The sequence below is a fragment of the Bos taurus genome, chromosome 21 (genome assembly GCF_002263795.3).
Source record: "Bos taurus isolate L1 Dominette 01449 registration number 42190680 breed Hereford chromosome 21, ARS-UCD2.0, whole genome shotgun sequence".
Classification (NCBI taxonomy): Eukaryota; Metazoa; Chordata; class Mammalia; order Artiodactyla; family Bovidae; genus Bos; species Bos taurus.
In genome coordinates, this window is record NC_037348.1 from 46352979 (window position 1) to 46425067 (window position 72089).

Below are 72089 nucleotides of genomic sequence, written 5' to 3' on the forward strand. Positions count from 1 at the left end.
CAGGGGATCTTTCTAACCTAGGGATTGAACCCAGGTCTCATGCATTGCAGGCAGATTCTTTACTGACTGAGCTGCCAGGGAAGCCCAATAATCTTAATGTCTACTAATAAATGAATTATAGAGCAATATGTATAGCATAGTCTAATTTTTTATAAAAATTATATCTGTCTACTTTAATAAGCAGAAAGGGATAATTGAAAAGATATGTCAATCTACTAATGATGATATTGCTATAGAGTGGGACAGTAAGAACTATGCTTTTCCCACTAAGCATATTTTTAATTATTTGAATATTTTACAGAGCTTATTAGTTTTATTATCTATGAAAAATAATATTAAATAAAAACATCATGAATGTAGTTAGAGACTTAAGTTGCCTTGAACACTTCCTGGAATGGGAACATAACATAAGTAATATAATAATATCACATATAAATATATAAAATAAAAGCAAATAGTTAATAATTCTTATGTGTAAAAGTGGGTGTCAGACAGAGGTAACTGAAACACAGCAAACAAAAACAACATATATTGAAAAGGCAATAGCATTTGTCTCCAGAGGTGGAATGATAGGTGAATTTTGTTATTTTCATTCTATGCTTTTCTGTGTTTTCCAAATGTTCTACATTAAGTAGTAAATTACTTTTGTAATTTGTTGAAAAGTCAAAGTGTGAATCTTGCAAATATAAGTATAAAATGAGAAAGCTTTCAAATAAGACTACCCTTTTTTCTGTACTAACCTGTCTTAAACCAGTGATATATCTTCCAAAGATTTAAAAGCATGAACTTGACCTTCAGCAGTCCCACCCACTAGAATAATCTTTTAGCCCACCATGATAGATTAGGACCTCAAGTAAACAACAGACCTAACTGTTTCCATACAGGAAGAAGTGATTCTTACAGGATTTTAGGAACCCTTTTTACTTAATGGATCACCGTAATATGTCTATTACAGAATTGAATATGGCAGTCTGATTATTGTTAGTATCTTCCTGCCAGTTGCTTGCTAATTATGCCTGATCTGAAGGAGAGAAACCAGGTAAGTAAGGCAAATCGCATGTATGCTCAATCACTTCAGTTGTGCCCAACTCTTTGCTACCCCATGGACCTTAGCCCACAGGCTCCTCTATCCATAGGATTTTCCTGGTAAGAATACTGAAGTGGGTTGCCATGCCCTTCTCCAGGAGATCTTCCCAACTCAGGGATCAAACTATGTCTCCTGCATCTCCTGCATTGCAGGCAGATTCTTTACCTACTGAGCCATTAGGGAAGTCCAAAATCACAAACAGAACTTAAAAAGCAAGCTGTCATCTCCTGTGTTCAGCAGAGTGTGTCTAGTACAGAGGCTGGTTCACTAAAATCATTCCCTGAGAGAGTTGTGAAAGAGTGTGATGCTGAGAACCCAAGAGTTAAGAGCTGTTGCAGTATGAGCTATTAGTTGTCTCTCCGAAGCAAGCACCATTCAGATGTGTGTTAAATGAAGGCTGGTCACCATGCTAAAGGTGAAATTTTAAGTGTTTGAAAAACCCACAAGCAGAAAAAACGTGTTTCTCAGTAGAAAACAAAATGAAGTGCAGAAAGTTTACAGCAATGAGGAAAAGGAGACTCAAAGTTGGTGTTCAGGAGAGGGTGAAAGGAGAACTGTGGCAAGGACAATTCTTTCCATTGAGGGTAAGTCTGAGCATCCCTGTTCTTGAGGTGCTGAGGGCAATCAGAATGACTCCTTTCTCCTTGGTGGTATTGGTGAGAGGTACCTGAAGACAGCAGAGAAGGCAATGGAACCCCACTCCAGTACTCTTGCCTGGAAAATCCCAGGGACGGAGGAGCCTGGTAGGCTGCAGCCCATGGGGTTGCGAAGAGTCAGACACGACTGAGTGACTTCACTTTCACTTTTCACTTTCATGCATTGGAGAAGGAAATGGCAACCCACTCTAGTGTTCTTGCCTGGAGAATCCCAGGGACAGGGGAGCCTGGTGGGCTGCCGTCTATGGGGTCGCACAGAGTCGGACACAACTGAAGCGACTTAGCAGCAGCAGCAGCAGCACCTGAAGATGGAGACAGAAGAAACCTCTTCAAAATTAGGCCCCAGTCAGAAAACTGTGTTTCCCTTAGGTCAGTGATTTTTTTTCATCCACTATTTAATTTTGAAAAATACCAAACGTTAAAGAAGGTAAAAGAAGTCTAAACTTTCATATAGCCACCGTCTAGGTCTTACCATTAACATTTTACTGTGATGTTTTATCGTGTGTGTGTCCAACCTTCTATTCACCTAAAATTTGGGGATGCATTTCAAAGTAGTTTAAAACATCAGTATACTGTTTAATATTTCAGCATAATACATCATAAAGTAGAATTGAATATTGCATTGCATTTTTTCTTTTAGGTGAAATTTACAATAAATAAAATGTGCAACTCTTAAGTATACTATTCAACAAACTTTGACAAGCTTTCATCTTAGTAACTCAAATGCTTAGCAAGAAGCAGAACATTACCATTGCACCAGAAAGTTCTCTCATACCCCTTGTCATTTAACCCCCACCTCCTTTCTGACAGAGGAAAGCACTGTTTCAGTTTTTTTCACCATAGAGCAGCTCTTGTTCTGGAACTTCAAATAAATGAAATCATGCAGTGTATACACTTGTATATAAGACTTCTTTCTCTGAGTATGTTTTTGAGGTTCATCATGTTGTTGCCTGTATCAGTGCCTCATTCCCTTTGATTGCCAGATTCTATTGCCATTGAATAAATACATGACGGTTGGTTTGTCCCCCTTCTGCTATTGACAAATACCTGGGCTATTTTCAGTTTGGGCTATTATGAGTAAAGTTGCTGTAAACATTCTTGTACAAGTCTTCATGTGAACAGAAAATTTTCATTTCTCTTGGCTTAATACTTGAGTGGAATTGCCAAGTGGTAGGGTAGGTGTATTTTTTTTTTTTTTTATGTTTAGTTTTATAAGACACTGTCAGGCCTTTTTAGAAAGGCCTTTTGGACCATTTTATACTCTCATAACCAGTATGTGAAGATTCCAGTTGCTCTGCATCCTCAGCAGCATTTAGTGTTGTCAGTCCTTTTTAATTTTAGCTACTTTAGAGGGTGTATAGTGATATTTCATTGTGAATTCTAATCTGTATCTCCTTGGCCAGTGGCTTTCAAACTTTGGTGTGCCTAAGACACACCATGGACTCCCGAGCCCCAATTAGGGCACTTTCATTTGTATATTTTGTACTTGTATTTAAAATTTTTAAATCGGGCCAGCCAAACCCCAACATGGTTTTGAACTCAATGGGTCTAGGCTAGGGCTGAGGTGCTGCTGTGCATGCTAAGTCACTTCAGTCATGTCCGACTCTTTGTGACCACATGGACTGTTGCCCGCCAGGTTCCTCTGTCCATGGGGATTTTCCAGGCAATAATGTTGCCATTTCCTTCTCCAGGGGATCTTCCTGACCCAGAGATTGAACCCACATTTATTGTGTCTCCTGCATTGGCAGGCGGGTTCTTTGCCACTAATACCATCTGGGAAGCCCAAGGTCTAAGGTATCTGCCTCTTAACTAGTTCCCTGGAGATTCTGGTGAGTGTGGTTCATTGATCATCTTTGAGGAATTAGCCCTCTGGGAACTGAAATTTGATACTTGATATCAATGTACCTTCATTTCTCTCTGGCAACTAGAACTGATTTAATTCCTTCCAGTGGAAGTGTTAGTGGACTTTTCATACTTAATAAAACATTTAATCTATTTACTAAAGTTTTAGTGTTAAAAAATTTGAGTGTTCTATTGTTTCATGTAAAATAAGAAAATCTAGATGATCTGAACCAAATTCCAGAAGAATGATTATTTGAGAAACTGCTCCAAAAGAGAAAAAATTCATATTTTTAGGTGTCTATGATCAACATACTACTGTCAAAAATTACCTAATGGATCAGAGATTAAGAAAATAAATAGTATAATTTTATTTTCATTAGTGGATTAGTGTATTTGCCAGTTCTGTGTTATACTAATATTGTTGTATGTCATCTAGTGAATAAAATATAGGCCTGAAATAGCCTAACGGTAATTGGAAGGGCAAATGTTGGAAATACATAAACATACTATCATTACTGCGTTGGATGTTAAGAGTGAGGGGAAAAAGGACAAAGCTGCTATTAACCTAAGGAGACAATAATAACATGTTATATGTAGACCTTCGCCAAAGGATAGGTGTGAATAATGAAAATAATAACTGTAATATTGAATTTATCTAGCGCATTTTTATCAAGAGCTCAAAAGCTTTCTTGAATAATAGCTCTAATAATCTTGCAACATCTCTGTAAGTTAGCAAGGGGAGAGAATTACCCAATATATATATATATATATTTTTTTTTTTTTTCCAGTAGAGAAATTAAGGGATAGAGCCTTTAATGTGAGAATAGGCATAAAGACAGAACAAAAGACAAGAACAGGACTAAGGATAGCCCCAGGGCTCATAACTTTATCTAAGTTCCAGTTCCCAAGGCCTGCTTGGTAAGTTCATTTATTCCCACAATACATCTTGGATTGAAGAACAGACACATTGAACACACAGGTGGGATTCTTTTAAACTTTTTTGTTTTATATTAGAGTATATTTGATTTACAATGTTGTATAAGTTTCAGGTGTACAGCACACTGATTCAAATAATGTACATATATCTATTCTTTTTCAAATTCTTTTCCCATTTAGATTATTACAGAATATTGAACAGAGTTCCCTGTGCCAAACAGTAAGTTCTTGTTGGTTATCTATTAATATTTTAAATATAGTACTGTGTATATGTCAAGCCCAAACTCCCAAATTATAGGTGGGATTCTTAGATTCAACTGGGCATAGGAAAACAATAGCAGTGGTCTGCATTTGAAGAATGTTGACAGACACAGCTCTTCTCTTGAATTATTTAGTTAATTTTCTTTTTCTTTAAATAAGCTCTTAACTAAAGAGTGATGAGTCAGACATGACTTAGCAATTAAACAACACCAAAAAAGTGTAAGACGAGTAAAGCAAAAGCAACAGACGATGAGATGGTTGGATGGCATCACCAACTGAATGGACATGAGTTTGAGTAAGCTCCGGGAGTTGGTGATGGACAGGGAAGCCTGGTGTGCTGCAGTCTATGGAGTCACAAAGAGTTGGACATGACTGAGCGACTGAACTGAATTGAACTGAATCTCGGTTCAGTTCTCAGGGCTTTACAGATAAGTGTCTTAACTAAACAGGAAGTCAAATGCTCCATTTCTGCCTTGAAGGATTTCTTCCTCTTCCTCCCACAATGAACCCCTGTGTGTCTCTTTAAGAATTTGTCTGCCTGGTGGATAACATAGCCATTGAAGACTGCAAATGAGCATAGCTGCCTTTTTTTTTTCTTTTTAATTTAATTGGAGGATAATTGCTTTACAATGTTGTGTTGGTTTCTGCCATACATCAACATGAATCAGCCATAGGTATGAATATGTTCTTTCTCTCTTGAACCTCCCTTTCACCTCCCACCATATCCCACCCCTCTAGGTCATCACAGAGCACCAAGTAGAGCTCCCTATGTCATACAGCAACTTCCCATTAGCTATCTATTTTACATATGGTAATGTATGTATTTCAATGCTGCTGCTGCTGCTAAGTCACTTCAGTCGTGTCCGACTCTGTGCGACCCCATAAATGGCAGCCCACTGGGCTCCCCCATCCCTGGGATTCTCCAGGCAAGAACACTGGAGTGGGTTGCCATTTCCTTCTCCAATGCAGGAAAGTGAAAAGTGAAAGTGAAGTCACTCAGTCATGTCCGACCCTCAGCGACCCCATGGACTGCAGCCTACCAGGCTCCTCTGTCCATGGGATTTTCTAGACAAGAGTACTGGAGTAGGGTGCCATTGCCTTCTCCGATTTCAATGCTACTCTCTCATTTGTCCCACCCTCTCCTGCCCCTTTGCCCTGCTTCATTCTGTATTCCAAAGCCAAATTTGCCTGTTACCCCAGGTGTTTCTTGATTTCCTACTTTTGCATTCCAGTCCCCTATGATGAAAAGGACGTCTTTTTTGGGTATTAGTTCTAAAAGGTCTTGTAGGTCTTCATAGAACTGTTCAACTTCAGCTTCTTCAGTGTTACTGGTTGGGGCATAGGCTTGGATTACTGTGATATTGAATGGTTTGCCTTGGAAACAAACAGAGACCATTCTGTCATTTCTGAGATTGCATCCAAGTACTGCATTTTGGACTCTTTTGTTGACCATGATGGCTACTCCATTTCTTCTGAGGGATTCCTGCCCACAGTAGTAGATATAATGGTCACCTGGGTTAAATTCACCCATTCAGTCCATTTTAGTTTGCTGATTCCTAGAATGTCGATGTTCACTCTTGCCATCTCTTGTTTGACCACTTCCAATTTGCCTTAATTCATGGACCTAACAATCCAGGTTCCTATGAAATATTGCTCTTTACAGTATCAGACCTTGCTTCTATCACCAGTCATGTCCACAACTAGGTATTGTTTTTGCTTTGGCTCCATCCCTTCATTCTTTCTAGAGTTATTTCTCCACTGATCTCCAGTAGCATATTGGGCACCTACTGACCTGGGGAGTTCCTCTTTCAGTAGCCTATCATTTTGCCTTTTCATACTGTTCATGGGATTCTCAAGGCAAGAATATTGAAGTGGTTTGCCATTCCCTTCTCCAGTGGACCACATTCTGTCAGATGTATTCATTGGAATATGTCTTCATTGGAATATGGAATGAAGCAGGGCAAAGGCTAATAGAGTTTTGCCAAAAGAACACACTGGTCATAGCAAACACCCTCTTCCAACAACACAAGAGAAGACTCTACACATGGACATCACCAGATGGTCAACACCAAAATTAGATTGATTATATTCTTTGCAGCCAAAGATGGAGAAGCTCTATACAGTCAGCAAAAACAAGACTGGGAGCTGACTGTGGCTCAGATTATGAAAACCTTATTGCCAAATTCAGACTGAAATTGAAGAAAGTAGGGAAAACCACTAGACCATTCAGGTATGACCTAAATCAAATCCCTTATGATTACACAGTGGAAGTGACAAATAGATTTAAGGGACTCAGTCTGATAGATAGAGTGCCTTATGAACTATTGACGGAGGTTAGTGACATTGTACAGGAGACAGGGATCAAGACCATCCCTATGGAAAAGAAATGCAAAAAAGCAAAATGGCTGTCTGAGGAGGCCTTACAAATAGCTGTGAAAAGAAGAGAAGTGAAAAGCAAAGGAGAAAAGGAAAGATATAAGCATCTGAATGCAGAGTTCCAAAGAATAGCAAGGAGAGATAAGAAAGCCTTCCTCAGTGATCAATGCAAAGAAATAGAGGAAAACAACAGAATGGGAAAGACTAGAGATCTCTTCAAGAAAATTAGAGATACCAAGGGGACGTTTCATGCAAAGATGGACTCGATAAAGGACAGAAATTGTATGGACCTAACAGAAGCAGAAGATATTAAGAAGAGGTGACAAGAATACATAGAAGAACTATACAAAAAAGATCTTCATGACCGAGATAATCACGATGGTGTGATCACTGACCTGGAGCCAGACATCCTGGAATGTGAAGTCAAGTGGGCCTTAGAAAGCATCACTACAAACAAAGCTAGTGGAGGTGATGGAATTCCAGTTGAGCTATTTCAAATCCTGAAAGATGCTGCTGTGAAAGTGCTGCATTCTGTATGCCAGCAAATTTGGAAAACTCAGCAGTGGCTACAGGACTGGAAAAGGTCAGTTTTCATTCCAATCCCAAAGAAAGGCAATGCCAAAGAATGCTCAAACAATTGCACTCATCTCACACGCTAGTAAAGTAATGCTCAAAATTCTCCAAGCCAGGCTTCAACAATACATGAACCGTGAACTTCCAGATGTTCAAGCTGGTTTTAGAAAAAGCAGCGGAACCAGAGATCAAATTGCCAACATCTGCTGGATTATGGAAAAAGCAAGAGAGTTCCAGAAAAACATCTATTTCTGCTTTATTGACTATGCCAAAACCTTTGACTGTGTGGATCACAATAAACTGTGGAAAATTCTGAAAGAGATGGGAATACCAGACCACCTGACCTGCCTCTTGAGAAATCTGTATGCAGGTCAGAAAGCAACAGTTAGAACTGGACATGGAACAGACTGGTTCCAGATAGGAAAAGGAATACATCAAGGCTGTATATTGTTACCCTGCTTATTTAACTTCTATGCAGAGTACATCATGAGAAACGCTGGGCTGGAAGAAGCACAAGCTGGAATCAAGATTGCTGGGAGAAATATCAATAACCTCAGATATGCAGATGACACCACCCTTATGGCAGAAAGTGAAGAGGAACTAAAAAGCCTCTTGATGAAAGTGAAAGTGGAGAGTGAAAAAGTTGACTTAAAGCTCAACATTCAGAAAACGAAGATCATGGCATCTGGTCCCATCACTTCATGGGAAATAGATGGGGAAACAGTGGAAACAGTGTCAGACTTTATTTTTCTGGGCTCCAAAATCACTGCAGATGGTGACTGCAGCCATGAAATTAAAAGACGCTTACTCCTTGGAAGGAAAGTTATGACCAACCTAGATAGCATATACAAAAGCAGAGACATTACTTTGCCAACAAAGGTCCATCTAGTCAAGGCTATGGTTTTTCCTGTGGTCATGTATGGATGTGAGAGTTGGACTGTGAAGAAAGCTGAGCGCCGAAGAGTTGATGCTTTTGAACTGTGGTGTTGGAGAAGACTCTTGAGAGTCCCTTGGACTGCAAGGAGATCCAACCAGTCTATCCTAAAGGAGATCAGTCCTGGGTGTTTGCTGGAAGGACTGATGCTGAGGCTGAAACTCCAATACTTTGGCCACCTCATGCAAAGAGTTGACTCATTGGAAAAGACTCTGATGCTGGGAGGGATTGGGGGCAGGAGGAGAAGGGGACGACAGAGGATGAGATGGTTGGATGGCATCACTGACTCTATGGACATGAGTTTGAGTGAACTCCGGGAGTTGGTGATGGACAGAGAGGCCTGACGTGCTGTGATTCATGTGGCCACAAAGAACTGGACACGACTGAACTGAGCTGAACTGAACTCCTGCCTCTGCTTTGTCCATAAGTCTATTCTCTACGGCTGAGTCACCCTTGCTGCCCTGCAAATAGAGCACTGCTGCCTTTGCTAAGGCACTCAGCCTGCTTCTTGAAGCCTCCTCGTGTCTTAGACACCTGCAGTTCTGGCTTGGTTATCACTAGACATTCCACAGAGTATTCCCTCTCAATATCCAAGAAGAGAAATCCCTTTAAGGTGTTTGATTTGGCAAGACATCATTTTACAGACAGGCTGTATTTACAGCTATCTGTGGAAATGTTTGTCTTGATTCTGAAAATTCCATTCAGCAGGTAGGCAAGTGTTTGTGGTTTAAAGTTGAACATCTCTCTTGTTTGAAAACCTTGACAGCACCTCTTCTTCCAATAGGAATTTCTATCTCTCTCTCTCTTTTTTGTAACCTCATTCTGTATTTTTTATTACCTTGCTACTCCTTTCTTTTCTTGCATCAGATTTATACTTCTCTATTCTTTTAATTTAGTCAGTTTTTCCAACCAAGTTTCGGAAATACCATGTTAACTCTGGGCCATGTTATTTCCTTTTCTAGGTAGAAAGAAAAGCATTGAATCTCTATCTTCATTATAAAGCCTCTTGGGTCTCTTGCTTTTTTTCTATGCTTAAATTATCTTTGTTGCTCTGTATTGAACCTCTCCCAGGTCCCCCTGACCCCCTTAAGACAGATACTAGAAAGATTATATCTCCCTTGACAGGGTCTGTTTTCCATTATTATATATTGATATTGATTTTGATTCAGAGATTACTAGTCACAGTCAATTAGGCTCCCCCCAGATGGAAAAGATTTTAAGGTACATCCCAGCACCTCCTCCTCCTCCATCTCACCTAATTTAGTTTTGCTGTCTATTGGTCATTAACCCTTTAAGAAAGAATACTGAGTCAGTGTTTCTTGTTCAATTATATTTGACTTGCAACGGAAAAAGAACCATTTAGTGAACAAATGGGGAGGGAAACATTAAAAGCAAGAGCTATTAAAGAATTATAGACTTAAGAAGCCTCACAGTACCTGTGCATTTTGCCCTGTAGTCAAGAAACCTATAAAATTGTGCACTCACAAGGAGAAAAGTTTTCACCCAGCATGCATTGATTTAACGTTGTAACTCACAGTAATGTAAAGTATGGACCTTGATTCTTAGGGCACATTTTGTTGTTATCGTCTCTTTCTCAATAGGACATGGTTTAAAAATATGCTACTGTGCATACACAATAGCTGCTTTTCACTTATGCTTTTATCTATGCAGGAATTATTCTCCGGTCAAGAGATTAAAATAAATGCATAACAATTTTTTAGAATTACTAATCCAGGCAAACTCCTCAGAGAAAATTCAGCCTTAAAAAAACGTAATCTCAAACCTTGACATAAACAATGAACACTAATAAAATGTATTTCTTCCTACAGTGGACAATGATGAAAATTAGATAGACATATGATTTTCTTCCTTAGGGAGCCAGGTTGGTACTGAGAGGAGCCAATGTATGTTCACTGTTTTATATGATACCAATACTTTTGTTCCTAAGCCAAAATAGGGATCAGATAAGGATGATATTTTGACATACATTTATAATAGGAAGAAAGGTAAGATGGATGTAGGTTGGTACTGTTGGAAAGGAGTTCTCTGAGCCCTGAAGCTGGCATTGGGTCCCGGTTCTGACTGTGACCTTGGACAAGTCACTTTTGGAGGGGTTGGATGGGAAGCAGAGAAAGGGGATACTTTGTGAAAGGAAATGTGTCAGAAATTTCAACTGTGTCATCTTCTTTTGATCTTGACTTAGCATTTTTTGAGAGGAAGAAACCCAGGGTCAGGACACATGTGAATTGTTCTGAGTTCCTCAGCAGAAAGCTGTTTGCTTTGCTAGGACTGAAATAGTTAATGCTCGATTTTTTTGCTTTTTCACTTTGCTCTGTTGGGCCTCTCTTGCTCCTTCAGCCTTCTGCAATGCAGGAGACGTGGGTTTGATCCCTGAATCAGGACGATCCCCTGGAGGAGGGCATGACAACCCACACTAGTATTCTTGACTGGGAAATGACATGGACAGAGGAGAGTCGGACACGACTGAAGCAACCAAGCACACCCACACGCATCTTCACCCAGACTTCCTCACTCAGGAGTTGAAGCTCTAGCTGTAAAGCCTGGACTGGGATTTCTTCTGTCTCTAAGTTCCTTTTTCTCTTTCCTCTAGTCCTTGCCAGAACTTGCCTAACAACACAGGTCATCTCCAGTCTTCCCTTTCCTGATACTACTTGTCTTGGTTTTTAAAAAGGCTCTTTTCTGAAAGTCATGACTTCCTATAAAAGGAGCTCTTTCCAGTCCATGCCCTGATATCCACCTGGTGGGCTCCATCCCCTATTTAAAACCTCAAAATCTCAAGGGTAAAGGAGGTCAGGGTAGTTTTAGGTCCACTTCAAGGAGATCCAACCAGTCCATCCTAAAGAAAATCAGTCCTGGGTGTTCATTGGAAGGACTGATGTTGAAGCTGAAACTGCAATACTTTGGCCACCTCATATGAAGAGCTGACTCATTTGAAAAGACCCTGATGCTGGGAAAGATTGAAGACAGGAGGAAAAGGGACGACAGAGGATGAGATGGTTGGATGGCATCACTGACTCAATGGACATGGGTTTGGGTGGACTCTGGCAGTTGGCGATGGACAGGGAGGCCTGGCGTGCTGTGGTTCATGGGGTCACAAAGAGTCGGACAGGACTGAGCAACTGAACTGAACTGAACAAAGAGTCTCATAGGATAACAGTATTTGTAGAACTGGATTTGACTTAATTAAAGATGTAATTACCATTCATTTTGTAAATGAAGAAACTGAGGTCCTGACTTGCCCAAGGTCATAAAATAACTGGCCAGCAGAGCTGAGACTTGAACTTCAGCCCTCTGGTTTCCAATCTGGGGCCCTTTCTACCAGATAGTAGTTAAAGCATTAAAGACAGCTTCTATAGTCCCTTAAAAACCCCAGTATGATTCTTTTACAAATTTAAAGACTGTGACGTCATATTTACATTTTATTCTGAACTCTGGCCTTCTTTTTGCACTTCTATTGGCATTGGCTCTTGCATGCCAAAGTCTTTTTTTCTTTTGTGGTGAGGAGAATGTGCTGACCAGAAGTCCAGAGAATCATAAAGTTTGCTGCATGTTGTTCTTCTCTTTCAAGATGAATTTGCCTGGGCCCATTTCCCTAATCATATAATCCAAGCCAATTTATTTTCCCCCTGGAAGACTGGACCATGTGCACTTGTCACAGTGCCACCCACCCCAATATCTTCTAGTCCAGCAGTCCTCAAACTTTGGTGTGCATAAGAATCGCCTGGATGGCTTGCTGGGCCACAAGTAGCTTCCGATTCAGTGCATCTGTTGTGGGGCCTGAGATTTCGCTGTTTTAACAAGTTCCTAGATGCTGCAGCTGCTGGTCTAGGGACATATTTTGAGAACCACTGTTCTACCTGAATAGACACCCCACAAACCCTCAGCTCAGAAGCAATGGTAGACCTTTCTTTAGGAAGGAGTAGCCTCTGACTAATCCGGAGGAAGATATATTATAAGAGAAGGGATTAGTAAATGATCAGTAGGAGGAGAGTAGGATCTAGATACCAAGAGAAAGGTTGAGAGAGAGAGAGAGCAAGTGCATCTGAGGGGCTTCCATGAAACAAACGAACCCACACTACCTAGAGATGATAATTATCGTTTTTCAGGATAATGTTGTTAGTTCTCTGCACTGTGTATAGTTGGAGCTGTTGGAACCCACCCAGGACTGGAGAGGTGGGTTCTTTAAGGAATCTTTTTCGCTTCTAGTCTTCTTTTTCACTCTTACTATGAAAGCAGTAGAAATATAGCATGGGTTCTAAGAGCCCAGCTGTAGGATTTACATATAGGAAGGACTTCAGGGTGATTCTGAATAAGAACTGGGACAACCAGATGGACTTGCTGTGAAGTATTTGCTTAGAAAGAGACCTTTTATTTCAATTGTTTGCCTAATAGGTGTGACTTAGAGGTGCTGATGGAAGTTACAGGTGGATGGATAATGGAGTCCCAGTTGACACCTGGCCACTGCCATTTGTTTTCAGTAGGGAAAGCAGCTTCAAATATCTCCCCTTGCCTTTTCTGTTCCTGCAGATCTTCTGCTGTCATCTCACACCGGGGTCCTTCTATTTCAGAGGCTCCGGGCTCCCTGTGACGTGCCTCTTCTGAAGGCAAGCAATATGAATAGCCCTGTTATTATTGAGGACTTTATTTGTAATGGATCTTTAGGGGCAGATATAATGTCATAATTCCCCTGGACATTCTAGGGATATTCTTGTTTTTTTCTCACACAGGGATGACCACGTTGTAATGATGAGAGTTCCACCAATGATGGTGATCTTGAAGACTTTAAAAAGAGACTCAGTAGGCAATAATGGTTAAAGTACAGTGAGATAGGGACCACTGTCACATTCTGAGATGGTCCACATTCTGTCTATGGGATGGGCTTTAAATAAACTTGCTTTCACTTAAAAAGATATGGTAAGAGATAAGCACTTTGACATCTTGCTTATAAGGTGGCATGACTTTCCTGGAAATCAATCTGGCAGTCAGTTCAGTCATTCAGTTATGTCCGACTCTTTGAGACTCCGTGGACTGCGGCATACCAGACTTCCCTGTCCATCACCAACTCCCAGATCTTACTCAAACTCATGTCCATGTCAGGGATGCCATCCAACCATCTCATCCTCTGTTGTCCCCTTCTCCTCCCGCCTTCAATCTTTCCCAGCACCAGGGTCTTTTCAAATAAGTCAGTTCTTCACATCAAGTGGCCAAAGTATTGGAATTTCAGCTTCAACATCAGTCCTTCCAATGAATATTCAGGACTGATCTCCTTTAGGATGGACTGGTTGGATCTCCTTGCAGTCCAAGGGACTCTCAAGAGTCTTCTCCAACACCACAGTTCAAAAGCATCAATTCTTTGGTGCTCAGCTTTCTTTATAGTGCCATTCTCACATCCATACGTGACTCCTGGAAAAACCATAGCTTTGACTAGATGGACCTTTGTTGGCAAAGTAATATCTCTGCTTTTTAACATGCTGTCTAGGTTGGTCATAGTTTTCCTTCCAAGGAGCAAGCATCTTTTAATTTCATGGCTACAGTCACCATCTGCTGTGATTTTGGAGCCCCCCAAAATAAAGTCTGTCCTTGTTTCCATGGTTTCCCCATCTGTTTGCCATGAAGTGATGGGACCAGATGTCATGATCTTAGTTTTCTGCAAGTTGAGTTTTAAGCCAACTTTTCCACTTTCCTCTTTAACTTTCATCAAGAGGCTCTTTAGTTCTTCACTTTCTGCCATAAGTGTGGTATCATCTGCATATCTGAGGTTATTGATATTTCTCCCGGCAATCTTGATTCCAGCTTGTGCTTCATCCAGCCCGGCATTTCACATGATGTACTCTGCATAGAAGTTAAATAAGTAGGGTGAAAATATGCAGCCTTGATGTACTCCTTTTCCTATTTGGAACCAGTCTGTTGTTCCATGTCCAGTTCTAACTCTTGCTTCCTGACCTGCATACAGATTTCTCAGGATGCAGGTAAGGTGGTCTGGTATGCCCATCTCTTTAAGAATTTTCCAGTTTGTTGTGATCCACACAGTCAAAGGCTTTGGCATTGTCAATAAAGCAGAAATAGATGTTTTTTCTGGAACTCCCTTGCTTTTTTAATGATCCAACGAATGTTGGCAATTTGATCTCTGGTTCCTCTGCCTTTTCTAAAACCAGCTTGAACATCTGGAAGTTCACGGTTCACATACTGTAGAAAACTGGCTTGGAGAATTTTAAACATTGCTTTGCTAGTGTGTGAGATGAGTACAATAGTGTGGTAGTTTGAACATTCTTTGACATTGCCTTTCTTTGGGATTGGAATGAAAACTGACCTTTTCCAGTCCTGTGGCCCCTGCTGAGTTCTCCAAAGTTGCTGGCATATTGAGTGCAGCACTTTCACAGCATCATCTTTAAGGATTTGAAATAGCACAACTAGAATTCCATCCCCTCCTCTAGCTTTGTTCATAGTGATGCTTCCTAAGGCCCACTTGACATCACATTCCAGGATGTCTGGCTCTAGATGAGTGATCACACCATCGTGATTATCTGGGTTGTGAAGATCTTTTTTGTATAGTTCTTCTGTGTATTCTTGCCACCTCTTCTTAATATCTTCTTCTGTTAGGTCCATACCATTTCTGTCCTTTATGGTGCCCATCTTCCATGAAATGTTCCCTTGGTGTCTCTAATTTTCTGGAAGAGATCTCTAGTCTTTCCCATTCTGTTGTTTTCCTCTATTTCTTTGTGTTAATCACTGAGGAAGGCTTTCTTATCTCTCCTTGCTATTCTTTGAAACTCTGCATTCAAATGGGTGTATCTTTCTTTTTCTCCTTTGCCTTTTGCTTCTCTTCTTTTCTCAGCTATTTGAAAGGCCTCCTCAGACAACCATTTTGCCTTTTTGCATTTCTTTTTCTTGGCGATGGTCTTGATCCCTGCGTCCTGTACAAATGTCATGAACATCTGTCCATAGTTCTTCAGGCACTCTGTCTATCAGATCTAATCCCTAGAGCTACCAGAACTTACACAGGACTGGGGAAACCGACTCTTGGAGGGCAGAAACAAAATCTTGTGTGCACCAGGACCCAGGAGAAAGGAGCAGTGACCCCACAAGAGACTGCCCCAGACTTTCCTGTGAGTTTCCAGGAGTCTCCGGCGGAGGCGTGGATTGGCGGTGGCCTGCTGCAGGGTCAGGGGCACTGAGTGCAGCAGTGCATGCATGGGACCTTTTGAAGGAGGTCGCCATTATCTTCATTACCTCTACCATAGTTTGGCCTCAGGTGAAATAACAGGGAGGGAACACAGCCCATCAACAGAAAATTGAAATAAAGATTTACTGAGTATGGCCCCGCCCATCAGAACAATCGGCAATATATACTCTCAAAAGTCTAAAAATTTCTATTCTTTGATTTAATAATATCACTTCCAGGAATCTACCCTAAAAGGAAGTAAACAGTGATTCAGACAAAGATTCCTGTCGCTGCTTTGTAGACAACAGTTGTGGTAGACTTAGTGGTTAGGGCTCAGTGTCCTTCCAATCTTGTGTTCATTGGCCCCTCTTCTCTGCAGAGACTGAAGGCTAAAACCAGCAGGAGTCTGATATTCCTTCCATAGTGAATCCACATGCAAATCAGGTGGATGCACTTATATAGAGAGAGTGAAAGTGAAGCAGAGTTCATCTTCCTGTTGACCCTGAGTGGTGGCGTTTGTTTGCTTGCTTTTCTGTTGACACACGTGGTGGGAACATTGAGATTTCCTAAAGAAGCACCCAGTGTCCATCACTCATGTGGGGAGTATCAAGAAAGGCGGTGGCAGTGGTCCTGCTTCCTGGATCACAGCCAGAGCGGTGTGAGGTCAGCACCCCCAGCAGGGCTCGCCCGATTTCCACATGTGTTTCCAGAGTTCTAGGAATCATTCCTGGGATCCATCTTATTTCACTCTTTCACACCTACAATTTTACAAGCAACTAGTTCCCTGTATCAAGTGCCTTTTTGCCTAGCAGAGGCTTCTGTTTCCTGACTCTTGATTAGGATAGGGATTGACTGAAATCTCTAGTAATAATAAAAGGTTAAGTATCCATTTGATAAAATATATTAATATGCAGATGTTAAAAACAATGTTTTGAAAGGAAATATAATGATAGGGGTTTTTAACCCTTGGGGGAAAAAAAAGAGGAATGAGATTTAAAAAGGGAAAAAACACCTACTGATGAAACATGATCCCAAAGATGGAGAGGAAGTTGACTCAAAATTGTTTTATATTTCTGTATAACTATTTCCTATAGTATATTAATTGTGCCAGTGGTGTGATATACTTGACTTATGACTGTGAAATCAAAAAAGTTTATATTTAAGTGAATGAGTCTGCTACTATATAATGTTTTACATAATTAAAATAAATTTCCATGTGTATGTAAAAAAATAAAAAATAAATTAAAAAAAAAGAGAAAAAAAAATTGTTAGTAGTAGTTACCTGAGGGTAATAGGAATATAGATGATTTTTATTGTATTTGTTATAATTTCTTCTGTTTTCTAATTTTAACAATAAAGCTTATTATAAAATGGTTTTAGTAAGCACATTTTGTGAAATATAAGGAGTAAATCAGTATAGGAAAGAAATGATGGTTGTTATAAAACTAGTGTAACCAGAAGGAAATGGAAATAATAGACAATTTGCTAACTCATAATAATGTACATTTTTTAAATGTCACATACACTTGTTGACCAAGCTTATTTAGAAGCTATTAATTGGAACATTTTTGTACACTGGTTTTATAGCAGCCATCATTTCTTTTCTGTACTGATTTCCTCCTTACATTTCCCTGGTGGCTCAGACAGTAAAGAATCCGCCTACAAGGCAGGAAACCCTGGTTCGATCCCTGGGTTGGAAAGATGCCCTGGAGAAGGGAATGGCTACCCATTCCAGTATTCTTGCCTGGAGAATTCCATGGACAGGAGCCTGGTGGGCTGTAGTCCATGGGGTTGCAAAGAGTCAGAAACAACTGAGCAACTAACCCTTTTTCATGAAATGTGCTTATTAAGATCATGTTACAATACATTTCATTGTTATTTGAAAGTGGTATTTGGTTGATTTCCAAAAGGACTTCAGATCAATATATTTAAAAGTATTCTCCTTTGCTTTCTATCCTGTATAAAGGATTAAAAAAAAGAGGTACTAGGTGACAGATAATAGAAGGTACTAGTATTCAACTTAATAAAGATAGAAACAGTTTACACTCTTATTTATATAAAAGCTGCAACTTTAATATACAGTCTATCTCAATTTTGGAGGGAAGTAGTTATGCTTTTATTTCTTATCTCAGTTTTAGAATTAATGTTGTGATCATGATATGTTGAACTAGACATTAAAGTTCTGATTAGTATGTCATCGGAGAATCATAGATTTTTATTTTTTATTTTTATTTTTTATAGATTTTTAATCTTAAAATTTTGTCTTGCATATTGCTCAGCTCTATTTAAACTATTTCCAGCAGAGGAAAACTCACCCTGCTGAACACCAACAATGAAGAACATTCTACCTCTGGGTAATTTATTTCTATTACAGTTAAGAAAATTACTTTTTGAAGTTTAATTTCTTATTGCACTGTTTCAGCTTATTTCTTTTGGATCCAGTTTTAATATTGATGGAGAGTAATGGTCTAAAGGTACTTCTTTAATATTTAGCATTTATTTTTCTATTATTCCTTGATTTTCCACACCCCAGGCTAGGAAATTTCAGTTTCTACTACTGTTTCTGTTACCGACCCTCTCGGATCTAGTAAACCCCAGCTGGGTCCTTCCCTTGCCTGGTGCTGTTCAGGACAACTGAAGAAGACCAGCTTTAGCAAAGCAGAGGAGAAACTTTATTCATTGATCAAGGAATGGAAAAGGGAGAGTTCATGCTATAAGACACCTTCTCCTCAAAGGGAGGAAAGTGGGGGACTCTTAAGGGGTAAGAGGCAGGTGGATCATCAGAAACTGGGGAAAGGGGCGGAGATTTCTAAGAACAGCTGGGACATGCACAGTGTCTCAGGCTCTTTGCACAGGGCACTAACTGTGCCTAGCAAGGTGTCAGTCCCTCCTTGGGGTGGAGATCTTAGCATGGTAATGAAGCAGAGGCAGCTTTCAAACACTTGGGTTTCCTTTGCCAGGCACTGCTCTTGTAGTTTGGCTGGAACTGGTTCACAGCAGTTAACTGTCACGTTTCCTTCAAAGTGTAACTGAAAAACATCTTTGACAAACCTCAGGTGTTTTGGAATAAAAGTAGAGATTGATTAAAGCAGAGATTTTTTCAGCTCCCTGGGATACTTAGGGGTGACAAGTTTTCACTTTTTTCCCCCATTGCTATCACAGTCCATGGGATATGCCCCTATAGGATGATCCCCACCAGAAATATACATGAAGGTCTGACGGACCAGGTTCCTTCTATCAGTCAGTGCTCTGAGAAGACATGATAAAATACCCTTAAACTGTTTGTGGATCTGAAGAGAAGGAATCGGTGCTGGGAACTCTTTCTTTGCATTCTTCCTTGGAGATGAAATAAAGTGAGAACTGATAAGGGAGAATATAAGATTTCCAAGTACACCAGAAAAAGAGCTATCTTTTGCAGGCTAGAGGAGAGGCAAAGAAACCAAGTCAGCTCTGTAGGTGGTAGTTGGTCATTTAGTCACTAAGTCATGTCCGACTCTTACAACCCCACAGTTTATGGCCCACCAGGGTCCTCTGTCCATGTAATTCCCCAGGCAAGAATACTGGAGTGGGTTGCCATTTCCTTCTCCAGGGGGTCTTCTTGACCCTGGGATTGAACCCTGATCTCCTGCATTGCAGGCGGATTCTTTACTGGCTGAGCCACCAGGGAAGCCCCTCAGCTTTGTAGATCCATAGCTAAACCATGGTTGTCGTGGGTTTACAAATGTGTGCCTTGTGAATAGGCCCAGTTCCACAGTTTTCTGTTCTCCAGAGTGGAGGCTTGACTTTTAGGATTTAAAGTGAGGACACAGGGGCTTCCCTGGTGGTCCAGTGGTTAAGAAAGCGCCTCGCAATGCAGGGGACACAGGTTTGGTTCCCTGCTCACTTGCCGCAGAGCAACTGAGCCGGCACCACAGCTATTGAGCCCGTGCATTCCAGAGTGCATGCGCCACAACTGAGACCCAGTGCAGCCAAATAAATAAACATTTTTAAAAAGTAAATAAAATGATGGCACATTTTGAGGCAGTTTTTGCTGGGAGTGGGGACCTCTCTGCAGCCATCTTTCTTCCCAGAGTGACTTCTCACAGATTTTTCAGTGTTGGTCTCCTGTAGACCTGAACCAAGTATGGCAACAGTTTGCCAGTCGGTGCTGATAAAACTGACTGCTAAGGAGGGAGAAGGCATGTTGCTTGGTATAATCAAGGGAGGTTTCGTGGAAAAGGAGGGTTTGAGTTGGGCTCCTAGCTAATGGGTATGATTTGACTGGGGAAGATAGTGACTTGCCTGAGCAAGTCAATTATATTCTTCACGTTGGCCATGAGCAACTAATAATGCTAGAGACACCCTCTAGGTCATGTCTTCCTGGTTGTGTGTGTGACGACCCCACCAGAGTTTGTGGGTGAGGGAATCTCAATCACATGTTTAATTGGTTAATTTAACTGTCAATGTCTTTCATTTTTCAGATATAAATTTTAGAAATCTCATTTTGTTAACATGAAGAGAAAACACTTTCTATATGTGGAAATGCAATCCTATAATTTTATTGGCTTATCTCTAAAATCCTACTTTTATGCTCACGAAACAAGATAGTCTACTATGAATAATAATCCCAGTAAATGCCTTTTGTTTTTGCTATTTTTCAGTCACTCAGTTGTGTTCAAGTCTTTGTGACCCAAGGACTGCAGCACATCAGGCTTCCTTGTCCTTCACTATCTTCCTGAGTTGTTCAGACTCATGTCCACTGAGTCAGTGATGCCATACAACCATCTCATCCTGTGTCACCCCCTGCTCCTGTGCCTCAGTGTCATTAAGAAATGAGCATGGGAGGGAGGTTCAAAGGGGACATGTGTATACCTGTGGCTGATTCATGTTGATGTATGGCAGAGACCAACACAATATTGTAAAGCAATTATTCTCCAACTAAAAGTAAATAGATTTAAAAAAAAGAAATGAGCAAACTGAGATGGTGAAATGAAGGTGAAATCTATCCCTTAAAGAGGAACAATGAGACCAGGGGAACAAATACAACTGAAGCTGCCATACATGGAGAAATGGTTCTGTGACACACCATGTGGTGATGAAAGTAAGCAATGGCTGCCCGTTTTTACAGAGGAAAGCATGAAATTGATGGCAGATAAAGACTGATCCATGAATTCGGAAGAGGTAAAAAGCCATGAACTTAATTCAGAGCTCAAGGGTGGTCTGGATTATAAATACCACCTGACACAATTATTTGGTAACTAAACACAGAGACTGGCTTTTCTTACATACTCTTTAACCCTCTTATTTCCAACAAGAGTTAGTGCAACATGCCCTCGCTATTAATTCCAGAGCAAATTTGTCAGAAGAGTTCAGAAATTGAGACGGGGGAAATGGCACCTCTCTGATGTGTTTTCTAAAATTCATGAACTTTGACTTTCCTGAACTGTAGCTTCTGCTTTTTATTGAAAGGCAAAGTGTTTTTTAGCAACACTGGTGATTTGCAGTGACAGCTAAAAATACAGCTGAAAAAGGAGATAGGAAAAAGTACTTAATGTTTGTGGTAAATGGAATCTAAATCATCCTTTCAATGAAAGCACCACAATTTCATGTTTTTGAAAGAACGAACACAATGCTCTCTAAGCTCAGACAAATGAGTTTACCTAGGGGAAATCACAAGCAAGCAGTCAAAGCCTGATATCATTTATTTCTTGTAGACTGAGCAAACTATTCTCTAAAAACAAGTTAAACTTGCCCTTGGCAAGCACTTAGAATGCTTGGGGTCTATATCAGGTCAATATCAGGTATCCCTCCAAACATCCCTTGGTGCCACTGTCAGAGTTGGAAGTTGGGGCTGGATAGACTATTGCTTCTAGTTAATAAGAATGGTCTCATTGTTTGAATGAGGGAAATCCAGGAGTAGAATCTGGCCAAAATTTGGAAAGGACAGGCATGACAGCACAGCCCCATTGGAGTTCTGTCCTCATTCCTGCCCGAGGTTGCTGGCAGCAGATCCCACTGTAGCCTCTGAAGTTGCAGGAGTGAACCCTCCATGCAGCACTAGGTATCTCTGTTCTCTCTCCTTCACAATTAGGGAGAAAGGATGAGAACCCAACAGAGAGTACATATTATTACAACAGATCTGGATTCCAGTTCTGCAATACTTCCTTTTAAAATATTCTATCTATTGTTCTAGCAGCTTCCCTGATGACTCAGAAAGTGAAAAATCTGCTTGAAATGCAGGATACCCAGGTTTGATCCCTGGGTTGGGAAGATCCCCTGGAGAAAGGAATGGCTACCCATTCCAATATTCTTGCCTGGAGAATTCCATGGACAGAGGAGCCTGGTGGGCTACAATCCATGGGGTTGCAAAGAATCGGACATGACTGAACAATTAACACTTTCTTTCTTCTCACTGTTGTATTCATCACCCCTCTATGCCCACAAACTTCGCATATAGAACTGAAGTTGCATTTACAAATGTGGTGGCGGAAGGACTGGATCAAAAAATTTAAGAATCTGCCATCTGCAAGACTGACCTCGCATACAGGTGATGCTTAAGAAATACTTATTGAATGAATGAATGAATGAACCCTATTGGCATGACACATGAAATGTGCCCCTGAGAAGCCAGAAACCAGGCTTCTGGGTTTCTGCAGTTCGTAACTCTATTACTTTCTGGTGGGGACTGGCAGCCTCACATTCCTTAGAGTAGCTTTGCTACTTTGAGGAAGAATTTTATTTTGAGCAGTAAACATCAACTATTAATATAGCTCAATACAGAGCTCTGCAGAAATAGATTTATCTGATGTTTTTTGACTGACCTAGCATCTAAATATTGGCCAGGCAGGACACCATTTTTAGGTTTGGGTACACTACATATATTCTTTGGCAAGGATGGTTTATTTGTGTTTTATCTTCTTATCATTATGCATTATGGTTTGTGAGATAGTCAATTAAAATTGTAAGTGAGCAAAATAAATGAAACATTATAAGTGAATAACACTGTGGTTCTCCCAGCTCCTGGATGAAATGTTAAATGCGGTGTCCAGGGCCCTATTTTCCCCAGCCCCTGACCCAAAATTCTTATTCAGCTTGGGGTTAAGGCCTAGGAATCTGTATTTTAACAAATGCAAGTACTCAATGCAAAAGGTCTATGGATCTTACTTTAAGAAGCATTAGTTGTGTGAGTCTTGTAGAACGTGTGCAACAGAAAATTTTAACTGTTAGTAAACTGCGTAGAAATAGCAAACAGTTATTGACCAGCTTCTGTGCTCTAGACTCCTGATCTACCTAGGTCACCTTATTACCCCTCTTTCCAGATAAGGAAACCGAGACATGGAGAGATGAGTAGACAACAGAGTCAGGACTCAGCACAAAGTGGTCTGACCCACTGTCCATTCTCTTGACCATGTGTCAAACTGCCTCTCCCATTACTGAATGCCTTTCAGTAAATACTTGATAAGTGACCCCTTGATTCAGGAATTCTACCTACTACTGTTCTTTCTGTTGTTATTCAGATTTCAATACAGTCATGAATGGAAAGTCCTCAAAGTGAAGTGGAGTTGTGATGTCAGGGCCCTGCGGGGCACCAATCGGCAGGTCCACAGCATAGCACGTGCTTTTAGGTTTTAAGCTGATCCTCAGCTGGTGGAAACATGGGTTTTATCCAGTCTAATGCTTTTACATTTTGAAAAATTTATACATTGGTTAAAGTTTTGGCCTGTTCAGGAGGAAATAAATCTCTTGCCTGAGGTGTTATCTCTCAAATTGTTTGGAATTAGGTGGCTTTGAACATTAGTGTTACTGAAACAAATATAGATGAAATTTTGGTTGATGGACAGAATTTTGACTAAATCAGCATTTAAGCATTATGAAAACAGTTATTTTCCTTTACAGTTAAGTATTGCCCTTTAAATGGGTAACTAATGTGAAAGTAACCACTGAGATTTCATGAGAGTCTGTGATAGGTAATGCAAATACATATGCTATTATGGTCCAGACAAAAAGAATGACCAGTCTACACATTAAAAAGGATTTTATCAATTTACTTGTAATTCACTCTTTAATCTGTAAGTTTTTAAAGAATTAAAGTATGTGGATCACTTCAAGAAAGTCTGACTTCTCCCTTGTTTCTTGATGCATTTTTGTCCTCTTTCTTTTCCCCCTCTCTTTTCTTTCTCTGTAACTGCTGGCACTTTAATGTAGAAATAGGCTCATTCATCTTATCTTCTAATGAGCTTTGATTGTACAGTGTAAGAAAACCTACAGCCTGGAGAGGCGTGTTAATGTTGGATTCTAAGAGCCCCAGCATTTGTACTTTTGACTCTATCATCTTTTATCATGTAACAAAAGACATAAAAACCAACAGAATGCACTATCTACAGAAAATACCTGTAATTGTTTTGTTAACCCAAGAGTTGACCCCTTAGCATGTAATTTCAGGTTTAAAATAAGATCAAAGGCCACAGTTTGGGTTATGTCTGCACTGTGACCTCCCCCACCATCTGAATTCCCTACAGAAAACATCAGTTTTTTTCATTACCATCTCCTCATGTCTGGCAAGCTGCTGGCACAGAGTATTTGAGGATGAATTGTTTGCTCTATGAGGAATTTGGGAGGTTTGCACAGTACTGTCTTAGCTACCAGATATGGCACTTTGGCACCTGTGATGTGTGATCTTTTCAGAGTCACTGTGGTTTGTTAAAAGGATACTAGATGGGGAGTCAGGAAGTAGGAGTTCTTTCATTGCTTCTAGGATCTTAAGCAATTCTCCTCAGCACTTTAGGCTACAGTTTCCTCATAGATAAAGTAAAATGGTTGGCTAAATGTTTTTTTCCTGTCTCTTCTGGCTTTAAAATTTATGTTTTAAAATGTTTCTACCATTATTGATTTCTTTTTTATCTTTAAATTTTGAAGTAATTTAAATCTTACAGAAAAGTTGCAAGAACAGTACCAGACAACTCCTGTTTACCCTTGACTCAGTGTCACCAATAGTTAAGGTTTTGCTTCACCATTCATATATCTATGCTGTGCTGTGCTCAGTCGCTTCACTTGTATCTGACTCTTTGCGACCCTGTGGACTGTAGCCCTCCAGGCTCCTCTGTCCGTGGGATTCTCCAGGCAAGAATGCTGGAGTGGGTGGCCATGCCCTCCTCCAAGGGATCTTCCTAACCCAGGGATTGAATCCACATATCTTATGTCTCATGCATTGGCAGGTGGGTTCTTTACCACTAGCGCCACCTGGGAAGTCCTCATATATTTATACCTATATGTATGCTGCTGCTAAGTCACTTCAGTCGTGTCTGACTCTGTGTGACCCCATAGACGGCAGCCACCAGGCTCCCCCATCCCTGGGATTCTCCAGGCAAGAACACTGGAGTGGGTTGCCATTTCCTTCTCCAATGGAGGAAAGTGAAAAGTGAAAGTGAAGTTGCTCAGTCGTGTCCGACTCTTCGCAACCCCACGGACTGCAGTCTACCAGGCTCCTCCATCCATGGGATTTTCCAGGCAAGAGTACTGGAGTGGGGTGCCATTGCCTTCTCCGACCTATATGTATATATATTTTTAAATATTAGTTGAGAATTTCTTCAGAAATACATTTCCAGGTAAAACGATGCTTTCTTACATAACCATGATAAAGTTATCCAACTCTAGAGAGTTAATGTTTATTCAATACTATGATCTAACAAGTAGCCCATATTTAAATTTTGTTGGTTGTCCGATGATATTTTCTACGTCAGTTTTTCCCCTATTCCAGGCTGACACATTACATTTAGTTGTCGTGTCTCTTTGAATCTGGAACAGTCCTTTCTTTGTCATGTAGGGCTTTGACATTTTCAAAAATTACTGTCCAGTTTTTTTGTATAAAGTCTTTTAACCTATTTTTGTTTTCTGATATTTCCTCATAATTAGATTCAGGCTATGTCTCTTTAGCAGGAATACTATATTCAATAATATTGTGCTCTTCTCAGTACATCACATCAGGAGGTACATAATGCCATGAAGTTCAAAATATTTCTGAGATATAAATTTATGGAGGAGGGTAGTTTTTCCATTTTCATTGGTTTGGGGATCTATCTAAAAGACTGTTAACAAACAGAAATACCAATTACTAAATTACCCAGATTCTGGAATTCTTTAGATTAAATAAGCTCGTTGCCTATATTTTTTAGTTTTCATCAAAATAGTTTTATTTGCATGTTAGAGAACCTTAAGATAACTATTTCTACTCTTAGCTAAAGAAATCTCATAAGCTTGAAAAGTATTTGAAAAGGGTTTTGAAGAAGATTTAGATACCTTTATGCAGGAGTCCACATGATGTGTTTATTTTCTTGAAAGAAAGAAATCCTAAGACCCTCTTGCTAACATTATGCCAGATAGGATTGTGAAGGCTAGCCAGAAGATGAAGTCATACAGTAGAACAAGAAGAACAAGAACTGTGTTCTCTTGACCTTCACTATAATACTTTTTCACTGCATTGTCGTTCCCATTAATCATTCTTTGGAAGCAAGTCTGGCTAAAAGAAGGAAAAAGAAAGTGGTTAGTCAGTGACTATATAACATATTTCCCAGGGCCTCAGAGTAGCACCATGGACCCGTTCTAGGGATGTCCTTGATGAAAAAGCAGCCACCTTGGATTCACTGGCTCATTTTGGGACAGTGTAGTGTTACTGCCCAGCAGTAGATGGCATTATTAAGATACACTGATTTCATTATGAAATCTGGAAAAGGGAGGTAGTACTCCAGAGATCTATTATGTGGTTGTTCCAACTAAGGGGCTTCCCTGGTGCTTCAGACAGTAATGGGTTTGCCTGCAATGTGGCAGACCTGGGTTTGATGACACCTCTGAGGCTGCGGGTTGCTGAGTCTTAGTCTCTTACTACACAAGCTCCAACCTGGCTTGTTCATGTGATTGACAAAGTCTATAGGATTTATGTTTAAGATCATGGATTTGGAATCAGATCTGGATTCCAGTCTATACTTTGTAGGAGACTTGCTTTCTCTGAGCCTCTGTTTTTTCCAACTATAAGTTAGAAATACTTCATTCACTTGGTAAAGTTCCAGCAATTCTATCATCTCTCTAATGTTTATTTTATTCTCCTCTAACATGATTTAACTGTAAAGGTTTTGGGTGGGTTTTTTGTTTGTTTGTTTGCAAATAAAGTAAATCTTAAACTTTGCTTCAAGTGTTTGGTAATCTATTTGGCATTGGGAAAGCATTTATTATTTACCTCACTCTTGATACTGGCAACTTGGGAATATATATGATCTTTGTTTATATTTCTTAGCTAAAGAAACCTTTTTATTTCTTAGCTAAAGAAATATACTTTAGAGCATTTCTTACCTTTGATCTGTTTATATGATGTTTACATAAGAAAATATAATGTATTCAATTTTTCTGATGTCTTATTTAAATATTTGACTGTTAGTTTAAAATAACTAGATAGTTGGTAGTTTTCATTTAGATAGAAAATACCATGAAAATATAAGTGTCTTATATCATGACCTCATTTTTTGTTTTTTTAGAATGAGTAGGTAAGATAATTTATAAATCACATACCTAAAAAGCCTCAAAAAATCTGGAAATAGCATCATCTCCATAATCCTTGATGAGTTCAGGCCTTGATTATTTGCATTGAATGCAAACTTTACTGGCTCATCATAATACTGTTTAAACACCTCACTTAAATTATGCAGATAAAAATTGTATTCTGTCCCTTTACTTTAAAAAAGCCTTAAAGAGATAATTAAAACTATGTTTAACCAAATGCTTCAGATGAGAAAAATCATAAATAAGGGAATGGAATTCATCTTTGCTTCTTTTTAAAAAGAAAATAATTTAGTTTTCTATCTTGGGACAGGAGTTTATACCTTGTAGAACCGTGACATCACATGAAATGTTGACATGTTATCAACCTAATTAACTATTTGCTGTTCAAACTGTGGTGAAAGTATATTGAGACTTCTTTTGTACTCTTATCGCTTGTTTAATACCAAATTGCCTGGCATCTGTGTATCAAGGCTTTGATCTAATACTCTATCAGTTGTTGGCTCAGGCACAAGAGACTAGAGAGTACACAAAACTGTCGCTGCAGACTCCAGGGAGAAAAGAAGCCTGGATATACAGCCCTGATTAGCTAAGTCAGTCAATATTTGCATGATGCAATGATAATGCCTTCTTTATGTTAGACTGTTATTTTACTGAAGCAAGTAGGAAACTTCTTTTCAAGAACTTAGTGTAGTTTTTAGAAATTCTCTGCTCCCTCCCATCAGGTACATATATGGCATATTTTCTTTCATCTCTGTCCATTTTCCTTCCTGCCTTCAACATTTGACCATACACAGATTCAGCCCAGTATCTATCCTTGAGGAGTCTACATTATTTTTTAAGATTTATATATAAAAGAATTTTGATGAAGTTGGGATCTTGCCTGCAATATGTCAGAATGTTAAAATCAGATTTATTTAATACCTTAAATACAGAAACAGCTTATTTTATTCCTTTTCTCTAATCTTCAATTGGTTGATTTGTAAACTCAAAACTCTGGTGTATTGATTCTGCCTTCTAGAATAGCCCTCGGGCTTCTACATATTTTAACATTACTCAAAGGATATGAGAAATAAATCTTATAAAATTGATATTTGAATGAAGGGAATAGAAAGCTGTAGTATGTTGAACTCTAAGCAAAAGTCGAAATTTTCCTTATCATCTCCTTTGTCTTACATTATTTTAGAATTCTTGGCCTTGACAGTGAGGATTTGATACTAAGGTTGTGTTTATACCCAGCAAATTCTGTTATCTGAGATGTTCTTTCTCTTTCTATCCTTCTTTCCATTTTTTCCCTGTTTTTAATATATGAAAAGGAGTCAATGGTGATAAAACAACCAGACTGGTATTCCCTTTAAAGTCATTCAATTAACAGTTATGGAATAATCTGAGGGAACAAACACTGTGCCATTTGCTGCAAGTGACCAAAACAAGATACAGTCCCTACCCTCAGAGAATGTACAGTTCAGAACATGAGTTGACCTGCAACCTCAAGTAAGGAGCATGAAGGAATACAAGGATTATGATCAAGTTCTGTATAATGTATTATGGATGTTGGGGAAGAAGTGATCAATTCTACCTGGGCTGGATAGTCTGATGGGCTTGGAGGCAAAGGGAGCACAGGAAAGGCTTTGTGAAGGAGCATCCAGGCAAAGAAAGCAATATGAGCAAAGGTAAAGAGTAGAACAACAGGATATCTGGGACAATTGAAGTATTAAAATTTTATCATGAGTTGGAGTTGGGATGTGAGGAGGAAAGAAAATTGAGATACAAATGGCTGCAGAAGTCAGCAGAAACTAAATCATGGAAGGCCTTGGAAATGAGTTTGCATTTTATCTTAAAATGGTAAGATGCTATACATTGGTATAGCAGGCCATGATTGGATATATACATAGGAAAGACATTATGGAAGTAGGATGAAGGATAAGCCAGAAGGGTGAGATGAGAAGCAGGAAGAATAATAACTAGGAGACTATAGGAGCGATTAGCCTATTCTAGGACCTCAGGTCCCTTTTCAGAATAATGCATGTACACAGATGGGCTTTCCAGGTGGCACTAGTGATAAAGAATCTGCCTGCCAATGCAGGAGACATCAGAGACAAGGGTTCGATCCCTGGGTTGGGAAGATCCCCTGGAGGAAGGCATGAGAACCCACTCCAGTATTCTTGCCTAGAGAATCCCATGGACAGAGGAGCCCAGTGGGCCATTGTCCACAGGGTTGGAAAGAGTCAGACATGATTGAAGTGACTTAGCATGCCCACACATGTGTACACTCACACATATACTTTACATGAAACATCAGTGGCTCACATATCTCTTGAAATCTATTCATGGATTCATGCAGATTCCATGTGAAGAACTTTTTAAATAGATGGTAAGGGAATAAATGAATGCAGTAGCATGAAGATAGAAACAGTTGGATGGGAGAGGTATAACTATGAATTTCTAGAACTTGTTTGACAGATTGAATATGAGAGTAAAGGATAGCAAAGAGTCTCAGATAACTCCCAGGATTCTAGCTATGGTTACTGCATGGACAATAGAGCTTTGATCAAGAAAAAATACATATACAGAGAGAGGAATGTTTGGGGGATTATTGGAATACTTGTGGAATACCCTGGTGGAGATGTTAGAAGATAGGTATAAATAAGGATCTTGAGTTTAGTAAGGCGGGGGGGGGGGGGGGTTTAGACTAAAGATACTGATATTCTAGAATCTCAAATCTGTAAAGAGAGATTAAACTCATATGTTGAGGGACGAGCATGGAGATCACATAGAGAAAGGAAGAGAAGGCCAGGCAATAGTCTGAGGGGAGCACCAACTTTGAAGGATCTATCAAAGAAAGAAGAGTGAGTGAAGGAGATTGAGAGGCAGAAGGAAAAGATAGAGGGAAGAGTCTTAGAAGCTAAAGGAAGAAATAACATAAAGCAAAGAATGGTTCACAGCATCAAATTTTTCAAGGACAAATACAGTAAAGATTTCATTGTACATGACAACTAGGTAGTTATTTACAACTCCTGTCAGAAGAGTTCCAATGGAATTGGGGGTGGGTGAAGATAATAAGCCATGCTACTGAAAGTCACAGTGAAGGGGAGATGAGAAAGTGGCTCTGGACTATTCCACCAAGGACATTGACTGTGATGGCAAGATGAATGATGAATTTACGGTTTTGCTGGATCAAAATACATGTCCATTTTTGGTGTAGAGAGATATAATTGATTCAGTACAGTTCAGTCTCTCAGTCATGTCCGACACTCTGTGAGCCCATGGACTGCAGCACGTCAGGCCTCCCTGTCCATCACTCCAACCACCACATCCTCTGTCGTTCCCCTTCTCCTCCTGCCCCCAATCCCTCCCAGCATCAGAGTCTTTTCCAATGAGTCAACTCTTCGCATGAGGTGGCCAAAGTACTGGAGTTTCAGCTTTAGCATCATTCCTTCCAAAGAACACCCAGGGCTGATCTCCTTTAGAATGGACTGGTTGGATCTCCTTGCAGTCCAAGGGACTCTCAAGAGTCTTCTCCAACACCACAGTTCAAAAGTATCAATTCTTCAGCGCTCAGCTTTCTTTATAGTCCAACTCTCACATCCATACATGTCCACTGGAAAAACCATAGCTTTCACTAGACGGACCTTTGTTGGCAAAGTAATGTCTCTGCTTTTGTATATGCTATCTAGGTTGGTCATAACTTTTCTTCCAAGAAGTAAGCATCTTTTAATTTCATGGCTGCAGTCACCATCTGCAGTGATTTTGGAGCCCAGAAAAATAAAGTCTGACACTGTTTCCACTGTTTCTCTATTTCCCATAAAGTGATAGGACCAGATGCCATGATCTTAGTTTTCTGAATGTTGAGCTTTAAGCCAACTTTTTCACTCTCCTCTTTCACTTTCATCAAGAGGTTTTTTAGTTCCTCTTCACTCTCTGCCATTAGGGTGGTGTCATCTGCATATCTGAGGTTATTGATATTTCTCCCGGCAATCTTGATTCCAGCTTGTGCTTCTTCCAGCCCAGCGTTTCTCATGATGTACTCTGCATAGAAGTTAAATAAGCAGGGTGACAATATACAGCCTTGACGTACTCCTTTTCCTATTTGGAACCAGTCTGTTGTTCCATGTCCAGTTCTAACTGTTGCTTCCTGACCTGCATCCAGGTTTCTCAAGAGGCAAGTCAGGTGGTCTGGTATTCCCATCTCTTTCAGAATTTTCCACAGTTTATTGTGATCCACACAGTCAAAGGCTTTGACATAGTCAATAAAGCAGAAATAGATGTTTTTCTGGAACTCTCTTGCTTTTTCATGTTTTTAAATGAGGTTAAACAGCTTTCCATATATACTTCTTTAGCTATTTGTATTTCCTCATTCTTGTTTAAAATCTTTGCCCATACTGCTATTGAGTTTGTCACTTCATTAATTTGTAAGAGTTCTTTTTACTTACTCATATGGATCCTTTTTCTATTCTATATATTGGCTGTAGTTTGTGGGGTTTTTTTTTTAGCATGTTTCTTTTTATTTTTTAATTTATTTTAATTGGAGGCTAATTACTTTACAATATTGTGATAGTTTTTGCCATACTTTGACATGAATCAGCCATAAGTGTGCATGTGTTCCCCTGTCCTGAACCGCCCCCCACTTCCATCCCCATCCCATCCCTCTGGGTTGTCCCAGTGCACTGACTTTGAGTGTCCTGCTTCATGCATTGAACTTGGACTGGTTATCTATTTCATATATGGTAACATACATGTTTCAATGCTATTCTTTCAAATCATCCCACCCTCATCTTCTCCCACAGAGTTCAAAAGTCTGTTCTTAATGTCTGTGTCTCTTTTGCTATCTTGCATATAGGGTTGTCATTACCATCTTTCTAAATTCCATATATATGCATTAATATACTGTATTGGTGTTTTTCTTTCTGACTTACTTCACTCTGTATAATAGGCTTCAGTTTCATCCACCTCATTAGACTGACTCAAATGCATTCTTTTCTATAGCTGAGTAATGTTCCATTGTGTGTATGTACCACAGCTTTCTTATCCATTCATCTGCTGATGGACATCTAGGTTGCTTCCATGTCCTAGCTATTGTAAACAGTGCTGCAATGAACATTGGGGTACACGTGTCTCTTTCAGTTCTGGTTTCCTTGGTGTGTATGCCCAGTAGTGGGATTGCTAGGTCATATGGCAATTCTATTTCCAGTTTTTTTAAGAAATTTCCACACTGTTCTCCATAGTGGCTGTACTAGTTTGCATTCCCACCCACATTATAAGAGGGTTCCCTTTTCTCCACACCCTCTCCAGCATTTGTTGCTTGTAGGCATTTGGATAGCAGCCATTCTGACTGGCGTGAGATGGTACCTCATTGTGGTTTTAATTTGCATTTATCTGATAATAAGTGATGTTGAACATCTTCTCATGTGTTTGTTAGCCATCTGTATGTCTTCTTTGGGGAAATATCTGTTTAGTTCTTTGGCCCCTTTTTTGATCAGGTAATTTATTTTTCTGATATTGAGCTGCATGAGCTGCTTGTATATTTTGGAGATTAATTCTTTGTCAGTTGTTTCATTTACTATTATTTTCTCCCATTCTAAAGGCTACCTTTTCACCTTACTTAATGTTTCCTTCATTGTGCAGAAGCTTTTAAGTTTAATTAGGTCCCATTTGTTTATTTTTGCTTTTATTTCCATTACTCTGGGAGGTGGGCCACAGAAGATCTTGCTGTAATTTATGTCAAAGAGTGTTCTGCCTATGTTTTCCTCTAGGAGTTTTATAGTTTCTGGTATTACATTTAGATCTTTAATCCATTTTGAGTTTATTTTTGTGTACAATGTTAGAAAGTGTTCTAGTTTCATTCTTTTACAAACAGTTGACCAGTTTTCCCAGGACCACTTGTTAAAGATATTGTCTTTTATCCATTGTATATTTTTGCCTCCTTTGTCAAAGATAAAGTGTCCATAGGTGTGTGGATTTATCTCTGGGCTTTCTATTTTGTTCCATTGATGTATATTTCTGTCTTTGTTCCAGTACCATACTGTCTTGATGACTGTAGCTTTGTAGTAGAGTCTGAAGTCAGGCAGGTTGATTCCTCCAGCTCCATTCTTCTTTCTCAAGATTGCTTTGGCACTTTGAAGTTTTTTGTATTTCCATACAAATTGGGAAATTATTTGTTCTAGTTCTTTGAAAAATACCATTGGTAGCTTGATAGGGATTGCATTGAATCTGTATATTGCTTTGGGTAATACTCATTTTCACTATATTGATTCTTCTGATCCATGAAAATGGTATATTTCTCCATAAATTTGTGTCATTTTCAATTTCTTTCATCAGTGTTTTATAGCTTTCTCTATATCAGTCCTTTGTTTCTTTAGGTAAATTGATTCCTAAAGTATTCCTTTAGGAATTCCTAAATTTGTATAGGAATTATTTATCCTAAGTAAATTCCTGAATTTATTCCTAAAGTGTTCCTCTAAGTATTTTATTCTTTTTGTTGCAATGGTGAATGGGATTGTTCCCTTAAAAATGTAGTTTGTGTTTTAACTTTGTTTATGGTGTCTTTATGACAATCACATATGTCAGTCTTTATGGAATTTTTTAAATGTTCTCCTTTATTTTGATCCAATATTTTAAAGATTTTGTTTATTATATATGGCTCTTTATTCCATCTGGAATTTGTTTATATATGTGACATAGTGCCCACATTTTATTCTTGTAAAATGGATACTTTTCAGTATCATTATTAAACATTCCTTCTTTTTTCTGATGGTTTGAAGTACCACCTTTATTATATTCCAAATTACATGTATACAAGAGTATTTCAGATTTTGTTTGTTTCTTTGATATATCTGCCTATTCCTGCACTGAGTTTATACTTTTAGAATAGAATTTCATAGTATGCTTGATATCTGATAGAAGAAATATTCTTTATTTTTTACTCTTTGTTTTTGTAAAAGTGTTAAATTCAATTTTTTCTCATTTTAGTCGTCACATGAATTTTAGGATCAGCTGGTCAAGTTCCATTTCAACTGATATTACAGTAGCTCATAGAGTAAAATATTTATCATAGGAAGTCTTCCCAATCTGAAGCTGTTCCTTCCATTTTCTTGAGGCCTTTTTAAAAATAGTTTTCTTTATATGAGTCTTGGAAATGTCTTGTATTTATTTCTAATGTCATAGTTTTTGTTTCTTCTGGGTTTGAAATCTTTTTCCATTGCACTGATTGTTAGAATGTACCAGTTAGGAAAGTATATGGCCACAAACAACAGAAAGCCAACTATGGCTTAAAGAAACAGGAGTGTATTTTTGTCACATAACAAAAAGCCAGAGGTAAGCAGTTGCCAGGGGATCTGTCTCTTTTGCGTCTTGTACCTTTATCTTCAAAAGATGCCCACTGCACCACTAGCCCCCAGTCAGCATTCAGACCAGAAAGAGAAAGAGAAGGGAGAGGAAAGCTGAAAAGTCTGTACCAAGAAGGCACAAGCTCCTCCAGAGACATGGCCCACTTCTCAGTAGCTTGCCACTCCACCACCTCCAGGTGGCAAGGAAGGCAGCAGGGGTGAAGAGGGATGAGCATGGGGGTTAGGTTGGCCAAACAGCAGTGACTCCACACCTGGCTTGTACTATAGCTACTGATTTGTGTCTGTTGATCTTCCATCAGCTGCCATCCTAAACATTCTCATTAATTTGAGGAACATTTCAATTGACTCCCTTGCATTGTCCAGGTATATGCCTACAAATAATGACTGTGTCTCTCCCTTTCAGGAGCTCTACCTCCTTTTTTCAGAATATTTTTTCTTTTTGGTCTAATTGCACTGGGTAGTAGCCTATTTTGGTCTTAGGAGGCAATCGCCTTTTATGTCTTTTTGAAGATATTCATCAGAATAAATTTTTTGTTTTCTTTCATTCCCTTAATGATCTTTAATTCTCAGGGAAGCTCTTCATTATTGTTTCTGTTGTTAAATGCTGCTAATTTTCCTTCAGTATCTGGTAAGCCTCCTTGTTTATTTAACATAAATAATGATGAAAAGACTAGATTCATTAATATAAGCAGTTCATATAGATCTCCTCTGAAGCAGAATCCACCTGTTTCCCCTGCCTGAGGGGGCTGGCAGACCAGCAGGCTTTGTTTGAGGTGTACAGGCTTGGAGCAGCAGGCTACAGGCAGGTGGCACCTTCAATCACTGCCTAGGAGAGGAGGGTGGGCCAAGTTTTGATGCTGAGGGAGGCAGTGCATTTGCCTCCAGACAGAGGTCCCTCCCCATCATATATTCCCCTTCCCTGTCTGTCCTAAAGGTCTGGAGTTACTTATATTCCACCTTTCTCCTTTTTCAGTGCCTTGCACCCACATGGGACGCCCATAGATAGGATATTTCTTGAGAGAAATGTTCTGAGGGTTTAGCTGGGGGGTTAAAAGCAGCCCTGCCAGTAGCTCTGCATAAACAAAAGAAAAGGGACATCTGCCAAGGGCAGTTCTTTAGTGAACTCTGAAGTTCTCTCCGGGGCCTCCTCTTAAGAATGAGACTTCTCTAAATTTGTACTTCTCTCCAACTCCTGGTTTGGACTGTTTCTTTCCCTTGGATCCTGTTCTCAGTCAATGCCATGCATCCCCTTTGCTTTTCTATCTTCTAGGGATTCTTTGGAATTTCTTGTCTGCTGACAAAATTTTTATTTTATTTTTTTAGTATGCTCATGAATGTATTCTGTTAAAATATATGTCTTTTTAGATATTTCAGGGATTGTGGCCAGGAGTAGATGTGTGTCTTTTGTCCTCCACCTTGATCCACACTTCTCTGGAGAGATACTTAAAAAATCGTTTACATGTGGCCAATTGACTGTCCCTCCCAAAGCAAACAAAATGCAGCTGTGTGGTGATTAATTGTTAAGTAACCATTCTGTACTCTGTAAATCTTTCAATAATAAAAACACTGTCCATTGAGATTAACATATACACACTGCTGCTGCTGCTAAGTTGCTTCAGTCATGTCCGACTCTGTGCGACCCCATAGACGGCAGCCCACCAGGCTCCCCTGTCCCTGGGATTCTCCAGGCAAGAACACTAGAGTGGGTTGCCATTTCCTTCTCCAATGCATGAAAGTGAAAAGTGAAAGTGAAGTCGCTCAGTCGTGTCTGACTCCTAGTGAACCCATGGACTGCTGCCCACCAGGCCCCTCAGTCCATGGGATTTTCCAGTCAAGAGTACTGGAGTGGGTTGCCATTGCCTTCTCTATATGTAAAATAGGTAACTAGCAAGGACCTACTGTATAGGACAGGGAACTGTACTTAATATTTTATAGTAACCTAAAAGGGAAAAGAATCTGAAAAAATGGATATGTATGTATGTATAACTGAATGGCTTTGCTGTATACCTAAACTAACACAACATTGTAAGTCAACTCTACTTCAATTTTTTAAAAAAGAATCTAAGTTTATCTCCAGTATTCTAAGATCTCATTCATCCTCTAAAATTCAGCTGTCAGCCAATTTTTTTCTTAAAAACCCTTACAAAAATAGCAAAAAAAACCCCAGTCAGTTTGATGTACAGTGATGAATTTTTAAGCTTCTTTTTTTTTTAAGAAATAAATGTTGATATTTTAAAGCACTGATTCAGTATTTCTCAAAATGCCACACACACCTACCCATTTATCTTTATTCTGTGTGCTTATCTCATCTTGGGTACAATTTTTTCCTAAAAAAAATTTTTTTTAAGTAGGCATTTTCTGACAATACAAAATTTCCCAAATGTGATGTTTAAATAACATTGATACCTGGGAATTATTAAAAGAAGTTCGGTTCTCTGTATTTTGTTATTGTTCTCTCTTTTCCTTTCTTTTGGATGGGGTAGAAGAATCTTCTGCTTTCTTCAGAAATGAACTTGTCCATTAAAGGAAGCTGTTGTATTACCATAACAATATATTTTCATTTATATTCAGCTCATTTCCAGAAGTGACTGTCTGTCTAGCAGGAAAGCCCTGGAAGCTCAACTAATGACCAGATTGAAAATTTTCACTACAAGATGAGGACTAACTTCCTTGTTGACTTTGGGGATGTAGGATCAAGTTTTAATCACCATAAACTCATGGCAGAATCTGTAGTTATATTTGAAAATAAAAAGGAATGGAACATGCTGTTTCAGTGATGGGCTCTGGTTTCTCATCCTCAAAAATGTGATGCTTATCATATTAAAATGCTAAAAAATCATGCCACATGAAACAAGCATCCAAAGATTCTAAGCAGAACACCATACCCTGAAATTAGTCAAATTAAATGGCAGCTATAATTCAAAGCTTTTCTAATATAATATTGCCAAAGATTCTACACCTTCTTAATTCTCTCTACTTATTTTATTTGGAAGGGGCAGTAGCAGTATAACCTATGGTATAGATGAGACTCAGCTGGTAAAGAATCTGCCTGCAATGCAGAAGACCCTGGTTTGATTCCTGGGTTGGGAAGATCCCCTGGAGAAAGGATAGGGTACCCACTCCAGTTTTCTTGGGCTTCCCTTGTGGCTCAGATGGTAAAGAATCCATCTGCAATGCAGGAAACCTGGGTTCAATCCCTGGGTTGGGAAGATCCCCTGGAGGAGGGCATGGCAACCCACTCCAGTATTCTTGCCTGGAGAATCCCATGGACAGAGGAGCCTGACGGACTACAGTCCATGGTGTTGCGAAGAGTTGGACATGACTGAAGGACTAAGCACACAGAAATTATTAAATAGCTCAGTACAACAGACTTTGCCAACAAAGGTCCATCTAGTCAAGGCTGTGGTTTTTCCAGTGGTCATGTATGGATGTGAGAGTTGGACTGTGAAGAAAGCTGAGCACCGAAGAATTGATGCTTTTGAACTGTGGTGTTGGAGAAGACTCTTGAGAGTCCCTTGGACTGCAAGGAGATCCAATCAGTCCACCCTAAAGGAGATCAGTCCTGGGTGTTCATTGGAAGGACTGATGTTGAAGCTGAAACTCCAATACTTTGGCCACCTGATATGAAGAGCTGACTCATTGGAAAAGACCCTGATGCTGGGAAAGGTTGAGGGCAGGAGGAGAAGGGGACGACAGAGGATGAGATGGTTGGATGGCATCATCGACTCGATGGACATGGGTTTGGGTGGAGTCCGGGAGTTGGTGATGGACAGAGAGGCCTGGCGTGCTGCGATTCATGGGGTTGCAAAGAGTTGGACACGACTGAGCGACTGAACTGAACTGAACTGACAACAAACTTACAAATAGTAACAAGTATCCCTTAGCTTTTACTTTCAGGACCTATTAGTTTACTATTAGTGACTTAGAAATATATTTCCTAAGAGGAAGGGAAGTTATTAAATACGTAAGTATGACTCAGTTCATGTTGGCCTAGTTTGTAAGCTAGAGTTTGGAGGGAGAATAAATTGAACTATTTGCTAAATGGGGTTTTAGAATTATTCTAGAGGAAACAATAATTTCACATGTGGTTTTCACTCTGATAAGTTTTCGATTATGGATTCTACATTTATTACCAAGGGTTTGGTATACTTAGAACTGGATACCCCAGTGGCCAAGCAAGAATGAGTCTTTGGACAAACACTCTTGTTGGGCCAGAAATACTGTCAGAATTTCCTCAAAAAAGCAGTCTGAATGTTTGTCTTTATTCTAATTTAAATCACATGGTGATTTGCTAAGGCTTTAAAAATGCAATTTAATCCTGTTCAATTTCCAAAGAGGGGTGAACATATAATGAAATGAATTAACTAGGCCAATCATAATGAAACACTGGAGAAAACCAGACTCACTCACCATATGCCAAGGGTTTTGCAAATAGATCTCATCCTGCCTGATCTTTGTGTGGGGGTGGGGGTGGGGAGGTGGTAACTGGGGGAGGTAAGATATCATTTAAAGAAGGAGCATTACTCCTTTCAGGAGATCTGTTCATATGACTTTCAACAACGCATCAACCCAAGATGTTGTATTGTGTGAGTAGCTAAATTTTTCTGGGAGCTGAGGACAAAATTTGAAGCCACAATACAGCAGCCTCTTCTCATCTCATACTTGGCTAGAGGTGACACTGTTATTCTCTCTGGGAATAATTTGTTCATCTGGAAAAAACCAAAACAGCATTGTATCTGGAACAATCACTGGGCATTCTCTAAACTCAAGTTAAGAAATGCTGCTTTGAAGCAGGGCAATAAGAAAGCATTAAAATGAGAGGATCCAGAGTAAGCCATCATAGCTCTAAAGGTCAGCTTTGCTACTGATTACTCATGTGGCCTTGGAGCTAAGTGAAGTTATGAGTGACTTGACTTCAACAAACTTTGGTTTTTCTCATCTGTAAAACGGGGAAAATAACCTCATGCAGTTGAGGTTAGGATTAAGTTAGATAAGTAAAGTGCATAGCGCACTTCATGATGCATGGTTAATGTTTGGTGAACATTAACAATTGTTAGTTCTGTTATTATTAAAATCATCAAAAATACTACAGTTTTCTTCATGCAACAAATACTGTGCATTCACTGTGTGTGAAACATTGCTAGAGACTGGGAATCAAGACTTCCATCTCTGTTGGCTACAGATGTCAATTTCTGCTTGCTGATCTTACCTTAAAGACAGCACTTTACTGTGCATTGTTCACTTTTAGAGATTAGCCCATAGCCACATTGCAAAAAATGTGAAGACTCATGCATTTTAGTTATGCTTAATGAATGACTACAGCAACAACCAAGAAACTGAAGTACACTTTAATTGACTTCTGTCTTATATAAAATATGGGTAGTTGGGTTTCAGTCGGCACTGTAAAAGGAATAAAGGGGCTGGTGTCACATGCTTCTGTGATTTTTTTGCACAGATTATGATTTTTATTTTTTTCCCCTCTCCCTTTTAAACACGATATGCACTGAGATTTTCATGTACATAGCTACACCTTCTAAGATGCAGGGCTTGCCTCCATATGAACGTGGAATCCCCTTGCCAGTTATGTTTGCTCATGCATCTCTAGCAGCTGGAGGAAGAATCAGATCAGGCTCTGGGGGGCAAGCTATGTCCCACTCACGCCCCCCGAGAGACTGCACTTTGAGGTCCACCTTCCCAGAGAATGCGCTTGACAGCACGGTGACTGTGGGCTGGGGACTTGTCTCGGCTTCCCATTAATCTCTGAAGATGGAAGGGTAATCCTTTCACAAATATGGGAATGGGGGCTGCTCTGAGGCTGGCAAATAATAAACAATGAGGGCTTTTTTTTTTGTCCTGGATTCCTCCAGCCCTCCTCTCTGCAGTCCTTAGCCCTCGTCTTCCTCTCTGAAGGATTTAAATGGAATGACCTTAATTCTCGCTTTGTTTGCACTCTATCTTTTAAGGAGCTGCAATGAAGACCAAGACAAACAGTAGATTAACAGTGGTACCTTTTATAAAGCTGATTAGTTCCTAAAATATGCTGAGAGGAAACAAAACCAGAAAGGAAAAAAAAAAAAAAAAGAAAGTGGAATGGGGGCTGAGACAGAAGCCTTTGTCGGTGAGTTTGAAATAGCTCTGTTCCTTTCTATGGCTGCAGATATTGACCTTCCAGTAAAATATTTCCTTTGTGTGTGAAGGCTTTGCTAGGATAGGATTTATAGTACTAAGCAGGTGCCTGGTAAGTGTTTCTAAACAAATATTACTTCACTGCCTAATTTTGGTTTAAGGGGAGAGTGGTACTAGGGATGAATTCAGAAATCATTTGATGATGGCTCATCTGCTGCTCCTGGTTAGCAGGGCCTATCAAGTGGCTGACAGCATAAAATCAGAATTCCAAAGATGCTGTTCCATGTGGAGTCATTAAGAGGAACATGGCCTCCTAAAATCTCCTTCAGCCCCTCTGGATTTGAAGGAATTTACAGAGAAACTTCCCAGACACCTCAGCTATATCCAAATGAAAGCCAAAGCAGAGTATGGCAGATCTGAAAGTGGGTCTCTGGAATTATAGTGGGTTACTGAAATTGTTCGATTTAATTTAAAGTTAAATAAAACTGTGAAAGGCTCAGGCGCGTTAATAAGATGATCCATCTGCTTATAATAATAGGATAATTCACATCTTCATTGTCAGAGCAGAAAGCCTCTGATAAGGTCAATCATTAAACTCAATATGTTTCATTCTTTGGTGCTGTGTCACTTAGATTCTCAGCGCCACTTGTCTGTCCTTCTATTCCACTATGCACCTATATTGGAAATTTAGCTCCATTAGGTAGATGCTTGCACCATTATGAAGCCTGATTCCATCATTTTCCAAGTGCCAAGCCATTTAAATACAGTGCAGTCTTTGGTCATATTTAATCCAAACATTTACATACATCCAGCTCCTTCTTATCTTTTTAAATAGAATGCAGGGCTTATTTTTAAATTACATCCTCATTCATGTTCTATGAAAGCCTCAAGAGAAACCGTCCATGGGATTTAAATTCTGGTCTACAGGTGCTGCTTCCAGTTCCTGGCCTTTAAATCCTGGCGCCAGCATAATTCTGGGCATGACTTCCCTGTGATGAGGTGGAAAAGATGTAACAGAAACAGCCATTTTTTTTCCTCTCCCAGGAATTACACTACACTGAAATACGCTGTAACTTTTGCTTTCTTCTCTATTTATACCCAATTTTAAAAACATTTAAAAGTAAGAGTCCCCAGAAAAGAGACATCAGTGGGAAGTTAGGATGCTTGAAATGAGGCAAGTGCTTACCCAAAACTGAGGTGTGTGTGATTTCTTTCACCATGTGGGGTCAGTGAGACTTACATCTATGTGCCAGAGGTTTCTGATGTTACAGTGAGTCCCTCCATGACTTGTGTCCTATGACTAATACCAACCTGTCTCACACTCCTGAATCATCCATGGTTCCCTAAGGTTGTTGAGACTATCATTTCCACCAGTTTCCTCTTCTGCTGGTTTCTAGTATCAACTATTCAATTCAGCTCTCGTAACCAATGCAGAGATGCCCTGAAGGAATAGACACTAGCTTTTTTCAACTATTACTTTGCAGATACTAGTTCAATAAAAAATAATCTTTTGCTGATTTGGAAAAGCAGTTGGACAAAATGACTTTTTGCTTAAACAATTTGCTCTCAACCTACTTTATCTTGTTCCATACTTAAAAAAAAAAAATCCCTGACAATACAGTGAGATTCCCCAAATGATCAAAACAGTGTAATTGTGTTGGGTGCATGTCTTGGCTAGGCTCCCGTTTGTTCCCACTCACCTAGAGAGCTCATGGATAAGCCTGAGAGGTTGGTGTGCATGTGCGCGTTTTAACAAATTTTCAAAAGTTGCCATGGGGAGAGAATAGAAAGAAAGCCCTTCAGAAAGAAAATTATTTTCACAGCATCGTCACCAGAAAAACACCCCCCGCAATGGATATCTCTGAAGGTCGGCTGCCCTCTGAACTAATTGGAGGAGGAGGCAGGGAGCGCTTTGAGATTTGCTCACCTTTTATAATGGGTCTCAGAGAAGTGATCAGTAGCCAAACGCTTTCTGCCATGAGTGGTTTGGGCACTCTCTAAGCAAAGGAAAAGGCTCCTCCAGTTTCTTCTTGTTCATGTCCCTGAGAGAGGTCACCACCTTCCCTCTTTTACTTGCCACTTCTGATTATTGGGTAGGTTCTGCTCCAAAAGTCATCTTTTGTTGCGAGGACATTCATCTTCTCCCCTGTGATGAAATGCTCGCTGAGAAGGAGGGGTGGAAGCAGGAAAACTGATCTCAAAAGCCTCAAGATCACAGGCGAAGAGCATTATTTATAGACCTGTACTGAAAATCAACTTCAATCTGCGTGAATGCACTACATTAAACCAATAACAGACAACAAGCTTGTGAATATTTGGCAGGATGATGAAATCGGCCATAGCGCGTGTGCTGAGGGGACCGGGGGGAGCACTGTCTGGGAAGGGTTGGTGCTCTTCCTTTGGAGTGTGCTGTGATTGCTAGCTGGTTTCCACAGATCCTTGCTGAATATTATGCCATTAAACAGTATGAAAGAAAATCAAAATATATGTTTACGGGGGTACTAAATAGTAAGTGCCCTTTCAAATGCTCTTTAATGGCTAGGCTTTAAAGTCGTCCTGGAGCACCCTCAGAAAGCGAGAGCAGCAGGTTTTGCAGATTTCTGTGGCTGTAAACCACCACGAGATGCTGAATGAAAGTGCGCTGGGATTTATGAACACCCGCACTCTGTACCCTTAAAGGCATATTCCCAAAGACAAAACAGCCCTCTGTCCTGTCTATTCTTTTTATTACTATTATTGAAGTGTATTTGATTTACAATGTTGTGTTAGTTTCAAGTGTACAGCAAAGTGATTCAGTTATATACACATTCATTTTTTTCAGATTATTTTCCCTTGTAGATTATTAAAACTACTGAGTGTAGTTTCCTGTAGTAGGTCCTTGTTGGTTATCTGTTTTAAATACAGTAGTGTGTTTTATGTACAGTATATAAATTCTTGAATTTTAGTTTTCATTGAAATACAGTGATTTCTCATTGTATTTTTCAGAGCTGTATTTTTCTCAGAACTTGAGTGACAATTGATGTTTGGCTTGACGTAATAGTGAATATACTTCCTGGGGCAATCGAAGAAGGAATATATGTTTGGATAGCAATAGATTAAAGCAATTTCTAAATAAGAAAATGTATTTTGCCATGTAAAAATGCAGATATAATTGAGCATTTCTAGACTAAGTGCAATTCTTGTAGTATATTGTAGATTGTATATTATGTTATGTTAAATGTACTGGGGCTCCATATATAAACAGACACCCAGGCCAAGATAACAGAAAAGGAAGTCCAGAAATAAACCAAAAAAGTAATGTACTTTAACATCTGGAAAGGAAACATCTCAAACCAGTGTAGGGGAGGGCAAGGGGGAGATTTTTTTATTCTATAACTAGTATAAGATAATTGGATAGCCATCAGAAAAAAAAAAAAATCAAAAGTTAGATGTGTCCTTATACCATGTTCAAGGATTAAGTTAAGAAAAGGTAAAGATTTTTTTTAAATGAAGAAGAGGAAAGAAACTAGACAAGCACTACAGAAATGCATGGGAGAGCTTCTTTGTTGGAGTTTTTTCTTGGCATGGGGATGGGAGAGAAGAGACAGGGAGAAACCATAAAAGATTTGTATGACCACATAAAAGCCAGAACTTCTGCATGGAAAAGTCCTTATGCAAAATCAAAAGACAATGAATTGGGGGAAATATTTGCAACCCATAACACAACATAGCATAAATTTTTCAAAAACATAAAGAGCTCATAGTAATCAATAAGAAAATATCAATACCTGAAATATGGGCAAAGTATCTCAAGTGAAAATTAACAGGGAAATAAATGCAACTGGCTTTGAAACATATGAAAGATATTTGACTTCACTAATAACAGAAATTTAAATTAAAACTGTAGGGTTGCCCCGGTTTTTTTAACTATCAGATTGGCAGAATTTCAAAAGTTTAATATTACCCTTTGTTGGGAAGGTATGAGGAAATGAGTACTTTTGTACACTGTTGATAGGAGTGTAAATTGGAATCGCTTCTATAAAGTGAATTTGACAATATTCATCAAAGTTACAAATGCAAATTTTTTTAACCTAGAAATTTCACCTCTGGGATTCTATCACTTATATATATTTGCATACATATAAAATGACATACACAAGTTTATAAAAGCAAAATAATGAGAATAACCTGAATATCCATCAATAGAGACTGATAAAATTAATTATAGAACATAAGGGAAATCGATCCTGAATATTCATTAAAAGGACTGATGCTGAAGCTCCAATACTTTGGCCACATGATGAGAAGAGATCACTCATTGAAAAAGACCCTCATGCTGAGAAAGAGAAGGGGGCAACAGAGGCTGAGATGGTTGGATGGCATCACTGACTCAATGGACATGAGTTTGAGCAAACTCTGGGAGATAGTGAAGGACAGGGAAGCCTGACATGCTGCAGTCCATGGGGTCACAAAGAGTCAGACGCGACTTAGTGACTAAACAACAACAATGGAATATTATACTATTATAAAAGGAAAAAGGAGGAGGAATGTCTCTATGTTCTGATACAGAAAGACAACCAGATACAGTGTCAAGTGTGAATAGCAGGCTAACATTTGTGAATGCAAGAGGTAAGAGAAGAATCTCTGTCAGTATTTTCTAATATTTGCATAAAGAAATTCCAGAAAACTACAAAAGAATCTAATAATAATGGCTGTGGAGGATTAAGAGAGAACTACATTTCAGGTGTGGGAGGGAAATTTGTCATAATAAATCTTTTAATCTTTTTAAATTATATTTTACCAAGTATTCCTACTTAAAACTTTATATCATTAAGAACTAAATTAAACAGTTAAATAAAAATTAAACTAGATCATTTCAAGTTCAAATAAAACAAATGAAAAAGTTCACAGGAAAATTGTACCAATGCTAATGAAAGTAATTGCTGATTTGTGCAGATATATGTCTAGCAATGCAATGATGAACAAAGATTAAGAGTGTTTTTTTTTTTTAGGAACTGTTATTAATTTGGTCCCTGTCTATAATGTATCCCTTTATTTATATGCTATATCTCTCCATTTTCTGGTTAAAAATCTAGAAAATTAAAAATTAAGAATGATTATATTTATATTGGTTAGCTTCAAAAAACCATTTAAATAAAAAAATTTTTTTTTTTTTTTTAGTAATCCCTCATCTTTAAAAACTTATTTCCACATTCCCAAAGTAGAAATTGGCCCCAACACTATCTCACCACCAAAAGAAAATTTGCCCAACTCTTCCATTTGGCTTCAGTCCTAACTTCCACCATGCTATCTTGGGGTTAAACAGAACGTAAGGTTAAAGTAGCAGAGCCTCGAGAATCAAAGAGTTGATGCTACAATTGTATAGTTAAAAACTATATTTACTCTAAATTGCAAAATGGTAGGTATTGTATGTGATGTTTAAGTTGCAGCGATTGTTCTAGTAATAAATGTAATATTCAGCAGCATTTTCATAGATTACTCAGTTCATCATTAGTGCTATTTTGCCTCTTTATAATAATGTGCACTTTCCTTTAGAAAGAGCTTGGTTATTTCTTTGGTTGGGCCTATTTGCTCCTTTTTTATGTGAGATTTTTCAATACTATGAAATGATGCAGAGCAAAAAAGGTCCATCCACTTCACTTGTGTTGCCTCCTGCGTTACCTAAACCACAACAGAACAATGACAGACAACAGAGCCTTTCTCCTCGCTAACAATTCAGTCACCATGACAACCAGCAGAAGAACGTTGGGCCAGAAAAAAGCATTGAGCTTGAGGGACTAGACTAATCAAAAAATGGAATAACATGGCAACAATTACACTGATGAGTGAGAGGGAAGCTACAGATGCATCCAGACACCTATGGCACCACAGACTCAACGCATTCAGCGTTTCGTGTTTAGTGTCTTGTGTTTCTGAGAGCAGGTAAATAGACAAGATCGAATTGTGTAACAGAATGTCAGTGCTCTAGTTAAATAGAAAATTCCTTTCCTTTGGCTGTGCTACTTCAAGCGCATTGAAGAGGGTTTAGGGGAGATGAGGTTTTGAAGTGAAATGTGTAATAGATACAATATGAGTGCCACAAGGCAACGTTATTTAGTTTTAAAAAAGTAAACTGGGGTATGTCCCCCCCACTTCTTTTTCTCAAATATATAGGCACAAATAAAGGGAGAATGCTGCTGGATTGGTGACTGACACTGTCTTAAACCTCAGCTTCTTGTCAGGAACCACCTCCCTTAACATGGTTCTGCACTATATTGATTTCTATTGACAAAATCATGCACCATGATTTTTTAAAATTGTTTTATTGAAGTATTGTTAATTTACAATATTGTGTGAATTTCTGCTGTACAGCAAAGTGATTCACCTCTACATATATATGTGTGTGTGTGTATATATATATATTCTTTTTCATATTCTTTTCCATTGTGGTTTATCACAGGGTATTGAATATAGTTCCCTGTGCTGTACAGTAGCACCGGTTGTTTATCTATTCTATATATAGTAGTTTGCATCTGCTAATCCCAAGCTCCCAATCCATTCCTGCACATACCCCGAACCCCCAGCAACCGCAAGTCTGTTCTCTGTGTCTGTAGTTCAAGCACCACGATTTAAGCTGTGCACTTCTAATGTCTGGAGGAAGTTAAGCTGAAAGGGACAGGATGGTTCTGTGGGGCAGATAACAGGAGCAGAGGTGTATATTCTACTCATGTCCTGCCTTAACCTCCTTAGAATTCCCTCCCTCCCTGAGGAGGTTAGTATAATGTATGTTTCTTTTAAAGCATTTACCCTGGCCTCACTTATGCATTGCGCGCAGGTGTACTTTTTGGGTTGTAAATCAGTTGGGCATACACTGACCTGTGCTTCAGCTTCTCTGATTACATTTTCTCACAATGTTTGTACTTTTTATTATGTGTTGTGCTTACTTACTTTGGTGGGTGTTTTTTAGTGAATCACATTATCTGGTCTTGATTTATCAAAAGCAAAGTTTCCTTCCCCTCCCCTAAGCAGAAAAATTCAAATTAGAATAAGTTTGTTAAATCATAAATAGGAACTGATAGCCTCCTCTCCAAAAAAAGGTGAAAATTTTGAAATATTGTCATTTCCAGAGAGAAATTCCTCATAGAGGAATGAGATCTAACTTTTAAGTTGCTTAGTTTAAGTCATTTGGGTTATGGTGGGGTTGTAAAGCTCCAGTCTGCAGATGTTGAGCTAATTCCATCTGCACAGATTTCATAGACTATAGCATTTCCAGTTATCTGTCCTATAATTTAGTATATTTTCTTATTCTGACTCCTGTGACTTAGTTTGCCTGTCTAAAATGGGCTACATTTTTTACTCTCTGCTAGTTGTTTTTTTTTTTTTTAAGTATGGACAGGGGCAGGGTAGAAGAAGCAGCATAATGAATTTGCTCTGAGTCTATAAATAAATGTGTATTAATGAACTTTTCTATATGAATGAACAAGTTATCCTCTTTATTTTAGTCTTGGTGAAGCCAAAAGCTTCTAGGTAGAAATCGCTCTTTGGGAAGATGATTCTAAATTATTTTTCCTATGTTATTTTTCCTGCTGTTCAGGTGAAAGGATCAGCATGGTTAGAATTAGAATGATGACAGCCCACTTTGAAAATGTTCATTTATTCATAGTTCATCTACTTCTGTGAAGGCAAGTTACACTAGAAACGGAGTTCTACTCAGAGAGTCATTAATAGAAGCTGGAAGACAACCAAGAAACACGAAGTGATAGTTGAAGAAAAATTTATGTCAAGAAACCCTGCCCCCCCTCCCCCCAAAAAGAGTCCAGTTTCCAGCTCTGGGCTTTCCAGCAGCCAGGCAAAGAGAGAAACTGTCTGAATTACACAGCCCTCCTTGGCTAATCATAAGCATTGTGTTGGTTCTTTAAGAGGAGCAACCTTTTTCTGTTCCTGAACTCTTCCAGGTGGAATTTGTCCGGGAAATGGTGTGTAGGAGGCAGCCAATGAATTGCCACCAGAAGTGGACTTGCAGCAGAGGTGGGGATAGTTGCTCTGGAGGAGGGTTTGTGCTTCTGACTTTGGCTGATGTGCATTCTGAGTCAGGAGCAGAGAAGGGCCATTCTTTTCCTCTCTGTGATCGGGGAGGGATGAAGAAGTGGAAAGGAGAAAAGAACAATCTCTCCTGAACAGAAAAAAAGAGATCCCGGTCTCCCGGAAGGAACTTAGAATAAGGAACTTATTTGGAAACTACCCTGTAGAGGAGGACTTGAATTTGGCTCAAGTGGTACTTGGTTTCACTGACGACCTTGTTTTAAAGGTAAAGCAACAATGACTAGATATCAGAGGGGCTCAGTCCCAGGAGGGCCTCTTCCTTGAGGAAGTCCAGTAGAGCTGCTGCCAGATTTCTTTCCAATCTTGAATGAAAAGCAAGGGTTTTCTATGACATTCTTGTGAAAAAGGTGAGAAAACTAAATCAGCATTGTAGGAGATAAACAGTGGCGTCTTGAGCAGACCACACTTTACAAAAGCCAGATTTTATTTTAGACAACATAAGCGTGTTTGTTCTTTCCATACAGACTCTTTTACTGAACTTTGAAGAAAATCTGCTTATCAGTGTTAACAGCCTTGTCTGAGTTGCCAGATAAAAGGCCACAGCAATTGGAAGAAAGTTATCTTTAAAATGTTTCCATTATGCTTGGTGACAATGTCGCCTCCACTGAGGATTTCTCTAGTATGTATTTTTTTCCCCTCTTTCCTATGGATGAAGCAAGAATCAAAAAGGACTTTTATCTCTGCCTCGGGAGAACAATACAGGCAAGCAAACACTGAGCTGGCATTGCATTAAGCTCTGAAGATCCTTTAGGGCACTGGTGACCCCATGCACGTGCATTAAGGCAAGAGTCCTTTAGTCTAGGAAATTCAACACAGTATGGTAATTCGTGCCTGACTCCCAAACAGAGTTTGTTCCTGTTTCATTCCTGTTCTTTTCTTTCTCTCAGTGGCTCCCACACTCAGGAGTATGTCTTAAGGGGAGAAATTCACTGAGGTTACAGATTAAGGGAAGCAGCAGCCCACTGGTTCCATTCACCCTCCCCCATGCCAAGGCGTCATTGTAGGATAAAGGCCAACAGTTAAGGGGTATTTACACTGCACAGGTGCCAGGTGAGTGCCCTCTTTCACATCGTGTACCCCTTGCTGCAGCCCCATGCCCAAGTTCCTATATTAATCTGGCATTCCTTCAACACAGTTTTGGAGGACCTGTGCTACAAGCCAGCTAACATAGTGCTAGATATTGAGGTTCCATGATAAATAAGATATGGCACCCTGCACAGAAATGGGAAAAATAACCAACAAAGCAGCTAAGGGATTACCCTAAGGAAGAAGTAGTATCTGAATGTGAAGTCACTTGTGTAATTCTGAAGGTCGTGCCCTTTCCTCCACATGGTGGTACTTTTCGCAACTGGTTCCTGCCTTCTGATTTGTGAGTTTCCTGAGGCTCAAAGCACTGATTAGGGGCTCAAGTCAAAGGTTGCCATATCTTAGCTGAGTGACCTTGGGAAAATCATTTAACCTCTCTAGCCTCAGTAATTATCTAAACAAGAAGTCTAATACCAGCCCCATCCTTACATTTTGAGGTTTAAATGAGATTTCATGCAAAAAGCCTTCAGCACTGTGCCCAGCACATAGTAAATGCTCAGTAGATTTAAAATTTGATTATCATCTTATTCTGTATGACTTTTACACTGAGGGACTTCTGGGACTGTTTGCTTTCACCTAGAATTAAAGTTTCTTCCCCTCCTTCCCTGGCTGGCTTTGCCTCATGGCTTGTCAGGGTTTCTGCTCTGACCTCAGGTGACATTTGTCATGATTTAGCCATTCAGACTAGGGTCCACAGGAGCAGAGATGGAGAAATGTCCTTGTGCTCTGGGGCACATGTACGACTTCATAGAATGTTTCCAGGAAGAGAGGAGCCTACAGAAGAATTCTGAATTCTTGAGTTTTAGCATCTCTGATTCTTGATGCCTACAGAAGAATTCTGAAGAATTGAGTTTTAGCATCTCTGATTCTTGAGACTCACACAGGAGTCCATCACCATCTGTCCATGTCCATCTTTCTCTCTGGGCTGGGTAATGCATCAAGGAAATGACAGGCAACTCATCCTTGTCATTTTAGAGTTTGTCATGGTTAGCATACAGTAAGTGCTCATTAAATATTATGGACAGGGGTTCCCTGGTGGTCCAGTGGTTAAGACTCCATGCTTATGGTGCAGGGGACACAGGTTCAATCCCTGGTCAAGGAACTAAAATCTTACATGTTGTGGGGTCAAAAAACATGTGAATGAATGAAAGTGTGAAAATTGACCCCAAATTTCCATTTATTTGTTTGTTGCCTTTAAATGGATGCATTTCTGCTTTTCAAAAGAAACAGAAAAACATCTGCCAAAATGTAATATGAACAATGGTTTTCTCTGGGTGCTGAGATTGGCAGGTGATATTTTTTCTTTGTACTTTTAGAATTTTGTAGACTGATAACATTGAAAGCAGTTAATGGAAAAGCTTGGTATTCCTTGACCAAAGAGTGACATGATAGAGCTGGTGCCTCTGGAAGTTTAACATGATGGTGGAATGCAGCATGGTCCTTGCCCTATACTCCCCGGGCACTGAGCAGGCCACAGTTAATATCCCTTTGCAGTTCAAATTATGCCTGTCTTTCAGGGAGCTCTCAGCTCATTGAAGCCATCATGGCATTCAGCCTTCATTTAGGTGGCTGACATGGCCAGTCCCATTGGACTGGGATCAAGAAGATTATGCCCTTGACCCAAGTTTAAGGTCCCATATTCTGCTCTCCTACAATCTAACCTTCTATACCATCGCTCACAGTGATGACTTACTTCTCCCACTCCCCACCACTGGTGCAAATCCTCATTGATATATGCAATCAGCAGGAGCCAGGATACCTAATTATGTTTAGTTTACAAGCAATGTCATTCTTAATGGCTTAAGGTTTTGTTCTTTTTCCTTTCCTCTGTGGCAATTGACTCTCTCATAACTGGTGTTTTTAAGCAATGATTTGCATACTCTTACCTCTTCTTCAAAATTAGATTGGACATGAAGATACATTATGTAGACTCTGAGCTCGGTTGCTTCCAAACTGGGCTGTGAAGTGGCTGTAAATGTTATGAGCCACTGAAGGACAAGTTCAGGCCAATCCTTTCCCCTTTGACCCCACGGGTTATTTTGAAAGCTGCCCGCTAAATCATGCTGTCAGTTGGGTCTACACAGAATAACAGCTGTGCCTCTGACTGCATATTCAATGTCTGGCCAGTAGGTTATTTGGCTTATTGAGGATCAACAGCACAAGGCTTACCCTCTCAGGCCACCATGGTTCTTTATCTGGACAGAACTATTGTTGAGGAGACAGCATTCTAGATTAGGAAGAACGGGGTTGGTCTCACAGGTGCGGCAAATTTATAAATGGAGTTAGTCTTGCTAGATTTTCAGTTCAGTTCACTCAGTCATGTCCCACTCTTTGTGACCCCATGGACTGCAGCATGCCAGGCCACCCTGTCCATCACCAACTCTCGGAGTTTGCTCAAACTCATGTCCATTGAGTCAGTGATGCCATCCAACCACCTCATTCTCTGTCGTCCCCTTCTCCTCCTGCCTTCAGTTTTTTCCAGCATCAGGATCCTTTCAAATGTGTCAGTTCTTCACATCAGGTGGACAAAGTATTGGAGTTTCAGCTTCAGCATCAGTCCTTCCAATGAATATTCAGGACTTATTTCCTTTAGGATGGACTAGTTGGATCTCCTTGCAGTCCAAGGGACTCTTAAGAGTCTTCTCTAACACCACAGTTCAAAACCATCAATTCTTCGGCACTCAATGTTCTTTACAGTCCAACTCTCACATCCATACATGACTACTGGAAAGACCATAGCTTTGATTAGACAGAGCTTTGTTGGCAAAGTAATGTCTCTGCTTTTTAATATGCCATCTAGGTTGGTCATACCTTTTCTTCAAAGGAGCAAGCGTCTTTTAATTTCTTGGCTGCACTCACCATCTGCAGTGATTTTGGAGCCCCCCAAAATAACCTCTGTCACTGTTTCCACTGTTTCCCCATCTATATGCCATGAAGTGATGGGACCGGATGCCATGATCTTAATTTTCTGAACGTTGAGCTTTAAGGCAACTTTTTCACTCTCCTCTTTCACTTTCATTAAGAGGCTCTTTAGTTCTTCTTCATTTTCTGCCACAAGGGTGGTGTCATCTGCATATCTGAGGTTATTGATATTTCTCCTGGCAATCTTGAATCCAGCTTGTGGTTGATCCAGTCCAACATTTCTCATGATGTACTCTGCATATAAATTAAATAAGCAGGGTGACAATATCAGTATATTGTCAGTATATTGCCTTGACGTACTCCTTTCCCAATTTAGAACCAATCTATTGTTCCAAGTCCAGTTCTAACTGTTGCTTCTTGATCTGCATACAGATTTCTCAGGAGGCAGGTCAGGTGGTCAGGTATTCCCGTCTCTTTAAGAATTTAGCACAGTTTGTTGTGATCCACACAGTCAAAGCCTTTGGCATAGTCAATAAAGCAGAAGTACATGTTTTTCTGAAAACCTCTTGCTTTTTTGATGATCTAACAGATGTTTTCAATTTGGTCTCTGGTTCCTCTGCCTTTTCTAAAACCAGCTTGAACATCTGGAAGTTCATGGTTCACATACTGTTGAAGCCTGGCATGGAGAATTTTAAACATTACTTTGCTAGCGTGTGAGATGAGTGCAATAGTGTGGTAGTTTGAACATTCTTTGGCATTGCCTTTCTTTGGGATTGGACTTACCTTTTCCAGTCCTGTGACCCCTGCTAAATTTTCCAAATTTGCTGGCATATTGAGTGCAGCACGTTCACAGCATCATCTTTTTGGATTTGAAATAGCTCAACTGGAATCCCATCACCTCCACTAGCTTTGTTTGCAGTGATGCTTCCTGAGGTCCACTTGACTTCACATTCCAGGATGTCTGGGTTGTCATGAAGATCTTTTTTGTATAGTTCTTCTATGTATTCTTGCCACCTCTTCTTAATATCTTCTGCTTCTGTTAGGTTCATACCATTTCTGTCCTTTATTGAGCCCATCTTTGCATTAAATGTTCCCTTGGTATCTCTAATTTTCTTGAAGGGATCTCTAGTCTTTCCCATTCTATTGTTTTCCTCTATTTCTTTGCACTGATCGCTGAGGAAGGCTTTCTTATCTCTCCTTGCTATTTTTTGGAACTCTACATTCAAATATGTATATCTTTTCTTTTCTCCTTTGCCTTTCACTTCTCTTCTTTTCTCAACTACTTGTAAGGCCTCCTCAGACAATCATTTTGCCTTTTTGCATTTCTTTTTCTTGGGGGTGGTCTTGATCACTGCCTCCTGTACAATGTCACGAACCTCCATCCATAGTTCTTCAAGCACTCTATTAGATCTAATCCCTTGAATCTATTTGTCATTTCCACTGTATAATCCTAAGGGATGTGATTTAGTTCATACCTGTCAGTCCTGGGTGTTCTTTGGAAGGAATGATGCTAAAGCTGAAACTCCAGTACTTTGGCCACCTTATGCAAAGAGTTGACTCATTGGAAAAAGACTCTGATGCTGGGAGGGATTGGGGGCAGGAGGAGAAGGGGACAACAGAGGATGAGATGGCTGGATGGCATCACCGACTTGATGGACATGAGTGTGAGTGAACTCCGGGAGTTGGTAATGGACAGGGAGGCCTGGCGTGCTGCAATTCATGGGGTTGCAAAGAGTCGGACACGACTGAGCAACTGAACTGAACTGAACTGAATGGTCTGATGGTTTTCCCTATTTTCTTCAATTTAAGTCTGAATTGTGCAATAAGGAGTTCATGATCTGAGCCACAGTCAGCTCCTGGTCTTGTTTTTACTGACTGTATAGAGCTTCTCCATCTTTGGCTACGGAGAATATAATCAATCTGATTTCGGTATTGACCATCTGGTGATGTCCATGTGCAGAGTCTTCTCTTGTGTTGGTGGAAGAGGGTGTTTGCTATGGCCAGTGCATTCTCTTGGCAAAACTCTATTAGCCTTTGCCCTGCTTCATTCTGTACTCCAAAGCCAAATTTGCCTGTTACTCCAGGTTATTTCTTGACTTCCTACTTTTGCATTCCAGTCCCCCATAATGAAAAGGACATCTTTTTTGGGTGCTAGTTCTAGAAGGTCTTGCAGGTCTTCATAGAACAGTTCAACTTCAGCTTCTTCAGCATTACTGATCGGGGCATAAACATGGATTACTCTGATATTGAATGGTTTGCCTTGGAAATGCATAGAGATCATTCTGTCATTTTTGAGATTGTGCCCAAGAACTGCATTTCGGACTCTTTTGTTGACTATGAGGGCTACTCCATTTCTTCTAAGGGATTCTTGCCCACAGTAGTAGATATAGAAGTAATCTGAGTTAAATTCACCTATTCCAGTCCATTTTAGTTCACTGATTCCTAAAATGTCAATGTTCACTCTTGCCATCTCCTGTTTGACCACTTCGAGTTTGCCTTGATTCATGGACCTAACATTCCAGCTTCCTATGCAGTATTGCCCTTTACAGCATCAGATTTTACTTCCATCACCAGTCACTTCCACAACTAGGTGTTGTTTTTGCTTTGGCTCTGTCTCTTCATTCTTTCTGGAGTTATTTCCCCACTCTTCTCAGTAGCCTATTGGGCACCTACTGACCTGGGGAGTTCATCTTTCAGTGTCCTATCTTTTTGCCTTTTAATACGTTCATGGGGTTCTCAAGACAAGAATACTGAAGTGGTTTGTCTTTCTCTTCTCCAGTGGACCACATTTTGTCAGACCTCTCCACCATGACCCGTCCATCTTGGGTGGACCTACATGGCATGGCTCATAGTTTCATTGAGTTAGACAAGGCTGTGGTCCATGTGATCAGATTGGTTAGTTTTCTAACCAGAAATAGATTGTGGTTTTCAGTCTCTCTGCCCTCTGATGGAAAAGGATAAGAGGCCTACAGAAGCTTCCTGATGAGAGAGACTGACTGAGGGGGAAACTGGGTCTTGTTCTGTTGGGCAGGGCCTTGCTCAGTAAATCTTTAATCCAATTTTCTGCTGAAGGGTGGGGCTGTGTTCCCTCCCTATTATTTGACTTGAGGCCAAACTATGGTGGAGGTAATGAAGATAATTACCTGAGTGACTCAACTGAACTGAACTGAGTGAAGATACATACCTCCTTTGAAAGGTCCCATGCAGGCACTACTACACTCAGTGCCCCCAACCCTGCAGCAGGCCACCACCAACCCACGCCTCTGGCAGAGAAACTCCTGGACACTTATAGGCAAGTCTAGGTCAGTCTCTTGTAGGGTCATTGCTCCTTTCTCCTGGGTCCATGGGCCCACAAGATTTTGTTTGTGCCCTCCAAGAGTCTGTTTCCCCAGTCCTGTATAAGTTCTGGTGGCCCAGTGGTGGGATTAATGGCAACCTCCTCCAAGAGGACTTATGCCTTATCCAAGTCTGCTGCACCCAGAGCCCCTGCAGCAATCCACTACTGACCCATACCTCCTCAGGAGACACTCATAGTTTTGTCTCAGTCTCTGTGGGGTCTCTGGGTCCTGATGCACACAAGGTGTGTTTGAGTTCTCTGAGCATCTCTGGCAGATATAGTTTGATTCTAAATGTAATTTCACCTCTCCTACTGTCTTTCTGGGGCTTCTCTTTTGCCCTTGGACAGGGGGTATCTTCTCAAAGTTGCTCCAGCGCCCCGGGTTTTACATCACCTTAAGAAATTATTAGTGATAACAAGAACTAGATTGTCCCAAATGTATAGTTTATTGTTTGGTAATAAGTTAGGCAATTTGGGGAGATAAATCAATTAAGTGAATCTCCACAGTTTTCTCAGTCATGTATTTTTGCTTAGTTAGTTTGTGCCTGTACCTAAGGAGACCCTCAAAGAGTGATCCTAATGGTAGACTTTCAAGTCCCTGACCTATAATCAGAAGACACTTTGGGAGGCACCAAATCCCACCCTACGAGGAACTCCCTACAAAAGCTCCTTACCTGACATCAGAAAATTATCTTTTCTGGCAGGTCTTTCAGAAAGTCCAGAGTCAGGCTCCCTATTACTTTAGATATTTTTTTTTTCTTTTCCATTATGGTTTATTACAGGATATTGAATTTAGTTCCCTCTACTATACAGTAGACCTTTTTGTTTATTCTCTGTGTAATTGCATCCACTAATCCCAAAATCCCAGTCCCCCCTCCCCCACCCCTTTACCCTTGGCAACCATAAGCTTGTTCTCTGTGTCTGTTTCTGTTTCATAGATAAGTTCATTTGTGGCATATTTTAGATTCCACATATAAGTGATATCATACAGTATTTGTCTTTCTCTTTCTGACTTACTTAGTATGATAATTTCTAGTTCCATCCATGTTGCTGCAAATGACATTATTTCATTCTTTTTATGGCTGAGTACTATTTAGTTGTACATATGTACTGTATCTTCTTTATCCTTTCATCTGTTGTTGGACACTCAGCTTGTTTCCAGGTCTTGGCTATTGTGAATAATGCTGTTATGAACACAGGGGTGCATGTATCTTTTAAAATTGTAGTTTTGTCTGTGGGCGTCCAGGAGTGTGATTGCTGGATCATTACTTTAGATAATTTTAAAGTGCATTCTGGAAATTCTGGGGTTTTTTTCCCCTTCTGTATGGGCATAACTGAGCTTGCTTACTGCATGGGCTCTCAGGAAGTTTTAGTGATAAAGTGAGTTGAATGGTAAACCCTCCCCCGAGAACCTCAGAAAGTGACCTTACTTGGGATGAAGGTCTTTGCAGACAAAATCTCAAGATCATCCTGGATTATCCAGGCAGGCCCTGAACCCAATGACAAGTGTCATTATAAAAGACCAAAAGAGAGAAGAAACAGAAACATAGGAGAATGCCATGTGCCGACAGAGACAAAGATCGGAATTTTGCTACCACGTGCCAAGGATCCCATTAGAATCTGAAAGAGGCAGGGAAAGATTCTCCCCTAATTCCTTCAGAGGAAGCTCTGTTCTGCTCATACTCATCAAGTTTAGTCCTTGATTTCAGACTTCTGGCCTCCATGATCATTGAATAAATAAATCTCTGTTGTTTCCAGCCACACAGTTTGCAGTGGTTGGTTACAGCAGCCCTAGGAAATGAATGTAAGCACATTCTTTGAGGTTCATGACCACAAGTACTCTAAAGGGTGGCAGAAGGATTTGGGAGTGGGTGTTACCTACGGTTGTTTTCTGAAGGGTCTGGATTTAGTTGGTTTGTTACAATTATATCATATTCTGTTGGCCTCTGATGAGGCATTAGTATGTTTTAACACAAAATCCAATACACAGTTGGCAGTTTTTGGTAAAGAACTGATTAGGAATGCAATATGTTCTTTATGCATTTTTTGAGTAAGTAAACAAGTAGTCCCTGACACCTTTTCCACAGGGAGTTCACCTTCTTGAACAACCTGAGGTTTAGAAATACCAAAGCCATGGACAATAATTAACTCCTGATTGCAGTGTACTGCCAAAAAGTCCTGTTTTGTTATCGGTTCTTGAATCTCTAGGAGATCAAACATTTGATTAAACATATTTCAGCAACAGAAACTACTGAAATGGCTTTTGAACTATTTTAGTCACGTAGCTGTGTGTTTACCTTCTAAGCAATGAAACAGTATCTTATACTCTGCTCATTTGTTTATGTGTTTGAAGGAACAGGGCTTCATCTGTTCATTCCACCCCTTAGTGAACAACAAGGTAGTGATTCAATTCAAAAAATATTTGTCCAGTGACTCCTGTATGCCCTGGACACTTTTACAACTGGGTGGATTACAACAAAAGTAGCAGGCAAAGGCTGCTTCCTTGTTAGTCAAGGCGGGAGAAGGGATAAGTAGTCCTTGGGTCAGAGATACCTGCAGTAACAAAGACACACGGAAAGACACCCAAGCAGGCATCACTGTGTACTGCTGACTTCTGCTTTTTCTCTGGCAGCCCCTTCTTTGTTTATTTACCAGGTCTCTACCTTCTCCCCCAGTTTATTAACTAAAGGAGCCCCTCCAGGTTCAAACAGAGGCCCCTTTTATATTTATTTGTTTATATCTTCCTGCTGCTGCTGCTAGGTTGCTTCAGTCGTGTCCGACTCTGTACGACCCCATAGACAGCAGCCCACCAGGCTCCTCTGTCCCTGGGATTCTCTAGGCAAGAATACTAGAGTGGGTTGCCATTTCCTTCTCCAATGCATGAAAGTGAAAAGTGAAAATGAAGTCACTCAGTCGTGTCTGACTCTTAGTGACCCTATGGACTGCAGCCTACCAGGCTCCTCCATCCATGGATTTTCCAGGAAAGAGTACTGGATCTCCCCCTATTATATTTATTTGTATCTTCCCCTTTTATGTTTCTCCCTGAATAGGAAAGTCCATATACACTAAGTCTTCAGTTACTAATGAGATTCCCCCAAAATATCTCTTCTGCCCAGATATTTTTTCTGAGCTCTGGACTCCTATGCTCAACCACTTGATATCTTTTGTATATCTCAGATTCAACATAGTGGTACTCAGTCATGTCCAACACTTTGAGACCCCATGGACTATAGCCGGCCAGGGTCCTCTGTCTGTGGAACTTTCCAGGCAAGAATACTGGAGTGAGTTGCCATTTCCTCCTCCAGGGGATCTTTCTGACCCAGGGATTGAACCTGCATCTCCTGTGTCTCCTACATTGGCAGGCAGATTCCTTACTACTGAGCCACCTGGGAAAGCTGTGTTCAAACAAAAGTCATGATCTTTGACCCCTGTCTCAGATCTGTCTTTCAATGTTACTCATGCCTAAGAATGACCAAGACAGAAACCAAAGAGCTGTTTTTGGTACTTCCCACATTCATACCCTCGTCCCTAAACACAGAGTCCCATACATTTTACCTTCTGAATTTTCTCAAACTCATCTGGTTTTCTTTATTTTCACTGCTCTAGTATGTGTTACAACTTAATCATAGGACTGCCTTCCCATCACCTTTGCCGCATTCTATTGGTTATGAGTGAATCACAGGTTCTGCCCACACTGAAAGGGAAGAGTTTATAAAGACACAACAACAGGAACAAGAAGGCCATCTTTGAGTCCTAACATTAAGATCTCAACTCTACCTCGCTTCCTCAGGAAAACCTTCTCCAACCCAAGAATTGGGTCTAATCCCATTCTTACAGATTCTCATAACACTGTACATCTCTTCTTCACAGAATTTATCATAGTTCTAATTTTAACCTACTTATATGACTATTTGGTTACTATCTCTCCCCTACTTGTCAGTTTCATGAGAGGATGTATTGTTCACCAGAACACCAGGCCTGGAACATTGTAGAAACTCAAAACTATTTGTTGAATAAATGCACAGGAAAAACCATGGAAGCTCTCTGTACATTGTTGCCTTGATCCCTCTTGCAGAAATCAGAGAAAAATCTTGCTTCTGGATTTCATAATCAATGGGTTGCCTTCTACCCTTCCTGCAGGAATGCTGTCTAATGGAAGTGTTACTGAAAAGAGAGACAGACAGATACATGCTAAGCTTTTATCCACCATCATGGAAACAGGCAAATCATGGTTTCTCAAAGTCCTAACTGTGATAAACATCCCAAATTGACAATAAATGTTAGAGGATTTCAAGGACAGAGCGATGGGCTAGAATCACCAATATAAGTCAGTGTTACGGATTTATTTTTATTTTGTTTCTTGGAATTTCTGATTAACTTGTGTTCAGAGGATCCATGCTAAACCATTGACAGACATAAGTTGATAATGACTGTGTTCCATACAGATTCATGTTTGAGTAATTTTAGAAAGCAAACAAGCATTTGCTTGGTTACCTTGTGAGGTGCCTGGATAAGAATAGTGTTCTCTGGTGGCCTAGTATCATGTGTGTGAGTGTTAGTCATCACTCAGTCATGTCAGACTCTTGCGACCCCATGGACTGTAGCCCACCAGGCTCCTCCATCCATGGAGTTCTCCAGGCAAGAACCTGGAGTGGGGTGCTGTGCCCTTCTCCAGGCCTAGTGTCATGGGACCTTCTTAATGTGTGTTGTGAAGGTGGTTACCACTACCAGCTGCAGAGTCATCTCTGGCAATGCTGAAGCTCTTAATCTATGCCAAGCCTGCACCAAACACTTGAGGTGTGCTATTGTGCTTATTTATTATAATCTTCTAAGTATGTAACATCTACCCTGTAGCAGTGGTTCTTGCATGCTCACTAGCAGCAGAAATCACCTGGAAGTCTGTTAAAACAGATTTTTCCACCCTGCCAGCAGAGGTTCTGATGTAGTAAATTTGGTGTGGGGGCCTGAGAATTTTTTTAACAAGTTTCCAGCTGTAGATATGCTGCTGCTGGCCTGGGGACCCCAGCTGAAGAACTACTGACCCATGAGACAAGTATTAACCTTCTCCATTTTACTGATAAAGAAACGGAGGCTTTGAGAGGTGAGTGAGGAGTAGCCAGTAACTGGTGTAGCCAGAATTCAAGTTTAAGTTTGTTGGCTCCAAACCACTAGGTAACACTGCCAGAATCAAACATTCTTTTAAGCCCATAGTCAAAGATAATTTCAGACATTCTTGATCACATTGGTTTGGTTTAAGTAACTGCTTATTTCGTCATGGTCTCAATGCTTATTTCATTAAGTTTCACTACGTTAAAATCTAAAATTATTTGAGGTCATTAAAAAGACAGTTTGAAAATCTTGACCAAGAAACAGAAAGAAAAAAAAAGGAAACAGAATCTAAAAAGAATTTGTATAAGTTGACTCCAAAAGGAAACCTCTCCTTCACTTCTCATGGGAGATAAAAGTGGATCGGTTAAAATAAGACACAGGTCTAAACAAGTCCTTTTTTGATGGTTTAAGAAAGGTGGTAAGCAGAGAGGAAAAACTCCGTATCACTGTGTCCATTCTTCTGGAAGCTACCAGTTTTGAAGTGATGGGCACTGGAGATCAGAGGTAATTTTTAGGTCTGGCTTGAATAAGCCCTGGCATGAAAATGTTTGTATTCAATGACTAGAAGTGGAGTCTCCTTTTTGTTCACATTTCCATTTCTTTCCTGCTGCTCACCTTATCCCAGAGGCTCCCAGCTGGTTTCCAACCCTAGGCTTACCTCCCTAATGACAACCAATAGAATAGCAACTTCCTCTTTCTTCAAACAATGTTTTCGCAAGATTCTCCCCAATTTATGAAGCTGTCAGAGGCATATTCAAGATTTTTCAACATATACTCCTTTTTCTTTCTCTCCTCTTGCCACCCTTACTTTCCATTAATCCTTAATGAAGTTTTTGCTCCCGTAAGCAAATTTGTTATTCACCAGCCTTCGAACATTTTACTCCTGATTTCTTTTTTCCCCTCTCTTTCTATTCATCAGTTACTATAATTCTCCACCTTCAAACCCAACTCAAAATCCCCTTCCTCTAGCTCATCTTTCACGATTGACTTCATCTGACTCTGCTTTTGCTTAGTGGCCTTACTGGGCCAAGTCAGTACTCAGTTAGTTTATATGTGTTGGAAAGAAAATTGTTCTGAAAGTATTTTTCAGTCATTCTATTAGTGTTTTCTATCTCCTCAAACAGACCACAGCCCTTTGATAGCAGAGTTTGTCTGTATTTCTTTTTTAAGTGCCGGGTGGATCTCATTTATTCATTCCTTCATTCCACATATTTTCATCAAGTTCGTCATCCATTCCAGGCACTGAGTCCATCCTGTTGCTTTCAGTGGAAGCTGGATTGCTTTCATAAGCCCTGCATTGCCCAGGAGCCTTCTATCTTTGGATTTGGAGTGGGTAGGTGGGAATTCCTGCCAATGATTTGTCAGGAAGTCTGAAATAGAGGGCAGGAAGGGAAATAGGAGGAGGCTTGCTGGGAAGGCAGAGTATTCTTGCAGTGGGGGCTCAGTTGGAGATGGGCGACTTTGCATAATGTCCCTCTCAGGAATCCTTTTGACAAATATCAAAGAAAAGGGTTCATTTTCATTAGTTCTGCCTAAGGCAGGGAAAGTGTCGTCATGTTTTCAGTAGGCAGAGGCTAAGTAGGTAATGGAAATCAAAGACTGAATTTAGCCAACTTGGGAGTCTGATGACTCTGAGTAGAATCTCTGTTCCTGAGTTGCTCTCATCTTTTTAAAAGTAGAAATTAGAATTGGCATACAAATGAGCCTAAGCAATTCATAAATAAAGAGTAAGTTCCTTACTCTTAGACATTGACATTTTCTATGCATATCTGTATATTTGGCATTGTCTGTAAAAAATGGTTACAAAGGCAAAAAAATTAAAAGCTCAGTTAGAAATTAGAATCAGTTAGAAATCTACATTAGAACTGGTATATGTGTTAAGGCTAATATATAGAAAATAGAGGTATAATTCTATATTTTTGCACATTCTAAGCAATATTTTCTGCAAGCTTAAGGCAAACCATCCCAGTATTAGAGTACCAAGCACTGCCAGACAATTTCAGCTTCTTCGTTTACCTGTCCTGCTGTGTATCTGAGTCAGGTCACCCCATCTCCCTGAGAGTGGCTGGAGAAGCCAGAGTTAGGCTTCTCTGGGTTTGTTCTGCACAAAGAGGACTAACACAGAGATCCCTGGGAGGCATCTCGGGGGTTAGAGCCAGGCGGTTTATCCCTGAGGGCTAAGCTTAGGGCTAAACTGAGGGCTGATGTTCAACTGAAGGCTGAACCTCAGCTACTAAAAGATTAACTTTATAAAGAGAATTAGGAAGTCTCCCCAGTGTTTTCTCAGCCTTCTTTTTTCTCTCCCTTGTCTTTCCTGCTCCTATGCTGTTACCAACTTCGCCTTCCTCGCCTTGGTTTCACTTGCCTGAAACCATGCCAAAGCACACACTCACCTCTCCTTCCCTCATTCCGTCTCACCTAAAAGAGCTTTCTCAATGTTAACTCTTTCCTTTCCTAGAACCCTTCATTAAACCCACCAAGAGGCAGTTCTCCTTGAGTTGTTCATTCCCTCCAAGAATGAGGGAAGAAGATTAAAATCCTGGTGCTTGCAGAGACATCATGGCCAACCCCAGAGAGGAATGGGCTAAGGGATACAGCAGCTTCACTTTCCCCTCATGGCTCCCAAGCCACAGGGAGATAACTATGGAAGGTTCTCAAACAACCTACACCACAAAGACCCAGGGTCAGTCATTTTACACATAAAGTCAGTTGACACGATGCAGTATGGGGACAATGTATTTTACTTGGTAGATAATGTTGCAAAGAAATGACATTAGCCACTAAGCCAGCCTTGTACATCCTTGACAAACACTACCAAAAATACCAACCAAAACTTGAAATTCTCTTACTTTAATAAATTCCAAGCATGCCTCATCATATTTGATGTAAATATTTTAGGTAATTTATTATTAAGAGGTGAAGAATATATTGCTATTAAAATTACATTGAATTTTAAAAACTTGATGTTGAAAACTAATCTTTGGGGATTGGGGCAGAGGTTAACTAGGAAGGAACATGAAAGAACTTTCTGCAGCAAGGGTCAGTGTCTTAGATCTTGGTAGGGCTTTGGTTTACACATGTGTCTGCATTTGTCAAAATTCAGTGCATGTACATTTAAGATTTGGGCATTTGGCCATGTATAAATTTAATTCAAAAGAAAAAACATAAATATTGAACTTCAGTTAATGATATGCATGCTCAAGTATTTAGAGGCAAGTGTACTAATGTCTGCAATTTACTTTGAAATGCTTCAGAAAGGTAAAATGGATTGAGGAATGGGTAATAAATTGATATATGATAAAGAATGTGTAGAAATATATTAATGGCAAAATCCAGATGGTGGGTAGATGGGTGTTCATTATAAACATTTTAAAGCTTTGCTTTATGTTTGACAATTTTAGTAATGAAATGTTGGAAAAATTATTGTTAAGATAAATGTATACCATCTATCAGCCAAGTGTTGTCATTTTAGAATATCCCACTTATTCTGACTGATGAACAAAACCATCATTATTACACAGATCACTAATGTTTTATTTAAGAAATATGATCTGGCCCTGGATAAAATAATTGTTTATGGAATTAATGCCTTTTCTTCCATTGTATACATGCTGATGTTGTTGTTGTTTTTCAGTTGCTCGGTCACGTCCGACTCTTTGTGACCGCGTGGATGGCAGCACACAGGCTTCCCTGTCCTTCACTATGTCCTGGAGTTTGCTCAAACTCATGTCCAGCCAACCATTTCACCCTCTGCCGCTCCCTTCTTCTCCTGACCTCAATCTTTCCCAGGGGATAGAGAACACTATGAGGAGAGGGGGAAGCCACATTTAATCATGCACAGTATTAATTATTTCCTCTAATCACTGCTACATTAATCATATATTATTTTTTCTATTTAAGATACTTCTGTAATTTTCTCCTGTATAATATGAAAAAATTCAAAGGAGGTAACATTTGAACCGAGTCCCAAAGAATGAATAGGAGTTCACCCAGCATCAAATAGAGGGAAGGAGAATGATTTGTTTCATTTCTATGTCTCATAATACCTGGCAGAATAAATGCTAAATGCATGTTTAATTCAAGTTGCAGAAGTTCCAAGGTCAAGTTCCTAAACAAATTAAAAGTGAGCCCACCTGATTAGAAATAAACTGCCATTTTACTTGGTCATCAAATCTCAGTGTAAGGAATTCTGAGATGATGAAAAACCTCGGAGGTTTTTCCAAGATGTGTGACCCTCCTGGGAGAAAAGAGAACCTCTGTCAGGAAATCAAATGTGGTTTGCTTGATTTTTCTAAAATGAATATTCCAGTCTTAATCCAGCCAAATAAAGCAATATTCCTGGAGATCCAGTTGCTGTAAATCTCAGCAAACTTTTGGAATCCCCTTCTTGAAATCAGGTCCAAATCTTATAGCACTTTCTTTTGAATATCTTCAGAGAAATTAGATTTTATTTATGAAATGAGAAATTCATACAGAAGCCAGCTCAGTTGAGTAAGCTAGCTTTGCAAAGCGGTACAGCTGTAAACCAATCATGATTTTCTTGACATAAATTTGTTTTCCAAATTACCAAAGAATAATTTCAAAAATGTGCTTGGTATCATGAAAATACACGTATAAACTTCTGCAGTGACTCCTTAAGGGCGAAGCTTAGATAAGAAAAGACAGACACATCTGGAAGCATAAAAAAGCACGAACACACCTTCCCACTGGGCAGCATGGGCTCAGAGAGGAGCAGGGTAACTACACCTACGACTCCATTGGCCCCTGAGAAGCAAGCTTCTGAGGCAGTTCGTGGTGGGTTTTCCATGGATTCCTCAATGCTGGTTTCTAAAAAAAGCAATTCCTAAAGTGTGTCTGCTTAACATTTACCTTGTGGTAAAGCTCTGAAAGGAGGCGAGCTGAGCCCAGTGGGAACACTAGAAATGCCCCAGAACTGAGCAAGAAAGAGAAAGCAGTCGCATACCCCGTGACCCTGGTCTCCACCCTGAGCCAGCCGCTGCAGAGGAGCAGGCAGGCAAGAGTTCTCAGGTGGCAAAGGATAAACGTGGAAAATGGAAGCAGCCTGATTTCATGTGTGCTAAACTGAAGCCTGAAGTAGTGGCAAGAGAGTATTGTGCGGGGAGGCTTGAGAGCAAAATGAGGTGTAGGATGAGTCACGGCCAGTGCATTGAAAATACAAGAGGGGGTGAGAGAGAGTGTGGGTGGGGAGACTCGAAACTCGTGTTCTGTGGGTAACAAGATAGGCAACAAAAGAATAGGAGGAAATCGGGGCCTTGAGCCTTCGTGAATTCTCCCTTGCTACCTAAGACACTCCACTCTTACAGAATAACATTTTTCAGGGTCTAATTGCCTTGTGTTTGGGCACTTACATGTATTCTGACTTTTGGTTTATCCAGGCTTATTCTTCTTTAGTGACTGGTTCCTATCTGACTCCTAGACATAGCAATCTACTTGGTGACTCGTGTTGAAGAGACATTTTATCACCTTCTATTTTCCAGACAACTATCACAGCACCCTAGATACCTTGAAAGACCACCACCACCTCGTCTTTACCACCACACCCTCTTATAACCAAAAATTTGCAAAAAAAAAGTATTCTCATACTCATTTTTTTTCTCTGCAAGGTCAGCATTTAACATCATTGTATTTAAAACACCAGAGTTTAGTGGATGAACTCCAGAAAAATTTGTCCTATTTTTGTCACCCTTCCTTAGAGAATTTTCCTCTTCTTCATTCTTTCTCTTTGTTTAAGGGTATTATTCCTTGCATGGAAGCGATCAGACAGTAAGTGCACGATAAGTGTGTCATGAATGAACAAATGAATGGTCACTTTATAGCACTAATCTTTCCAAGTGGTTCAACCACCATGCTTTCTAGCAGATGATGGATGACTTTCTAAAGTCTCTTTAGTGGCTAGGCCTTGAACATTTAAAGACATGCATTCAGAGAACTTGGAAAAAAGTGATATTATAATTCACTGGCAGCATCGTCAGAAGTGGTTTGGAGGAAGAAGGCTGGTCTGTGTAAGTGTGTATGTGTGTGTGCATGTGTGTGTTGTGCAGTCTACTATACACACATAAATCTAACCATTCCTCACATTACTATGTTACTTGACGTAAATTCTTCAATAACCAATACACATTACATAGTTCTAAAGCATCCACATTTCATGGTGAGTTGAATGGTTTTTCATTTGTCAGTGTAATTGCAACTCATGGATAAGATGAAGTCATGGATTATTTTGTATGGGAAGTAGGGTAATCTGTAGTAGGGCCTTAATTTAGGGATAAGGAAACTCATGCCTGGAAAAGTCCCATAGGCTCCACACAGGAAACTGATGGCAAAGGAGAAACCAGTCTTCCTGGTTCCTGCCTCCCAGTCCAGCCATCATTGAACAGCTCCTCCCTTATGGGGGATGGTCATTGTGCTGAGAGCGAGCTGTCTTGGGATGAGCTGCAAGAAACTAAATACCTACTAGACTATTTCCTTTCCACACAAGAGGCTTAGTGACTTAAAAGGGTGAGAGAAAAAATAAAGATAGACTTTCTTTTAAATGATAAATGCAGAACATCTGCCATAAGCAATGTCTGTAAAGACTACACATATCTAAACAGGTGGGTTTTGCTTTGCATTTTAGATTAATTAATTAGGTATAGCTTGGGGTTAATTAAGGGTTCCCTTTTATATTAAACATTCTTGGGAAATGTCCTTCAGTCATTAGCTCACACAAGGAACAAGAACATGGACTTAATAAATGTTGGAATTCGGAATATAGGTTGCAAAGGAAAGTAAGTTTTAAAAAATATGTTCATCAGCATGAAGAAAAACAATTTAACAATTACAGGTTTCAAAGAATAACTTATTTTTAAAAACTTGCTCCTATTTTTACATGTAACTTTTTAATGCATTCTCTCCTAGGTAAACAGTATTATTTTAGTTTCTATTGCTATAATAAAATATTATAGCTGACCAGTTGGTGGAGCAATTACATTTCTATAGCTCTTAATGGCTATTTTGCTTAGGTACTAGTCACTTAATTAGAATCAACAAAAAGACTATTAATATTCTAAGGACTAACTAAACTGATCACAAACTTTTGGAAGAAACGATAGAAAAAAAATCACTTTAACAACATCCGGCCCATTGAAGACAGCCTGTAATTCCACTGGAGAGTCCCCTCTTGACTCAGCCTCCTTGCAAAGTCACAGCTAGAGGTAGGTATGGCTAAGGAATGGGAACCTGTCAGCCTTAGTGCTCTAGCTCCTGAAAGTGTGAAGTTAATGCAATTATAATACTTAGTGACAAACCAGATACCCTTTTACAAGACCATCTAGTATGGATTTAAATGTAATTATTGGCATCTTTGACTTAAGCAGATGTCCTAGAAAGATAGCCTCTGGGAAAGCACTTTGTTTGATAAAGATTTCCTCCAAAAGAATGGTTAGCTGACTGTTTGCCAATCTAGTGTTTAAGTCCCTCAAAATCTTTGTAGTTACTTTACAATTCTTAGAAAATGTAACCTTGACCTGTGATATATTCAAGTGAAAAATGTAGGAATTAGTACAGATATGATTACATGAAAAATCCTTTGAGTAGACAAAAGACTGTAAACGAATATAAAACGCTCACCATGGTTGCCCTTGCATAGTGAGATTGAATGATCTTTTTCTTATATTTTTTGATTGTCAAAATTTTCTAAAATATTTATTGGTTTACCTTCTAAAAATATAAACATGTTATTCAAAAAGTAGGAAATTAGTGACAGTGAACTTAAAAGAATGATTATGTGTATAAAGAGTACTATCTTAAAAACTATCTAAATACATCCTTGTAACAGAGCCCAGGCAGTACAGAGGCTGGCATCTGCTTTTCACTAAAATTATGGACCAACCTCAGAGAAGGCAATGGCACCCCACTCCAGTACTCTTGCCTGGAAAATCCCATGGGCGGAGGAGCCTGGTGGGCTGCCGTCTATGGGGTCGCACAGAGTCAGACGTGACTGAAGTGACTTAGCAGTAGCAGCAGCAGCATGAACTAACCTGCACACATTAAGTAGGTTATATTGCCTGGTAAGCTGAAAAGAAAGGGGTCTGACTGATGTGGATTAGGGTGGGGTGGGAAGTTTTATTTTCTTAACATCCACATTTCTTGCAAACATGTTTTTAAAGTCAGCTTTAAAACAGATATGTATTAAGTACCTATGATATTTACACAGGTCTGTTTTAGATAGTAAAGCAGTAACAGACTACAGATCCTTGCTCTCTTGGGGCTTACATTCTAGACTGGGGAGTCTGAGAATCAGCACAAAAATCTATAGTATTTTAGATGGTGACAAGAACAACAAAGGAAAATAAAGATGAGAAGAGAGATAAAAGGCACCTGAAAAGGGAAGAGAAAGGTCACTTTCTCAAAAGATGGCCAGGGAAAGTCTCTGATAAGGTGATATTAAGCCAAGACCTGAAGTTGCCATGATGGTATCTGGGGCAACAGTTCCAGGGAGGGCAAACAGCAAGGTCAAGTCTGTATGGGGTGTCCCAGGGTCACCCAGGAGGCAGGTGTGACTGGAGCAGTGTGTGGAAAGGGAAATTTGGAAAATGAAGTTAGCAATGTAATGGAGTATTGGACCATGTAAACCTTGCAGACCATTCAAGGAGTTTTGGCTTTTACTGAGAAGGATGGAAAATCATTGAAAGGTTGGGGACAAAGGAGTTGATATGAATTTTAAAGGGTTGCTCTGGATGTTTATTGAGAATAGATTTTAGAGGGAGAAAGCAAGGACAGAGACAGGGAGGTTAGGTAGGAGGCTGTTGAAATACTCAAGACAAAAGATAGTGGTGTCTTGGACTAGAAAGGTAGCATGGAGGTAGTAAAAAGTGACAGGATTCTGAATAAATCCTGGAAATCAGAGTCAACTGATTATTAACAGATTGAATATGAAATAAAAGGAAGAGAGGGTGATGTCAAATTTTTGGTCTGAGTAACTGGGTGAACAGAATTGACATTCATTGAAAAAAGGAAGGCTGGGCGAGGGTGAGGGTAAGGGTGAGGGCCAAGATGAAGTTTAGTTTTGAACATATATGTTACATGTGAGTGGCTTGTGTGCTCAGTCACTCAGTCATGTCTGACTCTTTGCAGCCTCGTGGACTATAGCTGCCAGGCTCATCTGTCCATGGAATTTTCCAGACAAGACTACTGGAGTGGGTTGCCATTTCCTACTCCAAGAGGTCTTCTTGACCAGGGATTGAAGCTGTGTTTCTTAAGTCTCCTGCATTGGCAGTCAGATTCTTTACCACTAGTGCCGTCTGGGAAGCCTGCAGAAATAAAGGGGAAGTTGAAAATGAGAAGCCTGAGTTGTTTATTATTAATAGTTACCCAGATGGACGTGTCAAGTAAGCAGCTGGATTTACAAGCATCGAATGGAGAGAAGTCAAGGCGGAAGGTGCAAGTTGAGAAGTCGTCAGCATGTAGGTCGTGTTTGAAGCCATAAAAGTGGTTGCTACTAACATAGTGAATGTGGATAGAGAAGTTCAAGGACTGACCACTTTTACTTTTATGTATTTAGAGGCTGGAGAGATGAAAAATAATCACCAAAAGGGGCAGAGGAGTGGACAGTGAAGTAGAAGAAAAAATAACCACCACCAAAAAAAACCTCAGAGAAGGTGAATAAAGGAAAAGCTGGAGATTTGTTTGTTCCAGACCCTTAAGGAAATCCCTAACCAGTTATTAGCTTGGCCACTAAGCAACTGAACAGAAACTTCACTGACCACACATGGCAAAGAATACAGACTTTATAAAACTAGTTCATGAAAATCACTAAAAAAATGTTACACAAATGAGCCAAAAATGACCTCTGTATATTGGCCTCTAGGTTGTTTATTTCAAAATCTTGACCTGTTAGCTCAAAAGCCTGGGGAACCAAACTCAGATTTTTATGCATTCAATTGTTTTATTTCTATTTTTTAAATTGAAGTATAGTAGATGTATGGTAATATTCCATGCTACAGGTGTACAATATAGCGATTCACAACTTTTAAAGGTTGTATGCCGTTTGTACTTACTACAAAAATATTGCCCATATTCCCCATGCTGTACAATATATCCTTGTAGCTTATTTTATACCTAATAATTTTCCCCTCTTAATTCCCTGCCCCGTGTTGCTCCTCCCCTCTCCCTACTGACAACCACTAGTTCTCTGTATCTGTGAATCTGCTTTTTTGTTATATTTCTAGTTTGGGTTTTTTTTGGGGTTTTTTTTTGCATTTTTTAGATTCCACATGTAAGTGATATCATAAAGTATTTGTCTATCCCTATCTGACTTGTTTCATTTAGCATAATGCCCTTCAATTATTTTAAAAATAGCCAAACCAAGCAAAAATTTAAGCCATTTAGAAGCTTCCTGCTTCACATACCCTGCAGAGCCTCACTTGACAGCTGTTACCAGTTGATAAGATAAAGCCTCGTGGTTGTAAGACCTCAAGTTACTATGGCCCTTCAAAGCTCTCTGACACACAGACTCCTTGCCATGCTGCTGAGCCATCTTTTTGGAAAAATTTGCTTGAAAATGGACTACAACTAAGAAAATATGATTCAACAATAGCTTAAAAATAGAAATTGTACCATGAAAACACTAACAGTAAACATCTGAACCATTTAAATAGCTAAGTTTAAATGATTAATAAAAATATGATTCTTGAAATAAACACATAGAAGATTTTTGGAAAAAATATTTCAAAAAATAATTTTTAACATCTGGGTCTAAAGCCACAG